At 47.7% G+C, this 64604-nt stretch overlaps 3 protein-coding genes across 3 annotated transcripts in view; 1 reads left to right on the top strand and 2 right to left on the bottom strand.

Annotated features, from left to right (window-relative positions):
• The window catches only part of GLB1 (galactosidase beta 1), a 66732-nt gene extending 51497 nt beyond the window's left edge, over nucleotides 1-15235 (top strand). The window contains exons 15-16 of the mRNA XM_036432383.2: nucleotides 1646-1894; nucleotides 14719-15235. Coding sequence (XP_036288276.1) covers nucleotides 1646-1894; nucleotides 14719-14970 — 501 coding nt within the window. The 3' untranslated portion in view covers nucleotides 14971-15235. The remainder of the gene's footprint in view (nucleotides 1-1645; nucleotides 1895-14718) is intronic.
• Nucleotides 15236-31364: 16129 nt separating this feature from the next.
• Nucleotides 31365-32474, bottom strand: CCR4 (C-C motif chemokine receptor 4). The gene has a single exon (XM_036431710.2). The coding sequence runs from the start codon at nucleotides 32472-32474 to the stop codon at nucleotides 31398-31400; it is 1077 nt and encodes a 358-aa protein (XP_036287603.1). The 3' UTR covers nucleotides 31365-31397.
• Nucleotides 32475-48581: 16107 nt separating this feature from the next.
• Nucleotides 48582-62128, bottom strand: TRIM71 (tripartite motif containing 71). The gene is made up of 3 exons (XM_036430521.2): nucleotides 61965-62128; nucleotides 53079-53213; nucleotides 48582-50142 (listed from the first exon to the last, which is right to left on the bottom strand). The coding sequence occupies exons 1-3, from the start codon at nucleotides 62076-62078 to the stop codon at nucleotides 48691-48693; spliced, it is 1701 nt and encodes a 566-aa protein (XP_036286414.2). The 5' UTR covers nucleotides 62079-62128; the 3' UTR covers nucleotides 48582-48690.
• Nucleotides 62129-64604: the final 2476 nt, after the last annotated feature.

Raw genomic sequence — 64604 nt, 5'->3', positions numbered from 1 at the left:
CTCCATCCTTCCTGGAATGATCCCTTTGTCCAGCGTCTCCACACTGTACACCGATCGCTCACCAGTCCCGTAGCAGCTAAGTTATCAGATCAACTGTTGTAGTATCACAGAGCTTGTGTTCAAGCAACCCTCATTTTACTTACTAATGGACCCGAAGCACAAAAATACTTATGCTGGCAATTCTGATATGCCAGAGAGAAGCCCCAAAATGCGTTCTTTAAGTGAAAAGATATGTATTGCGGTGGGCATTTTCTCTGTTTTCCGAGTCCCGCACAGAAAACGACAGGTTCTTGAGTGGAGGAGCTGGGATGAAGAAATTAGAGAAAGAAAGAGACAAGAGGCAGAAATAGATTCATAAAGCTGGGAGCTAGGTGGGCTCAATCTCTCTGATGGAGAGACAGTCACATTCACCACAGACAACACAGCATATTTATTGGTTTCCAAAGGGGAGTTTAAGGTCAAAAGGAGATTCGGGGCGTGCCCAGATCCTATTCATCAAGATCTGGGTAAGCTCATTTTTTTGGTACAAGATTTAGCATATCAAGATCTGGGTAAGTGAGCATCCTATTTGTTCTTCATTCCAAGCACATGGATAAAGATAAGAAATCAGTACTGATAACAGGATTCTGCCAGTGTCCTCTGGCTCAGCTGATAAGAATTAAAAGAATGTCCATGTGCCTTCCCAGACAGTCACACTCACCACAGACAACACAGCATATTTTTTTAAAATATATTTTATTGATTTTGTACAGAGAGGAAGGGAGAGAGATAGAGAGTTAGAAACATCGATGAGAGAGAGTCATCGATCAGCTGCCTCTTGCACACCCCCTACAGGGGATATGCCCGCAACCAAGGTACATGCCCTTGACCGGAATCGAACCCGGGACCCTTCAGTCCCCAAGCCGACGCTCTATCCATTGGCAACACAGCATATTTATTGGCTTCCAAAGAGGAGTTTAAGGTCAAAAGGAGTTTCGGGTGTGCCCAGATCCGGCTCTCTACAATGTATGTATGTATGTATGTTTCTATGTATCTATATATGTATGTGTAGGGGAAAACATACTACCCACGGTTTCAGGCATCTGCTGAGGGTCTTGGAACAAAGTGTGCTCATGTGTAGTATCTCATTTACTAGTCCTTACACCAGGTGAGTGGACTCAGATGTGATCATCCTTGTAGGTGCTGCTGAGGAGCCCAAGGTCAAGACTTGCTAACTCCGGGTTACATGTCAGGGGCAGGGTCTGTCCACTCCATCCACAGTGGGCTGCATGTGCTTTTGCATTCCTCAGATCCCATCTTCTCTTCCCTTCTAGCAATGGCTCTGCTGAGTCAAACTCTGAAGATTGGGGGCTTGGGGTTGAAAGCTCTAGTAGCTCAACCCCCTTTCTGGGCCTTTTGAGGGGACACCTGGCCTGCAAAGGAGAGAGAAAGCTGTGGTTTGGGAAGCAAACGTCTTTCCAAGGAGATGTGCTTCTCCCCTAGCCAGGTCCTGTGCCACGAGGATGTACGCACCGTTTGAGTCTCGTTTACTATGGCTGATGTTTCCTGTCCCAGTTTGCTTTCCCCAGGAACTCAGGGCTGGAACACAGACACTTCATGCCTTTTCCTCCCGACCCCAGCTCATTGCTCTGTTTCTCCTTTGCAGGGTCTGATTTCTAACTTGACCCTCAACTCCAGTAACCTCACAGACTGGGTGATCTTCCCGCTGGACATTGAGAACGCTGTGTGCCACATGGGCGGCTGGCACGGCAGCGACGGAAGCCATCACAGTGAAGCCCCTGCCCGCTCATCTAACTACACCCTCCCGGCCTTTTATGTGGGAAACTTCTCCATTCCCAGTGGAATCCCAGACTTGCCCCAGGACACCTTTATTCAGTTTCCTGGGTGGACCAAGGTACGTGTCTTCATAGGAAGTGTTTGAATTCAAGCCTCAGGTATCTGGTTTTTAGTGCTTAATAAAGAGTCAAGCCCTAACCGGTTTTGCTCAGTGGATAGAGTTGGTCTGTGGACTGAAAGGTCTCAGGTTTGATTCCAGGCAAGGGCATGTACCTTGGTTGCGGGCACATCCCCGGTAGGAGGTGTGCAGGGGGCAGCTGATATATGTTTCTAGCTCTCTATCCCTCTTCCTTCCTCTCTGTAAAAAATCAATTTTAAATATATATATATATATATATATATATATATATATATATATATATATATAAATTATTATTATTATTTTTAAGGCAAATTGATAGAGACAAAAAGTAGATTAATATTTGCCAGGGGCTGATAGTGTGAATGGAGAGTTGACTGCATGGTTATGGGGTTTCTTTCTGGGGTGATGGAAATGTTCCAGAATTCAATTGTGGTGATGGTTCCATAATCTTTTTAAATGTATTGATACTTGTCTTATGATCCAGCATATGGTATGTCTTGGTGTGTGTAACTCTGGAGTTTTAAGCTCTAATATCCTCTCTCTGGCCACGTGTTTCTATTCCCCAAACTCTCTTGCCTCCGAAGCCTGCTCTTGGATTTTACTGCTGACCTGAAACTTTCCACCATTAGGGTTGCGATTGCTTTCTATCCAGTCCAGACATCACCACTATCCGTTTCTAAGAGCCATCCATCAATTCCTTGTCTCTTTGTTCATCCTTCATCTTGACTGGGTCCACCATTGGCCTTTACTGGCTCACAGTAACTGGAGGACTCCCAGGGACCTCTCCAGTGCAGTCATCAGGGCCACGGTCCTCTCACTCTGTCCTGCCTCTGGAGGCCCCGGTCAGCCTCTTCCCCCTCCTCAGCTGGCCTTGCTAACCTTCCCCACCCTCCTTAGGCCAACTCCCCCACAGAGGACACACCCTCTGGTCTGCTGTCAGGTGTGACTCCTTTGTTCCCTCCACTTCCTGTCATTCTTATCTCTCTGCCTCCACCTCACTTCCTGCCAAGTGGCCTCTAGGAGGAAGTCTAAGCTCTGAATCCCCTCCCCACATTCCTCCAGGCTGAGATCCCTTCTCATACTCCCCCCTGCATTTGTCAGCCTTTCCCTCTCCCTCTGCCAAGTCCTGTGCTGCAGCCGAGAAGTGATATTTGGGGTCTCCAGGACCTAAAAACGAAGTAGAGCCCTTCTTGGATGTACCAACCCTAGCTAACAGGCTTGTTCTTGTTCCCTTGCTCCCTTCCTTTTCCCTTCCTCCCTCTTGGGGTTCTGCTGTATCTTGTATTCCCCTTGTTCATGCTTTTTGCATTCCCTCACTCTGCCCACCTAGCCATCACATGTCCACCTGTCAAGACGGACATGAACTCCTCTAGGAAACCTTCCTAGACCCTTAGTCCAGAAAGGACTGGTCCCGTCTTCCTTTGAGGCCCTCTGTGCCCCACCTGGACTCCATCATGATGCTTTATCACATGTAGGTCAGGACCTCGATTTCACTCACTGAGTCATAAGTTTCAGGAGGGGGATTTTTTTTAAGTGCCGTGCTTATTCACCACCCTGCCCTCCTCCTCCTCCTGCACCTGAACACTGTAATTGCTTTATTTATTTGTTTGTTTGTTTGTTTGTTTGTTTGTTTATTACAGCCCTGACCAGTTTGGCTCAGTGGCTAGAGCGTCGGCCTGTGGACTGAAGGGTCCCAGGTTCGATTCCAGTCAAGGGCATGTACCTTGGTTGCGGGCACATTCGGTGGGGAGTGTGCAGGAGGCAGTTGATCGATGATTCTCTCTCATCGATGTTTCTAACTCTCTATCCCTCTCCCTTCCTCTCTGTAAAAATCAATGAAGTTTTTTTTTTTTAATTGCCATGTTTGCAATCATGAACAAGAGCTACATTTTTTTTCTAAAAATTGATTTCAAAGAGGAAGCGTGAGGGAGAGAGAGAAAAAATGTCGGTGATGAGAGAGACTCATTGATCGACTGCCTCCTGCACACCCCCTTACTGGGGATTGAGCCCACAACCTGGACATGTGTTCTTAGCTGGAATCAAACCCGGGACCCTTCAATGCTCTGTCCACGGAGCCAAACCAGCTACGGCTGTAATTACTTTTAGATTAAAAAGGGGCACAGATGCCTGTGTTGCTGAACCCTGGGAAGGAAGCAAATGGGAGTGAGGAGGGACTTCGCTGGGTGCTATGGATACAGGGCTAAAGCAAATGAGAAGACCCAAACACAAATCATTGCTCACCAAGTGGCATCAATTTAGTGCCTTAAGAGAAAGAATTTTGCAGAGATGCAAATCAGAAAAAGGACATGTCTGTGGCAGGGATTATCAGAAGCGCTGGGTGGCTCCGATGGAGCTTGAAACGGACCTGAAGGACAGAAGACCCTTCTCAGAATTTGTCAGGGAAGGGGTTTTCAGATGGAAGAGTAATAGAAGCTTAGGTGCAGAAATGGAAAAGCAGGGGGCGTTTTGGAGGTCAGAGGGGGTTCACCTTGGCCAGGTCATAAAGGAGTCACACTCAAGGGTGACAGACCCAGGCATTCTGCTCAGAACTTTAGAGGCGCTATCTCCATAAACATCAAGAGTGGCACATGCGGTAGGATGTCTGTCATTATCTCGTTTGCAGATGAGCAGATAGAGGCTCAGAGAGGTGTGAGGTACGGAAGTAGGTGGTGGAACAGCTGCCTGAGCCCCGAGTCTGTCTGACTTGGAGGCCCACGTGAAAAGGCAGGCAGCATTGAGCAAGGCCTCAAAGACCAATGAAGAGTCTGTGCTAATCCTCTAGGCCGGTGTTTCCCAAACTTTTGACATATGTGTACCCCTTCTATAATTTTCGTCACGCTGAGTACCCCTCGTACTCATGAGAACGTAGAATTAGGCGCCACTAAGCACGGTGCAGTGCATATCCCCACCAAACTCCGGTGCAACACATACCCCCACCAAACTCTTCCCGTACCCCTGGGGGTACGCGTACCACACTTTGGGAAACACTGCTAGGGTCTTGACTGGTTTCATCAGTCTGACGAATGGTCTGCATCTTCATGTTTCAAAAGTACCTATATACACAATATTATTGAATGTGTCAGTGGGTTCAGAGCCCCAAAGTCCATCTAGTCCATATATTCACTCTAAAACTCATATACAAATGTTCACACTAGCTTTATCCCAAATTGCCAAAAGATGGAAAAACCAAATGTCCATCAACTGATGACTGACTAGACATAATGGACTATCATTCAGCAATAAAAAGAAATGAAGTACTAATACATGGTACAGCCTGGGCTGGGCTGGCTCAGTGGATAGGGTCCCAGGTTTGATTCTGTTCAAGGGCACATGCCTGGGTTTAGGGCTCCATCCCCAGTAAGGGGCATGCAGGAGGCAGCCGGTCAATATAATAATACATGGCACAACATGGATGAACTTTGAAAATATGTTAAATAAAAGAAGCTAGTCACAAACCATACTTTTGGTATGATTCCACTTATATGAAAAGTCCAGAATTGGCAAATCTATTGACACAGGAAGATTCCTGGTTGCCTAGAGCAGAGAAAGGGGAGAAGGGGAGGGTTGGGGTGGGGGGTGGGGACTCACTGCTAAAGGGTGCAGGGTATTTTTTTGGAGTGATGAAAATATTCTAGAATTGATTGTGGTGACAGTTGCATAGCTCTGTAGTATGCTAAAAACCACTGCACTATACAGTTTAAATGAGTGAAATTGTATGGCTGTGAATTATATCAAAATAAGGCTTTCTACACACACACACACACACACACACTTTCTCTTTCTCTCTCTCTCACACACACACACACACACACACACACACACACACACATGCACACGTGCATGCCCATCCACAGGATTCGTGGACCGGGTTGTGCAGGTCTGAGATGAGAGGACATACATACAACAGACGTAAAATGGAGCATCTGTGTTTTTCTGACTAGCAGTGTCCTTGGTGCTGAGGACTGCCCCTGACCAGCTCCTGATCAGCACGCACAGAGCAGACAGAGCCCACTCCCCCGGGGCACTGAGTGCTGACTGTGGGGGGTGGGGAGTGAGGATGGACCCAGTGACCATTTCTAAGACTCTGTCTCTGGCACACCCGCCCTCCTCCATCAGGGCGGCCCTGACAAGGCTCCTGCTTCCCGCCTCTCGGCCTGTGCTGTTCACTTGCTGTAAAGAAATGACCTTGGCTGAAGCTGGTTTGGCTCGGTGGATAGAGCGTCGGCCTGGGGACTGAAGGGTCCCGGGTTCGATTCTGGTCAAGGACATGTACCTTGGTTGCGGGCACATCCCCGGTGGGGGGGGTGCAGGAGGCAGCTGGTTGATGAATCTCTCTCATTGATGTTTCTGGCTCTCTATCCCTCTCTCTTCCTCTCTAGGGAATCAATAAAATATATTAAAAAAAACAATGACCTTGATTGAGTGAATGAAGTCACTGGTAAGAGTGATTCATGAGATAAAAAATCTCTTCTGATGACTCTGGCTCTGCTCGTGTCGGATGTGGCTTTCTGGTTAAATGCCTGAACGTCAGCTGGGATTTTGGTGGGAAGCAGTCAGGCATGGTTTGCTGTAGCCAAGAGACACAGACCAGAGCTCTCGTCTGACCACAAACTCCCAAGATGGGCCAGATTGGACTGTGTTCTGCCAGTGCAGTGGCGTCTGTGCTGCTTCTCTCTCCCTCACACGGTGTGGATACACCGCATGTGAATGTCCTCTGCCGCCTTCCTGCGTTTTTTTAGCCACTTGTAGGCTCGGGTGTATCAGAGCATGGCCCACGTGTCCTCAACCAGAATTATGCTTTGAAAAGCTAAGAATCAAAATATACTAAAACCAATTTTATTTTTTTAAAGGCAAACAACACCTTTTTCGAAATGTAAAAAAAAAAAAAAAATTTAAATCATGAAGTAAAAGAGTTTTTAGCCAAAACCGGTTTGGCTCAGTGGATAGAGTGTCGGCCTGCCTACTGAAAGGTCCCAGGTTCGATTCTGGTCAAGGGCATGTACCTAGGTTGCGGGCACATCCCCAGTAGGAGGTGTGTAGGAGGCAGCTGATCGATGTTTCTCTCTCATTTATGTTTCTAACTCTCTATCCCTCTCTCTTTCTCTCTGTAAAAAGGGGGGGAAAAATCAATAAAATGTATTTAAAAAGAAAAAAAGAATTTTTAACAAAGAGATGACAAATCTCTTTTGTCACCAGTCCTATCCTTCCCCTATTACATACCGGGAAGACTATGTAATTGGAGGGTTGGAACTTTCAGCCCCATCCATTCCCCTCCCCTCTGCCCCGCAACCTCTGGGGAAGGGTTGGGGGGTGGGGGGGGCTGGAGAGGGAGGTCTAGCATAGAAGATCTGGAGAGCCTCTGGGTCGGTGGGTGAGCATATCCAGGTGCTGGGCGGTGCACCTGAAGAGGGTTGGGAGGCTTTTGTCCTGTGCATCTCTTCCACCTGGCCACCCCTGAGTTGTATCCTTCATAATACACCTGTGAATGGAAGTAACATATTCCCCTGAGCCCCGCTATGTTCATAGCAGCACAATCTACAATAGCTAGGATTTGGAAACAGCCTAGGTGCCCGTCAGCAGATGATTGGATCAAAACACTATAGTACATCTACACGATGGAATACTATGCTGCCATAAAAAAAGAAGGAATTCTCATCATTCGCAGCAACCTGGATGGAATTGGAGAACATCATGCTGAGTGAAATAAGCCAGTCAATGAAATGACCTCACTCATTTATGGATAATAAAGAACATTATAAACTGATGAACCAAAAGATAGATATAGAGACAGTAAAGCAACAAGCAGACTGTCAAATTACAGCGGGGAGGGTAGGGAGATCTGGGGGAGATAAGAGATCAACCGAAGGACTTGTATACATGCATATAAGTACAACCAATGGACACAAAACTCTGGGGAGGGAAGGTATGTATGGGGGGGGGGCAATGGTAAGATATGTACACAGATAACAATTTAATAATAAATAAAGAAATATTCCCCTGAGTCCTGTGAGCCATTCTAGGCTTGTTCTCCTGTTGACTGGCAGGATTCAAAGAAAGAATGCAAATGTGTGCGTCTGCTTAAGGCTCGGGTTAGGATTCCTAGGCCACTTCTTCCACGTTCTTTGGCCAGGACCAGTCATCAGACCGCCCTGGCCCAAGGGATGGGGAAGCAGATTCTGACTCCTGCTAGGAGGAGCTGCAGAGAATGGTGGCCATTTTTGCTGTCTGCCACAGGTCTCAGTACTCTTTGATGACCCTACTTTCATTCTGAATTTGATGTGCTTTTCAAACTTTCCTGGCCTGGTTTACAGTTATTCTTACCCCCTACACCATTTCCATCTAAGTTGTTGTTTCTTATCACAAGTCCTGTGAACGTGAAAACTAGATAATCAGGTTGCTTTCTATAAATATATATTAATAGAGTAACTAAAACTTGTGAAAATAGTGTGTCAGCGGGAGTAAGTAAGCTCTGAGGGAAGGAATGTCTCCCACAGTTGAAGGGCATGGACTTGGTAACATATTACATGGCTGCCTGCAGGCAGTCTCCCCTCAACAGTCCTTAGCACTGGTCCAGATGTGTGAGGGGGTACAATGACTGTTAGGTAGGGTAACTCCATAGGAGCGGTCAAGAAATAGGACTTTTGGGAGTCTCAAAGGAAAGGAATTTATACTTGGGGTTCTGGGAGAGGAGGAAGTGATGCATCGTTTATGCTAATGGTATAGGTTTCCATGGCTTCAGCTCTGTTTGGGTCTAAAATACCGAGAAACCATAAAGCTATTTAACTTTATTACTGTAAGATCAAGAAGGAAGCAAAGAGGTGTGGTTTGCATCAGCTTCAGACGGCTTTGGGTCGGAGGGAAGAAGATTTTTTCATTTTTCCCCCCCTGTGTATTGCAGTGACATTTAACATCTCATCTAAGCAAGCCCTTCACTATTTTCCCTTTAAAAATTTTTTTTTCTTTCTCCCAAGTTAGCATGATAGTTACTCATGAATGATGTGTGGTGAGAGCCCTTTAGCCTGGAAAGATGGACCTCTGTCTCTCCCGTTCTAAGTTCTCCGGGTGTCTAAGTGCCTTCTCTCAGAGTGTGACAGAATCAACATTGGATCCGAGTTTGTTCATTTTTTTAAATGAACTCTTAGCCAAATTAGGAAAGTTTTTAAACTGTGACCTGAAACAGCATTGGAACACTTGGTTTAAATTCGTAGGAGAGGATTGATTTATCTAAAGAATTTAAAACAGATACCTATCTGCCTGATTGATGAAGTAGGTCAGCCATTTCCTGGAACCTAACATTTATTCTATGATCACCTTAGTAATAATAGCCAAGAGGGGAAGTCTGCCGAGGGTCAGGCTGTGGGCAGAGAAAGTCAGACAATATCATGCAGACATTGGCCGGGGCAGCCCCAGAAGCCACTGAGGTTCACTGTGTTCATTTCTGAGGGTGTCTACTTTTATTTTTATTTTTAAATGTATTTATATATATATTATATATATATTATATATATAATTGATTTCAGAGAGGAGGGAGAGGGAGAGAGAGAGAAACATCAATGATGAGAGGACATCAATGATTGGCTACCTCTTGCATGAACCCTCCTGGGGATTGAGCCCACAACCCAGGCATGTGCGCTTGACTGGAATCAAACCCGGGACCCTTCAGTCCGCAGACCAATGTTCCATCTACTGAGCCAAACCATCTAGGGCAGTGGTCGGCAAACCGCGGTTCATGAACCACATGCGGCTCTTTGGCCCCTTGAATGTTCTAACGCCACTTCTTCAAAATAGGCTCGCCCAGGCCGAAAACCAACTTCTGCGCATGGGCCACAAAGTTTCAATCGCTCTGAACCTGCGCGACCGCACGTGGTATTTTGTGGAAGAGCCACACTCCAGGGGCCGAAGAGCCGCCTGTGGCTCACGAGCCGAGGTTTGCCGACCACCGATCTAGGGCATGAGTGTGTCTACTTTTAAATGGCATTTACCAATATATGCAAACCCCCCCCCTCCACCTGTAACTTCAGCAAAATTTCTTAAGAAGAAGCAAAAGCCGGAATATGTATATATATTTTTTAAAAACACAGAGCTAGTCAAGGAGTGCAGATATGTCATGTTCCTTCCAGTAAACACTGTTCTCTAAAACTCTTAAGCCAGGAGCAGAGGAACGTGAAGCATTCTTTGAGGAGAGCTTCGTGTCTCCTTACAGGAGAGTCTTTTCCCAGGCAGAAGGATCAGCCTGAGTAGTATTTACTGAGTGCTGCTAGGTGTAGACAGAAATAACTGGGCTGAGAATCTCACTTGGACAAAAATCTCACCTTGGACAAAGTCTTTCCCTTCATGGTGCCCGTGCTGGAAATAGCTGGTACCCCACTACTCAAACAAAGGATGCACATACCCAGCAGTGACAATGACTGGAGAAAAAGCAGCAGAGAGTAAAGGGGTGGTGAGTGACTAGGAATGGGAGGCCCGGGACTAAGGACGGTGTCCATGACCCTTCTCTCTGAGGAGGCGGTGATGGATGGAGACTGAGCCATCAGAAGGCTTCGGGTCTGGGGGGACAGCGATGGAGAGCACCTGGTGTGTGAAAGGGGAGAGAACACGTTCAGGGGAGCTGTGTGAGCAAGCGGCAGGTGGCAGAGATAGGGCGGGGAGGAAGAAGGCATGGGCCTGAGGGCCATGGTAAGGAGGGAAGAAGCAGGCTATCTCCTGATTCTCACGTGGCTGCTAAGGGGAGCCTGGGTTCTAGAGTTAACAGAGGAAGCCAGTCGGGAGGCCTGTGAGCAGATGAAGACGGCATTGGTTATGACTCGCTCTAAAAGGCTGGCCGTGGGGGTGGAGAGAAGCGGAGAGATTGTGATCTGATCATGAAGTTGCCTACATTTCACCCCACCTCAGCCGTATGGTAGCCACCAGCTACTTGTGGCTATTAACCTCTACATTTAAATCAGTTGAAAGGGAAAATTCTCTTCCTTCTTCCCACAAGCCACATTTCAGGCACTCAGTAGCCACTCTCAAGTGCACACAGCTGCTCTGTGGGGCGGCACAGGACACGCCATCGCTGCCGGAAGTTCTGTTGCGTGGTGACGACTCCCTGCTATGGGCCTATGATCTGTTCGTTCTTAATGCCTCATCCCCCTCTCTTGGAAGGGCAACCGAACTGCCATAAACGCCATTTACTGTACATCCTGTTAAGAGCGGAGAGTGGCCCTGACCAGTTTGGCTCAGTGGATAGAGCGCCAGCCTGCGGACTGAAGGGTCCCAGGTTCGATTCCGGTCAAGGGCATGTACCTTGGTTGTGGGCACATCCCTGGTAGGAGATGTGCAAGAGGCAGCTGATCAGTGTTTCTCTCTCATTGATGTTCCTCTCTATCCCTCTCTCTTCCTCTCTGTAAAAAAATCAATAAAAATTTTTTAAAAGTTGAACTATCTTAAAAAGAGGGAGAGAGAGAGAGAGAGAGAGAGAGAGCGAGTTGAGATTGGAGGGAAATGTTGTCCTGAAGAAGTTCATAGCTTCATAAGTTCATAACCAAGGCCTGAGAAGATGTAACCCTGAGTTTGGGGCAAGTTAGAGGGAAGGTGAGAGACATGCCCACTGGAGAGCCGTTTGGCTGAGTCAGGAGGCAGAGTCCACATGGCAGCCAAAGCCTCAAAATGGGCCACAGGTGATGGTTTTGGGGAAGAAAAGAATAACCAGAACAGATCCTGTAGTGTCCAGAATTAAGGAAGTAATTAGGAGAAAGATAATATCAACTTTGATCAATAACTAGGAGCCCCAGTTTGCCGTTATACCTGTCAGTCACAGTGCAGTCCGGGAGGCGGGGCCACTAGGAATGTTCACTAGAAGAAGGCCTTACAGGTATAGGAGGAGCTGGGAAGTGGTGGGACTAAGACTGGAACCCAGCAAGGAAGTTCCGAGGGAGCTGGAATAAAGGTGCTGGAAAAAATACTCAAAGCTGAGCAACTGAGTCGCTCTAAGGTGAGTGACCGCAGCTGTGACATGGAGCATGCTGGGGATCGTGGCTTCTCAGGTGACAGCCATGGCCGAGCCCATCCAGGATCTCTCCCCCAATACACAGGTGTTCCTCGTTTACAGTAAGCCCATCGTAAGTGGAAAGTGCATTCAATACACCTCACCTACCGAGCATCACAGCTTAGCCTAGCCCAGTGGTCAGTAAACTGCGGCTCGAGAGCCACATGCGGCTCTTTGGCCCCTTGAGTGTGGCTCTTCCACAAAATACCATGTGTGGGCGCTCAGGTACGGTGCGATGGAAACTTCTTGGCCCACGTGCAGAAGTCGGTTTTCGGCCTGGGCGCCTCCAAAAAGTGGTTCTAACGCCGAGCCACACCCAAGGGGCCAAAGAGCCGCATGTGGCTCTCGAGCCGTGGTTTGCCGACCACTGGCCTAGCCTACTGTTGGGCAAAATCATCTAACACAAAGCCTATTTTATCATAATATCTTGGGTAACTTATGATACGGATCGCTTTTGCACAGTTCGAAAAGTCGTATTTCGGGATCATCTGTATTTGGGTCACGGTGGGGAATGATTTATTTCCTTCCTTCCTTCCTTCTTTCCTTCCTTCCTTCCTTCCTTCCTTCCTTCCTCCCTCCCTCCCTCCCTCCCTCCCTCCTTCCTTCCTTCCTTCCTTCCTTCCTTCCTTCCTTCCTTCCTTCCTTCCTTCCATCCTTCCTTCCATCCTCCCTCCCTCCCTTCCTTCCTCCTCCCACATATCCTGTCTCTCCTGTATGTGATCTCCCCTCCTCTGCCCTTCCTTCATGGCAGAAGGTTCCATCTGTCCAGCCACCTGGGAAGGCCTGGCACCTGCGGGGATGCTGCGGCCACCCCCAAACGCCAGCCCTCCTGGGAGAGGTTCTCTTCTCCCAGATTTGAAGCGGAAGCGGCCTCTCCTACTCCCAGAACCTGTCTCTGCAGCTCGTAGGGCCCCCTCTGCTCCTTGAAGCACACATGCCCCTCTCACTTGACGCTGGTGTGAAAACCATCCAAACCCTGCAGTCAGCACCCTACTGGGCGGGCCTGTCTCTCCCTCCATGAGCCCCTCATCCTTCGGGGGGGGATGGGGGGCAGTTTTGTTTTTTATTGTGTGTTATATATATATATATATTTTTTCTTTTTAATTATTTCAGAGAGGAAGGGAGATAGAGAGAGAGGTAGAAACATCAATGATGAGAGAGAATCGTTGATCTGCTGCCTCCTGTATACCCCTTACTGGGAATCAAGCCCACACCCCAGGTATTGTTGTGGAGCGAAGGCAAGTGAATGACCACTGGAGCCCAGGCCAAATTTATAAATATATAATTATATATTATTGATTTCAGAGAGGAGAGGGACTCTGCCATTCTCCACGCTGTTGGCAGTAAGGGAGTCCGGAGAGCAGCAGCGACCCTTTGAGCAAGACCACTTTTAAGCACGTTAACCACATCCTGTTTTTGCAGAACAAGCAACGCAAGACAAAACAGTTTTTCCCAAGCAACGTCAGAGTCACGCCATTGACCATTGACCATGTTGTTCACAGGGTCAGCCTGTTCTTCAGAAAGCTGGCAGTGTTCTGTGAAAGAACGCCCACGTGCTGGGAAGGGGCCGTGAGACCGTATCTCACGGCCTGGCCTGGTGTCAGCTCTGACAACTCTATCTGGAAGCATGCTCAAAAATTGCCACTCTCACCAAAACCGGTTTGGCTCAGTGGATAGAGCACATGTGTCAAACACAAGGCCCGTGGGCCAAATCCGTCCCGCCAGGCCTTGCAATGTGGCCCGCACCGCGCTGTCATCACTGCACTCCGCTGCGTTTCCATCACAATGACAGTTTATGACTGTTCAGTAAACCATTCGGCCCGCGATTTAGGCTGGATTTTAGATTTTGGCCCCTTCTCTGATTGAGTTCGACACCCCTAGGATAGAGCATCAGCCTGCAGACTGAGGGGTCCTGCGTTCGATTCCGGTCAAGGGCATGTACCTTGGTTGTGGGCACGTCCCCAGTGGGGGGCATGCAGGAGGCAGCTGATGGATGTTTCTAACTCTCTATCCCTCTCTCTTCCTCCCTGTAAAAAAATCAATAAAATATATATTTTTAAAAATAACTTAAAAAAAAAAAATACCACTCTCCCAACAGTATGTGCTCTGACCAGGAATCACACTCTGACCTGCAGGTTCATAGGGCAACGCTCAACCACTGAGCCACGCCGGCCAGGCTGGGGGGCGGGGAAGGGGTGTTTGGGGACAGCTCCTAGGACCTGTGTGTTCCCAGGCCGCAGGCCTGTGGTCAACACCCGCCTCTAGGAGCAGAGGACATGGGAGGGAAGCTCACCTGCCCAGGGGCCGCTCGGCGTTCTCTGTGTGCAGATGAGAGGAGTCGGGAGAGGCTGGTGTGGAGAGACAGGCGGGCAGGCAGGCCTCCAGGGCCCAGGACGAAATGCAGAAACTTGGCGAAATGCCCCCGTGTGGTCCAGCACTGAGGAGTGGCTGCTGACGCCAGCCAGCGGGGCCGAACGTGCATTTTCCTGGAGCAGGAGTGGCTCTTTGGGGCAACTTGTCATCTCGCCCATGCAGCCCCTGCCCCACGTGGCCGGTCACCCCAGCGGAGTGTGGGGACCCAGGCTGGCCTGGCCTGGGGGTCAGGCTTGGGCTGTGAGGTCTGGGCTGTGGAGGGCGAGCCCTGCGGCCTGCCGACTGGCCCACGTGCGGGCCCACCTGCCTGCCCACGTGCCGGCCCACGTGCATGGAGGCGCTCCTGTTTCCAGGATCCCGGCAGCTGGGGTTAATGGTTTCTCTTTGTCTCTCTCTCCAGGGCCAGGTGTGGATTAATGGCTTTAACCTCGGTCGCTACTGGCCGGCACGGGGCCCCCAGATGACCTTGTTTGTGCCACAGCACATCCTGGTGACCTCGGCCCCAAACACCATCGTGGTGCTGGAACTGGAGCGGGCGCCCTGCGGGGACACGCCCCTTGAACCATGCACCGTGGAGTTCGTGGACACGCCGGTGATCAGTGCCCCTGTGGCCCGCAGCCGTCACCGGCACGATCCGGACTCCAGGGTCTGATGACCCAGGCCTGGGGCCGGGCCTTCCACATACGTCACATGAGCCATGGCGACGCTCGCCCCAGAGCCTGATTGGGAAACAGATCCTGCTTGTGCGTTTCCACCCGAGGTTTCCCTGCAGCCTTGCAGGGACCGCCCCCCTCCCTCCCTTGCCAAGGGCCTCCATGTACCTGCAGAGTTGGAAAATGGAGGCTTTCGAGTGTTTCTGATTTTTTACTTTGGAAGAATCATGCCTTTTGGTTAAATAAAATTTGCATTCCTGATGTGACTGTTCTTGACGCTGGGCAGGCGGGTTCTGATCTGAATCGTAACTAGACTTGAGTGGGCTGGAGAAGCCACTTCACTCACTGGCTGTTCAAAGGCGTGGAAAATCGCCTTGGTTTGATCTAGTGGACTGCTGCTTCTCGGGTCCTCACTCAAAGGTTGATCTCGTTTTGTGTGTTTAGATGTAGCGGTTGCACCTTATCCACACACTAACATGGGCCTGTAGACGTCTGTAGACATGCATACACATGAGTGCATGGGATATGTACACACACAGATGTGCAGGGACAAGATGTTGTGTAATCTGTGTGTCCTGCCCAGCTTGGTAGGTCTCTATTGCTGAGCACTGTACTATTCCATGCCCAGTTCTGGGCATAGAGAGAGAGCGCTAATATGCGGAGTGTCCCCATGGGAGTTCGACCATGAGAACGGGTATTCAATCACTTGCTAGCTATGATGTGCGCTGACCAGCATGGGGCGGTGCGAAATGAAGGAATGCCCTGGCCAGCAGCTAGAAGGCCCCAATCAACTCTGATCGCCTGCCAGGCCGAGGGATCCTACTTGTGCATGAATTTCATGCACTGGGTCTCTAGCATTATATATTTAATTCACTCGTCCCTCACAAAAACTCTGAGGAATGTACTGTCATCTTCCCAGATTTGTCAGGACACACAGCCGTAAGTGGTAGAGAAAAGGTTTGAACCCAGATTGTTTGATTCCAGTGTCCAGACAATGCATTGCATACATGATATATCCATACAGGCTTATGTTCCCATAGGAAAGGATTGGAACAACATAAAAATGTTAATACAGTCCTAGCTGGGTGCTGTTTGAGAGGTTGCTCGCCGTTTCTTTTTCGCTTACCTTTATTTTAAATCCTTTACAGAGAAGATGCACTTTTATATATATATATATATATATATATATATATATATATATATATATATATATATATAATTATTGATTTTTTACAGAGAGGAAGAGAGAGGGACAGAGAGCTAGAAACATCGATGAGAGAGAATCATCGATCAGCTGCCTCCTGCACACCCCCCACTGGGGATGTGCCTGCAACCAAGGTACATGCCCTTGACCGGAATCAAACCGGGGACCTCTCAGTCCGCAGACCGACGCTCTATCCACTGAGCCAAACCGGTTTTGGCAAGATGCACTTTTTTTAAGGGAGGGAGAGAGGAATGGTTCTGAGGCTAATCAACAACTTTCATGACGGCACGGGTGTCCCTGCTTCGTGGCCGTCAGTAACAAAGACCTGGGGGTCAACGGGGAGTCTGGGAACTGGGGGCGCCAGCTCAGCAGCTGAGACACACTGAGACTGCCACTTGATGAAGGGCTGTTTTCCCCAGCATCTGGGTGAAGGAGGCGCCACCCGGACCCAGCCCTCGTTTTGTTACTCTTCCTTCCTTCCACCGCTAAGCTACCAGACATGTGTCAGGTGATGATGCTTAAGAACTGCGTGCAGTAATAGCTTTGGAAAGAAAGAGATGGTTCCTTTTAAAGCATTAAGTATGGCCCTAGCCGGTTTGGCTCAGTGGATAGAGCATCGGCCTGTGGACTGAAGGGTCCCAGGTTCAATCCCGGTCAAAGGCATGTACCTTGGTTGAGGGCACATCCCCAGTAGGGAATGTGCAGGAGACATCTGATCGATATTTCTCTCTCACCGATGTTTCTACCTCTCTATCCCTCTCCCTTCCTCTCTGTAAAAAAATCAATAAGATATATATTTTTAAATGTTTTTATTGATTTTTAGAGAGAGAGGAAGGGAGAAGGAGAGAGGGAAACATCAATGTGAGAGAGAAACATCGATGGGCTGCCTCCTGCACAATTGCACCCTGAAGGGATTGAGCCTGAAACCTAGGTATGTGTCCTGACCAGGAATTGAACCAGGAACCTTTCGGTGCACAGAAGGATGCTCAACCACTGTGCCACACCGGCCGGACTGTACGTTTAACTTTGGAAGAAACTGCTGAACAATTTCAGAACATCTTTTCTGAGGAAAGAAAGAGCGGCAGAGTGGCTGCCAGCAGAGTCCGCTCCATTCCTCTCTCTTCCCTGCCCTGCCTCAGGCTGTTCATGGCCTCTCTCTCTTTTTGTCTCTGTGTGTTGATTTTTGTTTCTCAGCAAGTCCAGCTTATTCAGAATGAAATTGTTTACCACTAATCAGAGTTTGGGTGTGTGTGTGTGTGTGTTTTTCATTGTTTCCCCCAACAAGCAATGTTTGTCAGATGACATCACTAGGAAACGATCTTGTATGTCCTTTGTTTTCTTGCCTTAGGAGAGAGAAGAGAAAAAAAAGTCATTTTCTGAAATCACTCTTTTAGTCAGTGTGAGGGGTTCTGTCTGGTCTGTGGCAGAGCAGCCAGCTAGCGGAGACCAATAGCACGTGGGCTGAGCGGGAATTCCGGTCAGTGTCCAGGTCATGGCCATGGGTGGTTCTGGGTATAAACCACGCCCTTGCTCTCTGTCTGACTGAGCATTTCTCCCCGGGCTGTCCCTTGCCTTCCAGCCATCTGGCCCCGAGGTGTGTTAACTGGACACGGGCAGCCGTCTGGTCGTCTGTGAGCGCCCAGTGAAGATCCTCCGCTGATTACCCACTAGACGGCTGCTCTACTTACCCTCCAAGGGGATTTCCCACGGGTGAGGAAGCCTCCCACGGCCTCAGTCCTCTCGACTCCCCAGCCCGCAGCCTCGGGTCCCCAGGTGAAATGAAACAGGACACACTTGGGGACAGAAGCAGGCTCTTGCTCCTGCTCCATCATCTATCATTGGTATCATCTCGAGCAACTGGCTCACGTATAAGCCTCCATTTCCTCATTTCCTAAGTGTGGGTTTTTTGTGTGTTTGTTTGTTGTTATTTTTAAAAATATATTTTATTGATTTTTTTACAGAGAGGAAAGGAGAGAGATAGAAACATCGATGAGAGAGAAACATCGACCAGCTGCCTCTTGCACACCCCCTACCGGGGATGTGCCCACAACCAACGTACATGCCCTTGACCAGAATCGAACCCGGAACCTTTCAGTCCGCAGACCGACGCTCTACCACTGAGCCAAACCAGTTTTGGCTGTTTGTTTGTTTTTTTGTTTTTTTTACAGAAAGGAAGGGTGAGGGATAGAGAGTTAGAAACATTGATGAGACAGAAACATCAATCAGTTGCCTCCTGCTTACCCCCTACTGGGGATGTGCTTGCAACCAAGGTACATGCCCTTGACCGGAATCGAACCTGGGACCCTTCAGTCCACAGGTGATGCTCTATCCACTGAGCCAAACCAGTTTCAGCCCTAAGTGTGGGTTTTAAAAAAAATCAAATACAGGAATCATGAAAGCATCTCCCTTAGCCTTGCAGTAGGTGCTTTCTGGATGCTAGTGTGATTCTTCCCTGTCACAGTCCTCCACAGAAGCAGGTGAGGGGTCACGGGGGAACCTGAGGGATGAAGGGAGAAGGAATACTCTCAGGCACACCGTCGTTTTCCCGCATCCCTTTCTGTGCAGTTCAACAACGTGGGCCTTCTGCTGGCCAGCCACTGTGCAGGGCTGAGGATGCAATGTGAAGGAGACAGTCTGCTGTGAAACGTGGACACAGACTGGGAGATGGAAGAGGAGGTTCCTTCGAAAAGCGGGAGGCTGCGATCAGAAAAAAGGGAGTGCCAGCTGGCGTGGCTCAGTGGTTGACCATCAACCTATAAACCACGAGGTCACGGTTTGATTCCCTATCAGGGCATATGCCCTGGTTGTGGGCTCAATCCGCAATGTGGGGAGTGCAGGAGGCAACCCATCAATAATTCTCTCTCATTGATGCTTCTATCCCTCCCTGAAATAAATAAAAAAATACACACATGTATATATATATATATATACTTTTTTTTTTAAGAACCAGCTCTAGCCAGTTTGGCTCAGCGGATAGAGCATCAGCCTGGGGAGTGGCAATAGACAGAAAGAGGAATTCTCAAAAGTAAAAATAAAAGGCCAAAGATTATAGAATAATTTCTTCAATGTACTGAATTCTGACAATCTAGAATTCTATACCCAATAAAGTAATCTCTCAACAATGTTGGCAAAATTAAGACATTTTCTGAAAAGTATAAATAGAGACTATTGCTAAAAAATAGTCCACTGGCATGGCTCAGTGGTTGAGTGTCAACCTATGAACCAGGAGGTCATGGTTTGATTCCCATGTTGTGGGCTCAATCCCCAGTGTCTCTCTTATCATTGATGTTTCTATCTCGTTCTCCCTCTCACTTCCTCTGTGAAATATATATATATATATATATATATATATATATATATGCATTATGTAAGCATATACCTGAGGGAGAAGAAGGCGAGTCTTGAACATAAAAAAAGAGCAAAGAGCAAAAAAGAGTGCTAAGTCCATTCATAAATGTACACAAATATTAAACTCACAAATGTCAACAATGACTGGTGGATCTCACAATATTGAATTACAATACACACAAACAACTATAAGACAGGAACAACATAAATAAAACCTTCTAATTTTGTGGTTGGTCTGGGGGCTTTTTTTGGATAATATCTGTAATAAGTTCAAAGGTAAATGATTTCTTTTAAACATTCAAATGTTAAATATACTCCCCAAAAAAAGGCAAAAAGTGAGGGGGAAAGAAACCTGTAATAGGTAATTTTTATAAGTAGAATCTATGAAATAAGATTTATACACAAATATATCTGTAATCACACTATAAACTGGCTAAATACAACAATTAAAAGAGCAAAATCACCAGAACGAGTCTTTATAGCCTAACTGCCTGTTGTCTGCAAGAAAGCAAATGAAAACATAAGGATACCAAAAGGTTGAAAGTTAAAAGATGGAAAATGCAAATCAAGACAAGGCAGTGATCTCACCCAAAGGTTTTTGAGATAATGGGCAGTTTCCTGTTGTTGTGATACCAGTTCTTATTGTTTTACCCTTACGCTCTCACTAACTCCATCATCGTAAAGTGGTGGTGGTGGAGCATTTGCCATGTAGTCCTGGCTCACAAAGCAGTAGTTAATGATAAGAACAACTATTTTTTAAAAATATATTTTATTGATTTTTTTTTTTACAGAGAGGAAGAGAGAGGGATAGATAGTTAGAAATATCGATGAGAGGAAACATCGATCAGCTGCCTCCTGCACACTCCCACTGGGAATGTGCCCGCCACCAAGGCACATGCCCTTGACCGGAACTGAACCTGGGACCTTTCAGTCTGCAAGCTCTATCCACTGAGCCAAACCAGTTTTGGGAACAATAATTTTTTAAAAGGAGAAACTTACATTTTGTAATTAGGCAAAGGATATTGTGTTAGAAATTGAGACTTGTGGATTAGGACCAATATTGACAAAACATCCTGAGAGTCTCAATGGCAGAAGAAGTGGATGGGACAGAGAGCAGACTCTCCTATGGCCTCCTAGAGCTACGTTCTGATGTTTATTCATGCTGGGGCTGTTAATTTCTTTCTCAGGTGACATCTCCCTCTATTGCATCCAGCTCATAATATTGTTGTTTTTTGTTTACCACTTACTCAGAGAGAATTCATGACAAGTCTTATTTGATTTTAATTCTCGTTTTCTTAAATTACTACATCTAGCCAACAGTAGGTCCTCAGTCAATGCTTCCTGCATGAAAGCATGTTTCTGTGATGACATTCACAGACTGAGTGAGAGTAGGTCCATGTGTTTCCCGCGTTTTTTTTTTTAGACATATCTAACACAGATTTCAGCTGAGGTGTCCTTCTCTTTAAAAAATCTAGATAAGATCTGTCGTTAAGACCTTCCCAAGATTTCTGTGAACCCTTAAGGGGCTACTTTCTCAGTTTCCTCTGGCTAGACATTCTGCCTCTGCTTCCACTGAATTGTTCAGGTCATGAATGATCTCACCATCCCACACATTTCTTCTGCAGTAGCTTGACTGAAATGTGGAACTGAGTCCCTTGAGTTTCACAAAACCTTCACCCACAAAGGGCCTTTTATCTCTAGAACTTTACAGAAGCTTTGAAGAGATTGGGGTGAGGGGCGGTCTGCAAGGCAACAGCATAAGCTCGATAGTATTAAATATCAGATGTCCTAACTTTTACAAGACATTCTACCATCATCCACATGGCTTGGCCATTCCCTTTTCTTCACTTCTCTCCTCTTCACTGTCCATTCCCTCCTCTGAATGTCTAATCACTTTTAAATTAACCATATCTTACCTGTATTTCTGAAATGACACATGCTGGTCTTTCTCCACCGGGTCCAACTTCTTAGGAAGGGGCCCCAAGAGACATGAGGCTAACAGAGAAGAGTCAGAGAGGAGTCAGAGTGAGCATCCTCAAGACAAGTCCCATGGCCTCGCCCTCCGGATTGGGAAACACAGCAGAATGCCCACTAAGGTTCTGAGATCTAAGCAAATTGGGCTTTTGAGCCATTATTCCCAAGGGCAAGCTTGAGGAGGAAGCAAGATCCCTGAGTTCCCCAATAGGATGCAAGTGTAGAGACAGCACGCACGGATGTTTGCACATGGACCGAGGGTTCCCATGAGGCAGACATGGAGTGGAGAGCAATAGATGGTCTCTCATACCAGCTAGAGCTGTGGTCGGCAAACTACGGCTCACAAGCCACATGTGGCTCTTTGGTCCCTTGAGTGTGGCTCTTCCACAAAAGACCACGGCCTGGGCAAGTCTATGTTGAAGAAGTGGCGTTAGAAGAAGTTGGAGTTTAAAAAATGTGGCTCTCAAAAGACATTTCAATCGTTGGACTGTTGATATTTGGCTCTGTGGACTAATGAGTTTGCCGACCACTGAGCTAGAGCATCATGAAGCAGCAAAGGCTTTAGACAACCCCACTAAGCCCTTGGAGACCACCAAGGAGAGCAGGAGACCATACTCAGTGTCCTGGGTCCTGAGGAGTGTCATAGGAGCAGAGAAGCAGCCTTGTGGAAGTCCCGTATATGAGCGTGGATTGACTCAGCAGGCCATTTCATGGACTGAGACCCAGATAGGGGGCTTGAAACCAGACGGGGTGAGGTGCCTGTCAGCAGCTGCTGGCATCCATGATGTCAAAGACCAGAGTCCTCTCCCAAAATCGTAACACCAAATTTACTGAGGGAAGGGGGAGTGGGTAAAACAGAGAATTGACTGAGATTCAGTTTCTTATTCCTAGAATAGGGGTGTCGAACTCAATCAGAGAAGGGGCCAAAATCTAAAATCCAGCCTAAATCTCGGGCCGAATGGTTTACTGAACAGTCATAAACTGTCATTGTGATGGAAACGCAGCGGAGTGCAGTGATGACAGCACAGTGCGGGCCACATTGCAAGGCCTGGCGGGACGGATTTGGCCCGCAGGCCTTGTGTTTGACACATGTGAGAAGAACCAGGGTCTCAAACTAAAAAAAAAATTTAAGTTCAGTTCTAGGAAAAAAATTTAGATTGTTGACACCCACATAATATCACTCCTAACACCTTTGGGTAGGATCAGCCCTTCCTGGTGTCAGTAAATATTTTGTTTTTTGTTAGTGGGTGTTATTACTTCCTCAAAATAGATCAGAAGAAGGAGATGGGGAGTAACTACTAATGGGTGTGGCCCTGGCATGTTTGGCTCACTGGATAGAGCGTTGGCCTGCGGACTGAAGGGTCCCTGGTTCGATTCTGGTCAAGGGCATGTACCTTGGTTGAGGGTACATCCCCAGTAGGGGGTGTGCAGGAGGCAACTGATCAATGCTTCTCTCTCATTGATGTTTCTGGTTCTCTATCCTTCTCCCTTCCTTTCTTAAAAAATCAATAAAATATATATATTTTTAAAATGTACAATTCAATTGTTTTTAGTATATTCACAGAGTTGTGCAAGCCTTACCACAATCTAAGTTTAGAACCTTTTTATCACCCCAAAAAGAAACCCCATGCCCATTAGTAGTTACTCCCCATCTCCTTCTTCTGCCAGCCCTAGGCAACCACTAGTCTACTTTTTGTCTCTATAAATCTGCCTAACCCAAGCTCATGAGATTTATAGCTATGTATTGATCATAGAATTTTACAGTTTTAGCTCTTTCATTTAGTTCTGTGGTCCATTTTAATTTTTTGTGTTGGAATGAGGTAGTAGTCCAACTTCATGCTTTGTATGTGGATACCCAGTTGTTCCAACACCAATTGCTAAAAAAAAAAAAAAAAAAAAAAAAAAGTCTTTCCCCCATTGAATTCTCTTGGCACCCTTGTCAAAAATCTATTGGCCATAAACATGAGGGTTTATTTCTGGATTCTCAATTCTATCCCCTTGATCTATGTGTCTATCCTCATGCCATTTTACCTTGTCTTGATTACAGTAGCTTTACAGTAAGATTTGAATTTGGGAGGTGTGATTTCTCCAACTTTGTTCTTCTCTTTCAAGATCATTTGAGCTCTTCTGTGTGCCTTTTGCTTCCATACAAAATCAGCTTGTCAATTTCTGCAAAAAAAAAAAAATTTTAAGCCAATTGGAATTGTGACAAGGATTTTATTGAATCTAGAGATGAATTTAAAGAGTATTGCCATCTTTAAAATATCAAATCTCCCAACCAGTGAGCACAAATCTTCCACATATTTAGGTCTCTTTTAATTTATTTCTGTGATGTTCTCTAGCTTTCAGTGTACACATCTTGCACTTCTTTTGTTAAATTTGTTTCCAAGTATTTTATTTTTGATATTATTATAAATAGAATTATCTTTAAAATATATTTTTGTTGATTTCAGAGAGGAAGGGAGAGGGAGAGAGAGATGGAAACATCAATGATAAGAGAGAATCACTGACTGGCTGCCTCTTGCACACACCCACTGGGGATGGAGCCTGCAACTCAGGCATGTACCCTTGACAGGAATTGAACCTGAAACCCTCCAGTCCACAGGCTAACACTCTATCCACTGAGCCAAACCATCTAAGGCTGGAATTATTTTCTTAACTTCATGTTTGGATTATTCATTGCCACTCTAGAGAAATGTAATTGATTTTTATATATTGATCTTGTATCCTGAAATCTGCTAAATTCATTTATTAGCTTTAATAGTTTTTTTTTATTATTAATTCCTTAGAACTTTCTACATAAAAGGTCATGTTGTTGGCAAATAGACATATGGTTTTACTTCCTTTCCAATCTGGATGTGTGTTTTTTCTTGTCTCCCCGACACCAAGATCCTTTAGTACAATACAAATAGAAGTGGCAAAAACAGACATCCTTGTCTTGTTCCTGATCTTCAGGGGAAAGCATTCAGTCCTTCGCCATTAAGTCTGATGTTATGAACTTTCTTAAACAAGTCATTTTCATGGAGAGAAATATTGGTTTGTTATTCCACTTATCTATGCATTCATTGGAATGGAATTTGTGGGGTTTTTAAATTTATCCTTCTTGCTATTATTTTATTGCTGTTATTTTTACAGTTTTCCAGAGAAGGTGAAAATGCAGATTTCTGCAGCTATGTTCATAAAAAGTCTTAATGAAGTAATTTTTGACCCAAAGACCGCCCACTAATTTCTGGAATGAGGGGGCAATTCAGTCTTTGAACTCTGTCACATCAAGTTTTATTAGAAACATTATGGGGATTTTGGAGCGAGGATTGGTGAACTTTGCATGCTGAAATAGAAACCTGATTGCCGGTGTAGAGAACTTGATTAAGAGATAAGGAAATCCACTCATTCAGTAAAAAGAACTACTGAAAAACTGCTTTGTGTTAGGTGTTTTGCTAGGCAGTTAGGAATTATTCTAATTTATAATTAAGATATTGTTCCCCTGCCCTGGTAGGTTTTGATCAGTGGTTAGAGCATCAGCCCGCAGACCAAAGGGTCAGGGGTTTGATTCTGGTCGAGGGCACATACATCAGTTGCGGGTTTACTCCCTGCCCCCGGTAGGGGTGCATGTGGGAGACAACCAGTCGATGTGCCTCTCTCACATAGATGTTTCTCTATCTCCCCTCTTTCTCCCTTCCTTTCACTCTCTTTGGAAATCAATGGGGGGGAAAACCCTCCAGTGAGGATTAAATACATATATTGTTTTCCCTGGACCTCAGTTTCTTGGGGGTATTGAAACCAAATTAGTCTACTTTAAGAAGAGGCTGAAATGAGTTTCAACATATGAATGCACTTAGTGAATCTTACTTTTTGGAAGGGTAATTTGGAGCCGTTGCAAACGTTTATGGATTACGGAGTACTGTGACCCCCAAAAATGGTTGGCGCTGTGTCTGGTTCATTTAAGCTGAGGAAGTCACTGATCGGTGAAGGATGTAGGATGTCAGGTGACCGAGGCATGACCAACGGTAGACATGACAGAGAGAGAGTATGTGTAGGTGCCTTGGGCTGAGGCAGACAACTGACTAATGGAAGCATGGGGACCAATAGTCAAACTGGGGTTGATGGTCAGAGGGCAATGAGTGAAGGACATTCTTAATGCAAAGACTATGCCTCTTCATTTTCCCACACTTGAGGTCAATTTCCATTTCTATGAGGCACCCACTCGTCTGCCCTGTGTGATCCAAAAGTCCCATTTTAGGTTGGGGTTCCTGGAAACAGACTCTTGAGATGCAAAGCTTAGCGTCCAGGAGACCTGAAGGGGAGCGGTCACCAACCTTTCAGACCTCACGGACCACCCGCGGCCCACGGGACATCCAGTTGGCGACCACTGCCCTGGGAACAGCACTTGCAGAGCAGGAAGGAAGCAGGGCTAGACAGCAGGCAAAGCTGAACGGCAAGGTCCTTACAGCAGAGGGCTCGGCTGATCTTATGGGGAGCTCTGGAGTAGAAATGGCTCTTCCGAGTTGTCCCAAATGAAGGCAAGAAGGTAAATGGTTTGTTCCTGTCACTATCTGGTCACTGGATGTGAGCTGCACCGGGGGAGGACAGTCCTAAAAGGAGAGGAGCAGAGTGTCCTTCGTCAGGGCTCCAGATGCTGGAGAACGCATGCTCTCAAGCCCATGAACGTCTTCTCAAGCCTAATATGGGCTGGCAGCTAAGACTCCGGAGCTCAGAACTGTAGCCTCTGTGGTCTCTCTCATCTTTCCCTACCTTGTTCCTCTTCCCCGCCCTGCCATCATCACTTCAGCTGCAAAAACCTCCTCACCACTCCCTGAACACACAGTACGCTCTCACTTACCCTGCCTTTTCATATGCTATTTCATCAGTCTAGAAATGTCCCTCCTTTCTTCCATTCATCAAAATCAAGCTCCTCTCCGGCCTGAGGACTCAAGGGTCCCAGGTTCGAGTCCATCCTGGGTTCAATTAGGTTAAGGGCATGTACCTCGGTTTCAGGCTTGGTGCCTGGCACATGCGGGAAATAACCAATCAATGTCTCTTTCTCACATAGATGTTTCTTTCTGTCTCTCCCCCTCCCTCCCACTCTCTCTCTCTCTCTCTCAAAAAAAAAAAAAAAAAGAAAGAAAGAAAGAAAGAAAGAAAGAAAAAGAAAAGAAAAGAAAAGAAAAGAAAAGAAAGAAAGAAAGAAAGAAAGAGAAAGAAAGAAAGAAAGAAAGAAAGAAAGAAAGAAAGAAAGAAAGAAAGAAAGAAAGAAAGAAAGAAAAAAGGAAAAAGCCCTGGCTGGTTTGGCTCACTGGATAGAGCATCGGCCTATGGACTGAGGGGTCCCCGATTCGATTCCAGTCAAGGGTACATGCCTGGATTGTGGGCTTGATCCCCAGTGGGGGATGTGCAGGAGGCAGCCGACCAATGATTCTCTCTAATCATTGGTGTTTCTCACTCCCTCTCCAAAATCAATAAAAATGTATTTTTAAAAAATTTAAGATTAGCCGAGACCGGTTTGGCTCAGTGGATAGAGCGTCTGCCTGTGGACTGAAGGGTTCCAGGTTCGATTCCAGTCAAAAGGCATGTACCTTGGTTGCGGGCACATCCCCAGTAGGGGGTGTGCAAGAGGCAGGTGATGTTTCTAACTCTATCCCTCTCTCACCGATGTTTCTCTCTATCCCTCTCTCTTCCTCTCTGTAAAAAATCAATAAAATATATATCTTTTTTTTAAAAAAAATTAAGATTAGAAATAAAAAGCTCAGCAGGTGTGACTCAGTGCTTGAACATCAATCTATAAACCAGGACGTCATGGTTCAATTCCCAGTTGATTCCCGGTTGGGGAACATGCTCGGGTTGCAGGCTCATTCCCCAATGTGGGGCATGCAGGAGGCAGCCAATGCATGATTCTGTCATTAAGTTTCTCTCCCTCTCTCTTCCTCTCTAAAATCAATTTAAAATTAAAAAAAAAAAAAAAATCAAGCTCCTCTAACAAGGCCTACTTCAGAAGATAATTGGATTATAAAAGTTGAGCCAAAACTGGTTTGGCTCAATGGATAGAGCGTCGGCCTGCGGACTGAAGGGTTCTGGGTTCGATTCCGGTCAAGGGCATGTACCTTGGTTGCAGGCATATCCCCAGTAGGGGGTGTGCAAGAGGCAGCTGACCCATGACTCTCTCATCGGAGTTTCTAACTCTCTATCTCTCTCCCTTCCTCTCTGTACAAAATCAATAAAAATATATTAAAAAAAAAAAAAAGTTGAAACTGAATCAATTTCTCCTTCCTCTGGGTTCCCACAGCATGTTCCCAATTCTTATATCCCATCTGCCCTGCTTGCTTAAGAGCGGACCTTGTGTTTGTGCTTTCCCTTATCAGGCTGTAAAGTCAGTGAGTGGAGGGCTTCCTCCCTCCTTTATCCCATTCTTCTCTCCATAGCCTTGCTCTGCTCGGCACAAAACAGGTACTCAACACATCTGAAATACTTACACCAAATGTCCCGAATTGCCATGGGAGTTTCTTAGGGAAAATCTCCCTAACGGTCTGAAGACCCTTTGGCATCACCCTATATTTCTCCTGCTCATGGGAAACAGATTTTTTCTTTTTCTTTTCGGGATTATTCTATTGTATACATTTTTTTGGGAAAACAGATGATATTTATTTACTCAAAATCATTTGAGTGCTTACTATGAGACAATACTGCTAGGGCAATCGCTTATTATTCTTATTGTTGTGAGTGGTGGCATTAAGGTAAAATTCACGTAGTATAAAACTAACCATTTGAAAACGTGCAAGCCCTGGCTGGTGTGGCTCAGTTGGTTGGAATGGCATCCTATGCACCAAAAAGTTGCTGCTTCGATTCCCCAGTCACTTGGATTGCAGGCGCGGTCCCCAATCAATGTTTCTCTTCCTCTCTCTCTCTCTCAGATCAATAAGAACATATTTAAAAATAAATAAGTACAATTCCGTGGCATATAGCACATTCACCTCAACGTTGTGCAGCTGTCACCTCTATCTGGTACCCAAACCTTTCCATCACCCCCACAGCAAATCTGCTCTTACTGTTCTTCCAGAAATTATGCCTCGTCTTCCCGAAGCGAGGCCTGTAGCAACAAGAAAGACATGGATCTAAGGTCTAAAGGATTACTGGCGTAACCCGCCTGTGTGTAGACATCATGCCGGCTTACTTTTCCATGTTTCTGCTACTGAATGGGAAGGAACTTCCTTGGCCGTGTTCCGAGAGGGTCGTGTTTGGGTGGCATTACAGGTGCTGCGGCCCCACCCCGAGGAAATACCCCCCAGCTTTGGAACGGGGAAGCCCTGAGAGACTGGAGATGATGGATGAGCCCACCCCACGATTGGAAGCAGTGAGGTCTGCCTCCGGCCCTTGCCTAGCACAGCATGTGATGGGGATGAAGGGACGGTAAAACCCCTCTGGCCAGTCTTTGTCTTTGGGTGTCCCAAAATTTCCGTCTCGCTGAGATTAAGTGAATGACGGATGTCACCAGCTCTACCAGGAAAGGGGAGGCAGCCACTGGGAGGGCTAACCCAAGACCAGCTTTTTCTACAACTCGGTAACATGGGCGCTTAGCATCAACCATATTCCTCCCTTCCTTCCTTTCCTTTCCTTCCTTCCTTCCTTCCTTCCTTCCTTCCTTCCTTCCTTCTTTCCTTTCTTCCTTCCTCCTTCCCTCCTTTCCTTCCTTCCTCCTTCCCTCCCTCCCTTCCTTCTTTACTTTCCTCCTTCTCTCCCTCCCTCCCTTTCTGGCATTCTGAAATGGGCGCTTTGCATCAACCATCTTCTTTCCTCCCTCCCTTCTTCCCTTCTTCCCTTCTTCCCTCCCTCCCTCCCTTCCTCCTCCTTCTTCCTCTCTCTCTCTCTCTCTCTCTCTCTCTCTCTCTCTCTCTCTCTCTCTCTCTCTCTCTCTCTCTCTCTCTCTCTCTCTCTTTCTGGCATTCTGAAACAATATCCGGCTTCAGAGCTGAGGAAACTGAGGCTGAGAGGAAAGTCCTGTGCACAGGCTCACAAAGGAATGCGAAGCTGGGATGTGGCAGATCCCCGCATGCCATGGGGAGGTTTTCTAAGGAAGCGCTACCGAGGAACCTGGCCCACCCCCTTCTTACCCACCCTGACCTCCAAGTGCAGTGGGAGAGGAGAGCAACTCCACGCCCCACCCCCAGGGGAGAGCTGAACACAAACCCTCTGACTCCTCCCCCGGGACACACCCACATCATTTTGGGCACGTGGCCGAGTGGGGAAGACAACGGACCTCACCAGCTAGGATCCTCATCCACACAGACCAAACCCTCGCGTGACCAGGAAAAGAGGCTCCTCGGGGCTATGCACACATTTACTTTATTTCCTTTTCTTCCACGAAGGCAACATCCATGTCCCCTTTTCAAGTCCCGTCCGTGAAAGTAAACTTTCTAGAAATGCATTCTTTCTAGATGCAGAGCATGCGAAAACGGGTCAACTGGCAGAAGCGGTTTGGACTGTGTAGTCCAGGGAATGGTTTGCAAGATAAGGCTTTTGTTTCTGGAAGGGTATCCCTGTGTTACCGCTATGCCCAGACTCCGTTATAGTCCTAGACTCGTAATTGTGGTTAATTAAGGCTGTAAGAACAGAGATTTCTCCTCATGGTGCGAAATGACTAATGACAGGGTTAAGGTGACATAAGAAATGCTTAACCTTTGAGTCATGCAAAATGTTAAGAAACCAGGGCCAATAGTTTAAAAGAGAGGATGACACTTTTCCAAATTTCGTTTTTTGACAGTCATTTCTTTGTGTCACATCAACAATAAATTTTAGTTGGCTATTCATCCTTTCCTCCGGCAGCCACTTCAAAAGGACAAAGGAAGCACCATCCTACTTCAGTGGTCCTTGTTGTGTTGAGTTTTCAAGGCACTGTTTGTAAACAAGTACAAGATCGCAAATAAAAATATCAGGGACTGTTTTGTGTGTGTGTGGTTTTTTTTTTTAAGTGAATGTTCACCTGTTACAATGAAACCAAAACATTTGAATTTCCACAAGTATGTATGGATTTTTTTTACTGCCTTGGATTTCATGTTTGGAAGTCAGACCATGCTAATCCCTTCCTCTACGTCTCGTCTCCCTGGAATCAGCGTACAAAGTTTGGCTTTCATTACAAACAATCCTTTTACATTCAAACAACCAAGATCTCCGTTCATTACGTCGCCATTCATTTCCACATATAACCTGGCTTCAAATATGTTGTTAGGGAAAAACAAACAAAACAAAACAAAAAAAACCACACTGGCACAGCCTGTCAAAATTTTCTGTATTTTTCTGCAAAAGCTAGAAATTCATGCAAGAGCCCCGTTTTCCTCAGCAGGAAGCTAGTGATTTCCTCCACCAGTCAATTCCCTTCTCTCCCCTCAGGAGAACCCCCATCTGCCCAGATGAGAAGGGAATGAATGGCTCCCCATAGTGCTTCTCTTTGAAACGCTGCCCAGAATTCTCCCTGGGCTCGCCGATTGCCTGGGGCAGGCCAAGTGAACTCTGGCCGCATTGAACTTGCACGAGGCAGGACAGCGGGCCGCAGGGCGGGAAGCCCCACGCTCTGCAGTGGATGTGCATCTTCTTCCCTCACCCTCGCGTGGGGAAGTCTTCCTAGGATACAATGGTAGGTAAACTTTTAACTTGGGGCGGAAGACTAACTCTATTCTTTTTTTTAAAAATATATTTTATTGATTTTCCACAGAGAGGAAGGGAGAGGGATAGAGAGCTAGAAACATCGATGAGAGAGAAACATCGACCAGCTGCCTCCTGCACAACCCCTACTGGGGATGTGCCTGCACCCAAGGTGGTACATGACCTTGACCGGAATCGACGCTCTCTCCAGTGAACCAAACCAGTTTCGGCTAACTCTGTTCTTTGTTGTTGTTGTTGCATTTCCGTGGTCTACAGCGCCGCGTCGCGCAGCTCGTGGTCCAGGGTGGACTGCGTGAAGGAGGAGCTGGGGGCCTCGGGGAAGTAGCCCTGGAGGAGCCCGCAGTGCTTGCAGAGCGTGGCGGCGCCGCGGCAGGCTTTGAAGAGCTGGGCGATGTACTTGCGGAACTTCTCGCCCAGGAAGAAGTAGACGACCGGGTTCAGGCAGCAGTGCACGAAGGCCAGCGCCTCGGTGGCCTGGAGGGCGTAGGCCAGGCGCCTCTCCATGGCGCAGCCCTGCAGCACCTGCAGATCCACCAGCGTGTCCAGGAAGACCATGACGTTGTAGGGCGTCCAGAAGCCCAGGAAGAGGACCACCACGGCGAAGATCATCTTCACCGCCTTGCTCTTCTTCTCGTTCTTGCAGTGCTGCAGGGTCCGGATGATGCGGGAGTAGCAGAACAGCATGATCGCCGAGGGGACCACCAGGCCCAGCATGTTGACCTCCAGGGCGCTCAGGATCTTCCACCGCTTGGCGCTGAACGTGTACTTGCAGTAGACGTGGCCGCCCTCCGTGTAGCACGTGCTGAAGAGGAGGCCCGGCAGGGAGACGGAGATGGCCACCGACCACGTGGCCAAGCTGATGATGACCCCGTAGGTCACGGTCCTGGCTCTCAGGGAGAACACCACGTGCACGATCGCCAGGTACCTGTCGATGCTCATGAGCATGATGAAGAAGATGCCGCTGTAAAAGCCCACCAGGTAGACCCAGGAGACGACCTTGCAGAGACCCAGTCCGAACACCCACTGGTCTGCCGCGTAGTAGGCCCAGAACGGGAGGGAGAGCACGAAGAGCAGGTCGGAGATGGCGAGGTTGAGCAGGTACACGTCCGTCATGGACCGCAGGCGCTTGTACTTGAACAGGACCAGGACCACCAAGGCGTTTCCAAGCAGCCCAAACAGGAAGACCAAGAGGTAGAGGGGGGGCAGGAAGAGGCCCCCAAATTTCTTGACGCTCTGTTTCTTGCAAGGCTCAGGGAAAGAGTCAGCGAGATAGTAATTGTTGTAGTAATCCGTGAGGGTGGGTTCTGTGGTGTCCGTGGTGTTCATTTTCGGATCGACGGCAGGTCTGAGGCCAACCAGAGGAAGCTAGCGAGGAGAAGAGCACACAAGAGCCTGGTAAGAGCAAAAACAAATCACAGCAGGGCTGAAGGCAGGGAACCCCAGCGTGATGTTTGACTCCGACCGTTCTACATCCTTTCCCACCTTCCCCAGGTGAAGGGCTCAGTCCCTCGGAGGGCAGCGCAGCCAAATGAAATAATCCTGCCCCTGGGAGTCAGACAGGTCCCAGATTCCAGCTCTGCCACTAGCCAGGGCTGCATAAAAACTCCAATTCCTTCCGTATACTTTGCACTCTATAGATTTCAAACCATGTTCATAGGTATTGTCCCAGACCAACGCTCCTGTCCCTAGCACCCCACCATCCCAGCAACAATCCGGCACTCTGAGCCAGCCAAGCATGCTGAGCCCCATGGTGTAGATCACTCATGATAGGTTCAGAGAGGTTAAGTGACTTCTGAAGGCCACACAGCTCTGTTCAGAACTTACTCTTCTGGCTCCAAGTCCCAGCGATACTCTGGTAAAGGAAGTCTGGGGGGTTTGGCGCTGGGAGGACTCCGATGTATAGATTTTTCTGGTTTCCATGCATGATGCAAGTACTCCCACCATGGCCAAGGTCAAGCTACGACTGCCTCACAAAATCCCTGTTTAACAATCAGCTCGTGAGAGTTGGTGCCAGTGGGCTCCAGTGCACCACTGCCCAGTTTCATGGTCGCTCTAGAGCACATGTGTCAAACACAAGGCCCGCGGGCCAAATCCGTCCCGCCAGGCCTTGCAATGTGGCCCGCACCGCGCTGTCATCACTGCACTCCGCTGCGTTTCCATCACAATGACAGTTTATGACTGTTCAGTAAACCATTCAGCCCGCGATTTAGGCTGGATTTTAGATTTTGGCCCCTTCTCTGATTGAGTTCGACAACCCTACCTAGAGCAGCGGTCAGCAAACTCGTTAGTCCACAAAGCCAAACATCAACAGGACAACGGTTGACATCTCTTTGGGGAGCCACATTTTTTAAACTTAAACTTCTTCTAAAGCCACTTCTTCAAAATAGACTCCCCCAGGCCGTGGTATTTTTGTGGCAGAGCCACACTCAAGGGGCCAAAGAGCCGCATGTGGCTCTCGAGCCGCAGTTTGCTGACCACGGCTCTAGAGCATCCTCTCAAGTGGGAACATGCCTGGCCTCCCCCAGCCAGTTTGACACTAACACAGCACACACACATCTGTCCTCACGGCCCCTCGGAAGGTTACAGAACTCAGCTGGGTAAACTGGGGGGAATTTTTGGTCTTTCCATGAAAACCAGATATGAAAATCAGTCCTATCAGAACGGGAATCGGTACGGCAGATCTGGCAAAGGCACATCAAAGCCAGACATAAAATCTCGACCTCCCCAACTACCTTGTTTCCTATCTAAACTGGCAGATGAAGATGTCAAAACCTTCTGAAAGTTACACACATGTTCATGTGTAAATCAGAGCAATTCAGGGATGAGGGCTTTCTGACTCAAGACCAATTCCCCTGGCTTCCTTCTTCTTCTTCTTCTTTTTCAATTATAGTTCACATTCAGTATTATTGTGTATTAGTTTCATGATCATATATTATACTTTAGAGTGGTTCCCAATGTTTCAAGTCCTTGCCTGGCCTCATGCATAGTTATTACAATGTTATAGACTATATTCCGCTTTCTTTAAAAAAAAAAAAAAAAAAATCACCTATGGAGCCCTGACCGGTTTGGCTCAATGGATAGAGCGTCGGCCTGCAGACTGAAGGGTCCCAGGTTCTATTCTGGTCAAGGGCATGTACTTTGGTTGTGGGCACATCCCTGGTGGGAGGTGTGCAGGAGGCAGCTGATCAGTATTTCTCTCTCATCAATGTTTCTAACTCTCTATCCCTCTCCCTTCCTCTCTGTAAAAAAAAAAATCAATAAAAAAAATATTTTTAAAAATATCAAAACAAATCACCTGAGGGTATGTTTCTATTGATTTGAGAGAGAGATCAATGTGAGAGAAACATTGATTGGTTGGCTCTTCTATGCACCCCAAATGGGGAATCAAACCCGTAACCTAGGCATGTGCCCAGCCCGGGAACCAAATCCGCAATCTCTTGGTGTACCGGAGACTCTCCAAACAACAGAGCCGCCTGGCCAGCGCCTCTTGCTTCCTTCTTATCGGCACCCTATTGAAACCCTTTACCCATTGTTCAGTAATGCACAGCTACGTCCTGCCTCCCACCCTCACCGCCACACACCCGAACACCCAAACTCTGTTTCTCAAGAGAGAGAGAGAGACCTTGATTTGCTCCAGCAAACGAAGGCTGAAGACCTGGTGCCTCTCAGGGTCTCCAGAAAAAAAAAAAGAGAAAAATAATGTAATCCATGAATAGCAACTCCATTTAAACAATTCTGGCCTTTCCGCACCATTTCACCAGTGGAAAATTCAAGAACTACAGTGAAAGAGGCCGAGGAAGTAGGAAATGATCACCAGGAGAACACACGAAAGTAAACACCGTTGGTCCATGTTTGAAAGTCTTCTGTAGTCCCGATTTGTGTGGTCTTTCTCGGCCTGGGAGGAAAGACCACAGAAAAGCAAGCAGCAGGGAAGTTTACATGTCCAGGGGACATGGTGTATGTATCCTGAGCGTGTGGAGGCAGGTCAGGTGTGTGCAAAAACGAGTATTCGTTGGGCAAGGGCTCGGAGGGTGTGGGGCCAGGTAGATCGCCTGTGACCCCCCAGGTAGGAGCCGCCTGAGGGCGCCAGACGGACCGCGATGCCAGAGTGATGGGTGGCAGTGAGCGGCTGGCAGCTCCCGGTGCTTCCAGAGTCCTCCCACCTGTCAGGAACCAGCCCCCGGCCCGGAGCCCTGCGCACGGCCCCCTCCACCCCGCTTACCTTGCTCTCTGCACGTGGCTCTGAAGGAGGTCTGCGAGGCTCTGCCAGGCTTGCCCCAGAAGCAGCGCTAGGACCCACAGTCGCCTTTGAAGGGCATGCGTCTTCCTGTGAGTGCTCTCTCTTACTCCGGGCTGGCTTCACAGGGGCTTTTTTTTTTTTTTTTTTTTTTTTTTTCATAACAGAAGAATCAGAAAATGACTCTTAGTCACTCATTTCCCCAAACCGAAAGCTGAGAAAGGCTTACTTACTCTCTGGTCGATTAAGGAGAAAAAGGAAGTGTCTTTATTTTTATTTTATTTTTTTAATTATTTACTTACAGAGAGGAAGGGAGAGAGATAGAGAGTTAGGAACATCGATGAGAGAGAAACATGGATCAGCTGCCTCCTGCACAAACCCCACTGGGGATGTGCCCGCAACCAAGGTACATGCCCTTGACCAGAATCGAACCCGGGCTGATGCTCCATCCACTGAGCAAAAACAGGTTAGGGCTGAAGTACCTTTTTTAAAAAGACACACATAAAAATTTTTTTCTACATCCCTAACGTTCCTTTTAGCTGGCTGTCCGCAGTAGAAGTGATCTTTATATTCTGGACCCGGGCAACGGGTACTTTTTCCCCCATCACATTTCCCTTAGCCTGAACGAGGAATCCAGGAAACACATGGACTGCGACTCAGCGGGCCACAGTCGAGCCCTGAGTCAAGATTCAGGTTGAAAGCAGGTTTCAGGTTTTCAAGCTTGCAGAGGTCAGTGTTCAGGTTTGCAAAGGAATAACGAGACTGTCCTGGAAAAACACTAAATAGGCTTTCCCTCCCTTAAGGACTTCAAAACTAAATAATAACACACATACACCACCCCCAAAGGATCAGGTTTTTAGCAATGCCTACTTCATAAGAACCGAGAGGAGAGCTGGTGTGCTCAAGGCAAACAGCCAGACACACACACAGTCAGGACCAACACCTGCAGTCCTGACACTGTCACAGACAACAGCTTCCACTGGCCTGAGTTTCCAAAACCTGATTAAACAAACAGGAGCAAAATACTCCAGGGCAACCCTCCCCCAAACCAAGGTGGTACACAGCCGGGTACAGGCATGCAGGGGGAAAGCAGTAACATGACACTACAGCGCCCCCTGGTGTTACCAAGCTTTATTTTAAACACCAAAGACATCAAAACACATGCATTCCCCAGGCCACACTACCCACCACCAGTCCACAGGGACCAGCATACCTGACGTTGGAAGCCATACATCCCAAGGCCTGCAGGAGGAGCTCAGGGACGCAGCTCTAGAGCGGTGGTGGAAAAGCATCAAAGCCAGATGTCAGACCTGTCACAGGTTAAAATGAGAGAAGGCTGCTAGGCAGGATCACAGTGGATTGTATCCAGGACTAGGGCAGCACTGGGTTACAGCAAGCTGGCACTCCAGGGGTCAAGTAGGATGGGGTTAATTATTTTCCTGGGTTCTCTGCTGATTGGCTAATTTGAATAATTTTGTATGCATAGTGGGCCCCCAGATAATGAGAAGCTATTAAGGGAAGTGATTGTGGTATGGACCTCGCTGCTCAAAAAGGAGAGGAGCTGACCCCTGCACAGTGTTGCTCAGTAGTTAGAGCATTGGTCCCAGCACCGAAGGGTCATGGGTTCGATTCCCAGGCCAGGGCAACATACCTGGATTGCAGGATCGATCCCCAGCTGTGGTCTGGATTTGTGGGAGAGGCCACAAACCGATGTGTTTCTCTCATATCGATGTTTCTCTCTCCCTTCCTCTAAGCATGTAAAAAAATAACAACTACAACAACAATACTCCTAGACTCATTTTAAGAAGTTAACATGCCTTTGATAACAACCAGATGAAAAAACAAAATTACTCAATTTCACTTACGAATATATTGATGCAAATATCCTATACAAAATATTAACACACCAAATTAACTAACGTTGAAAAAAAAAATACATACTAGCCAAGTTAGCTCATTTCAAAAATGCGAAGCTGGTTTACTGTTAAGAGAACCTATCAATGCAAATCATGACGTCAGCAGAATAAAAGAGAAAAAGCCATCTGAAAGCATTAAATCAGAAAAGCAATAATGTTGTAATAAGACGGTTACTAAGTTACCGGGGTAATCACGTCCTAATGTACATAAATGTCTAATCACTAGGATGTACATCTGAAACTAAGAAAAAATTGTGTGCCAACTATAATTAAAAATAAATTTAAAAACAAAACAAACCTTAGGACATTAAAAACATAAAGAGGAGGCGAGCAGAGGGACGGGCTGGAGGGAGTCAATGGGGGGAAAAGGGGGACATATATAATATTTTAACAATAAAGATTAAAAAAGAAAAAGAACATAAAGGAATGCCCTCGCTGGATAGTTAGTTCCGTTGGTTAGAGCATCGTCCCCACACAGCATGGTTTCAGGTTCGATCCCTGGTCAGGGCACATACAAGGAGCAATCAATGAATGCATAAATAAGTGGAAGCACAAATCGATCCCCTGGACAGGGTCACAGGGACCTTTTCTCTCTCACCCCCAGGGGTCCAAGGATCACACTTTGAGAATCACCGTTTCCAGGAAATGAAACCTGCCAGCAGATGGCAGCAGGTACGGCAGCATTTTTTTTCAAATCTGTATTGGCCATGATTTAGGAAATACTAGTGACTTTGTGATAAATTTATCTCCAAGATAACATTTCTTTAAGATATGTAGGAGAATTTCAGCCCACAGCTCAAGCAGCTATACAAGAACTTTTTCTTTAAAAATATACTTTTATTGATTTTAGAGAGCCAGAGGGAGAGAAACGTCATTTGTTGTTCCACTTATTTATGCATTCATTGGTTGCTTCTTTTTTTTTGTGCTCAGACTGGGTATCCACCCACACCACTCTAACCAACTGAGCTAACCCAGCAGGGCCAAGAACTTTTTCTTAACCTAACCATCATATTTCCATATGCAGGAGTGCTCTGGGCCTACTCTCCTTTTGTCACCCAGAATATTAAGAACAGCAAAAAGCATTGAGAGCCTGTCATTTTATTAAACCGACAAATTTTACATGTTATGCACACTGGAATTACTACAAAACTGAAACACTTACCTAAAGAATTGTGACCAGAATTTAATAAAGCTCACATTTTTAAAAAGGTTAAAGATCAATCTTTTCCCTTTTTCATTATTAAATCTGTGCGAGCACAAAGGAATAGCTCAACAAAGAAAACTCCTATCCATTGGAACTCAGCATCTAAATATTGCCTTCAAGCTTCTCAGTGAGTGCATTATTTTCTTCACAGAGAAAAAGTTCTCGATTTCATTAAATAAAACATCCAGTTTTCATGACTATCATGAAAGCTTCTGAAAGGCGTGAGATTCAACAACGGAGCAAAATATTAGCAAAAATGTGTTCCTGAACTAAAACCAACCAAATGAAACAAGAATAGACTGTGTAACTTGGAAAAGCAGTTAAGTATGTAGTAGAACTGAAATATCGTTCAATGATAAAATATAAAACGGAAGCATGATCAGAATGGAAGTGTTCCAATTTAAAAGTAGTTGTCAGTTACCTAGAAGACCTTAGAAGATCAGTTCCATGCGAGCAGGGATTTTTGTTTCTTTGTTAGCTACTACATCTCAGCATCTAGTGCCTCCTGCCATAGAACCAGTCCCTCAACTCTCAGCCCATCCCTGCTCCCTATCATCCCACCCACTGAAGTCAAACCCCCGAGCTGAGCTCTAAGTCCCCTCTCCCTCCCTCAGAACCCATCTGTCTTGCAGGAATTTGGCTCAAAAGAAACAGAGTTCCTCTCCACCTATACCACACACACAAACACACACAACCGAACTGAGCTCATCAGCTAGGCCAGTGTGGCTCAGTGAGTGAGTGTCAACCTAAGACCCAGGAGGTCACAGTTCAATTCCCAGGCAGGGCATGTGCTGGGGTTGCAGGCTTGATCCCCAAGTGTGGGGTGTGCAGGAGGCAGCCAATCAATGATTCTCTCTCATCATTGATGTTTCTATATATCTCTCTCCATCTCCTCTCTAAAATCAATACAATTTTTTTTTTTTTTAAAGAAATGAGCTCACCCTAACCAGTTTGGCTCAGTGGATAGAGCGTTGCCCTGCGGGGACTGAAGAGCCCCAGGTTCGATTCCAGTCAAGGGCATGTACCTTGGTTGTGGGCACATCCCCAGTGAGGGGCATGCAGGAGGCAGTCATCAATGTTTTTCTCTGTCCCTCTCCCTTTCTCTCTGTGAAAAATCAATTTAAAAAATGATATATAAAAAATAATTAGCTCATCGTATACTCATTCTTTCCATAAACTGCCCACCCTTTCCAGAAACTCTCCCAGTCCAGAGCCCTATTTCTGCAACCATAGCCTTGGGTTTTGAGAATCTCTGTCCTGGGCTTGGATTCTCTCTACCTTCGGCGGGCTGTGGCAACCTATCTTGAAAGGTGGATGTGAAAAGAAAATTAAGATTATGTGAACGGCATGTTTTAAAAGGTATAATACAATTTAAGGTGTCATATTAACATTCACTCTTACGTAACATTCACTTCTTCTAGAAACTCACAGCAAACATCCCCTGCTCAAAAGCTGACTCGCAGATAACCCCGCCTCTCTCCTGCCCTCTGGCCAGCTCGGAGGCACTTGTTTGGTTTGGCGACATGGAAACCTCAGAATGTTTGGCGTCAGCGAGAGGCTAAGGTAGAGGATCCTTGGCTCTGTCACTGATTAACTCTGTGTCCATAAGCAGGTTCCTTTACTACTCTGCTTCCTCGCCTGTAAAATGAGCACGTAATTGCTTTATTTGGTTGTTTGGGTACTTAAACAAGAAAATGTTTGCAAGGTCCTCAGATCTCAGGGACTTCCCTGGTGGTGGAGACAAGCCATTGGTCACAAAGCATAGGGAACCAGAGTGCCTGGGGGTCGTGACCTCCTTAACCAGTGATGGACTGGCACCGGGCATCACTACCCGGGGTCCTCTTTCCTCGTTAGGACAAACCTGAGTGTGCCCTACACTCTTCAGTGCTCCCCTTTGTGGGAGGAAGCCAGTTGTCCCCTGTGGCACTTTCCCTGATACTGCACCCTTGCTTGGCCTCTTTCCCTTCTTATGTCTCTAATCCCCTACCAGTGTTTCTTGGGAACAATTCCTCACGAAACGCTTTCATGGAATTCCTCATTCGTGGTCTGCTTCGGGGGAACCCAGCCAAACCCTAAGGCTGGCATGGCACCGTGGTCGAGTGTTGACCTATGAACTAGGAGGTCATGGTTCGATTCCCATTCGGGGCACATGCCCTAGTTGCAGGCTCAATCCCCAAGTGTGGGGCGTGCAGGAGACAGCCCATCAATGATTCTCTCATCATTGGTATGTTTCTCTCTCCTCCCTCTCCCTTCCTTTCTGAAATCAATAAAAATATATTTAAAAAAAGAAATACTCCAGCTAGGAAGTGGCACCAAATCACTGCTGCTCAAAACCCACCACGCAGAACTAGTCACAAGGTACTCACAACACAGAGGCGAAAATAAGGCCATCAGACTTTTCATTGAAGTTTTTTATGCAGTCACATGTACTGATTTTACCTGTTGCCTGAGGCTCCTTCATAGAGATAAATCATATATCATAAAATATACCATTTAGTTGTAAAACCGTCACCACTACCTGATTCTACAACATTTTCACCTCTCAACTTTAATTGCTCCTGAAGAAAAGGGAGTTTGGGGGGTAGAACTGTACATGTGAAACCTATATAATTTTTTAAAAGTATATTTTATTGATTTTTTTTTTTTTTTTTTTTTTTTTTTTTTTTTACAGAGAGGGAGAGGGATAAAGTTAGAAACATGGATCAGCTGCCTCCTGCATACCCCCCATTGGGGATGTGTCCCTTGACCGGAATAGAAGAACCTAGGACCTTTCAGTCCCAAGGCTGTTGCTCTATCCACTGAGCAAAACTTGTTTTGGCCAAGCAGTGATTTATGTCATTGATGTTTCTCTTTCTCCTTTTTTCTTCCTCTCTGAAAGCAATATATATATATATATTTTTTAAAGGTCAAACTTAGCCCTAGCTGGCTTGGCTCAGTGTATAGAGAACATGCCCCGGTTGCAAGCTGTTTCCAGTAGGGGGCATGCAGGAGGCAGCCAATCAATGATTCCTTCTCATTCTCATCATTGATGTTTCTATTTTTTTCTTCCTCTCTGAAATCAATACACACACACACACACACACACACACACACATATACACACACATACACACACACACGTGTATATATATTTTAAAGGTCAAACTCAGGCTGTGTGAATACACACAGAAGACAGGTGAGCAAAGTAGGGGACAAGTTAGTTCCAATGAAAAATGAAGTCTCAAAGTGAGATAGATGCGAACACAGGGAGCACCAAAGAAGTCTTTTTTGATCTACCTGGCACCTCTGGTTTGCTGCCAGTCATTTGGGCAAGTTGCTTACTACCCACAGCAACCAGAGCATAGACCCAAAGTTGGTTCCCCAACCGATGCAGAAGGGCTACACACACACACACACACACACACACACACACACACTCTCACGCAGGCCAGTGTCCACTAGGAAGGTGGCATTGGAGGGGAAGAGGACCATGGTAACCCAGACATCCCATTCTTGCCCCTCTAAAGGAACAGCTGCTCGGGGAAAAGGTAGGCCTGGGGCTGCCAGATCTGAAATTTCCCCAAATTCCATGAAGTCCTGGTTTTTTAAAACGCTCTATGCACCTGTTTTGATAACACTACATGGACCTAATCTGGCCCAGAAGCCAGAGTGCAGCCTCTGCGCCCATCTCCTCTCCCAGACTCCCTCTCCCACGACAGGCGGCACGCACGCCCTTACTGATTCTCGACCGAAAGGATCACACAGACACGTTATTTCCATGGAGAAAAAAAAACACCCTCGTTTATTTGATTAAACAAAAAAAATAGAATAAGCTGCATAGGAACAATTTTTAAAGTCCAAAGAGACACCAACTTTGTTTTAAGGCTGCGGTAGCTGACACAGCATCTCCTTGCTACCTTCTCCAGCCTTCTCCGTGGACCACAGCGATACATTCAGAAGCCCGTTAGCCAACACAGGAGTTTTTGAACACGCATCCATTGGTTCTTCGCCTGCTCATTGCCTGTCATGCCTGCGGCCTGCAGTACAACATTTAAGATTTAAAGTAAAAAAAAATCCACAGGAGGGGAAGGGAGGGGGGGGAACAGAACAAAACAACAACACCCACCCCAAGCAAACACCTGCTTTGAAGGCCGGAGGGAAAACCTCCGTTCCCCCTTCTCCACTTAATCGGTGGGGCCTGCACCACGGCGGTGCTGCCCACGAACAAGTGTCCAGAGGCAGATGGCACCCTAAGATGGGCTCGGGGATAGTGGCCCAGACAGTTATGCTGGGGGGGGAGGGGGGTGTATTCCTTACCTAACCCATGTCTGCCTTGGGGGAGGGGGGAAAAAAGTACACTTAGTCTAATATCAGGCAACATGCCCGTGTTAATTTCTCCAATTCTGCATTTACCTTTCTCACAAAAGAAAAAGAAAAAAAATCAAACTCAACTGAGTCATGTGTTCTACACTTAAAAGCATTTTTGCTGACCGGGCATGACAGCTAATGGGCAGTATTAAACAAGATTCATTATAAAAAAACAAACAAAAAACAACTAACAACCCTCCCTCCCACCTGAGTATACCTAACATGCTAGTTAAAAACAATAGCCCTTAACCCCACCCACCCTTTCACCTGCATTGATTTTAGGGAAGAAAAAAATTAAAAAAAAAAAAAAATTTTAAAAAAAGAAAAGAAACCTTACCGCCCTAAAAACAAGAAAACCCCAGAAACGTGAGAAACCTACAGACTCCTACAAACATAAAGAATTATTACAGAGCTGGTTATTTAAAAGAAAGTAAACACTTTGCTACACACATTAACATTCAGTCAGTGTGCTCTGAGATAGAGCCTTAAGAAAAATACTACCTGAGCTTGTAAGTTAATACAATCATTAAAAGGAGGTCTAAGACCATGTGGATAAACACCAAAACTTTTAGAACCATTTACTGGTTAAATGATGATGGAAAAAAACATCCCACCAGGCTGGCTTGTTAACCCGTAAGATCAATTTTAAAAATAGACATCATTTGAGGTTATTTCTTCACCATGACATTTAAAACCCAATTCACAATCATTACAGTGGTCTTAGGACCCTCTCCTCCAACCAAAACAAAACTCAACCGAAGAGAACAAGAGGTGGAAGACGTGGAGAGAGGCAGTACAGTATATCGTGATAATGTGCTTCTCAATTTTATCAAGTATTTAATAAACAAGCAGAGGAAAAAAGAACAACCCGTCAACATGTTACCTTTGGTAGGAAAAAATATATATATATATAAAACAAAACAAAACACAAAACAAAAAGAGCAACACACACTTTACCAGTCACTGCTCAGTAAGACGGCGATTGTTGCCATGTCGCAGAGATGAACATCCAGTGAGGGGTCTAGGAGAGCAACAAATACAATCAAGAAGTCTAAAGATCCTCATTCCCTTTCCAACAGTTGATGTTTCCAACAAGACCCTTAGAGAATTGCTCCTAAAAGGGTATACCTGCCAGCATTCAAAAATAGATAAAATATTTTTTTTTCCTCTTGAAGAGAAAAAAAAAAGAGAGAGAGACCTAAAGGTCTTTATTTGTAGTTCAGTCCTCAAATAGGTCAGATGAACCAGTAGTTCCATAATACTGAACAACATGGTAACTAACAGTGTGCTTAACTCCTAGTTGGGGATGGGTGGGGAGTGGGGAGAGGTTTGGGGAAGTCACATTGGTAAGGAACACTTGGATTTCTGATTAGGTTTGCCTGAGTTAGAAGGAAATATTTGGTTTCAAGATTTTCTTGGTCAAGGTCAACCAAACTTTCTCCCGGGAGAGATTAGTTCTGGATTCTTGAAAACATTTTCTTCCAGAGGTAGCTCCACGCCCACCCACTCCCCAGTGGTTTAATACTCTTCTGAGACCCGTCAGATGCTAACATGAGGTAGATGACTTTTTGCCAAAAGTTGAGGTAGAAAACCAAACAACAAAACCTTCGGTGTGGAGCGGAGTGAGTGGTGTGCGTGCCCTGTGCTCCTGGCCTGCAGGAAGCCAGAGAGAGAGAGAGAGAGAGAGAGAGAAAAGAGTCGAGACCCTCTGTGGTCTCATCACACAAGCAGAAGAGTTTGACTTTGCTACAGCCCCAGACTGTTGGAACCGCAACAGGGATGTTTTCAATAAATACCTTATTTTTTTTTTTTTTGGCACCGTTGACTTTTTTTCTTTTCTTCCCCAAACAGAAAAAAACAAGCCTATTAACTTTGGCATTTTCTTCCACTATCTACCAGTACACAGCAATCCTTGAATCTCCCCGAGAGGAAGAGGACACACAGACAAACAGTATGCTGCTGCTTCAAGCCTAAAAGACACCCCTCCCTCAAATCATTAAGCTTTGGCTTAACTAGAAGTACACAGACCGAGCCCATCTCAAGCTCCTCTCCGTCAGCTCCAACTCAAAGTGCCTTAAGTCTGGCGAATTTTTTTTTTTTTTTTTTGGCCCAATACATAATTTAAGATTCTAGATTCTGTGTATGGGACCCTTGTGTTTCCCTAAATAAATTAGGCTGAAAAGGGCATCCATCAAAGAGTTTGTGCACCTGGGGCAATGCCCAGGGCACTGGGCTCCAGCCACCTGCCAGCTGCCATACAGCACAGGCTGAGAGAGCAATGCCTCTTGAAGGAATGTTTGTTTGTTTTTTAAAAGCAAATGATAAACACTTTTGAGGTGTGAAGTCAGTGACAACCAAAAGTGGTGGTTGTTGTTTTTTAAATCTGTGCGTTATTTAGATTTCCTTTAGCCATTTCAATACCCAAACCTATATATTCAAATCCAATTGGCTTCTCCAAACACAAGCTGACCTTACATCCCACCCTGACCAGACAGATTAGACACACACGGGGATTATTGTCTAAGCATCACCTGTACTCCATAGAAACATTCTACTCTCCAACCTCCCGGCTCCTAGGACCTCTCATCACCATGTGCAAACCTTCCCTTTTTGACATAATTCCTACCCATCCCTAACATCCCCTCACAGGGGGAAGGAGGCATGCACTTCCAGAACAGCCTCACTCACACGGGAGAGTTCCAATCATTGGCTTTTCTCCTTTCTTTGATCTGGAGCATTCCACATTGTCCAATAATCACATTTCCAAAGTGCTTCGCACCAATCCCTGTGGATCAGGAGCCAGCTGTGGGCGGCCGCAGAGGCCAATGTTTTAAAAACGTCTTTTCCCCCAGTGGGACCGTGTTTTTTGCAAATGGCAGTGATGCACAATTTTGGGGAAGAAGAGATATACCCGCACTGAAAGTAAAAAGAGGCAGCACCACCCACCTCCCAGCTCCTCCCCCTCCCCATTCCAAGGAGAATCTCCTAGACATTGGTCAGTCTATTGATTAAAAGAAGACCTGGTCATTTCAGCCATGGGCGGAAAGCTCTGGCTTTACAATCAAATCCATAGGAAAGTGATAAATAAGCAATTTCAGTTACTGCCCTTCACCAAGAAAACGACCCCCTCAGATCCCAGGATGTCCCCACATGGGGGAGGACTGGGAAGAAAAGATGGGAGCGAAGATGATGATGATGACACTGAACACGGGATAATCAAAGGGAGTCACCACACATGGTAGGCCATCCCAGCCGTTATCATGACTTAAGATTGTTTTCTGGAAACATTAAAGAAGGTTCAAGATCCATTTCTTCAACAATTAATAATAATAACAATAATAAATGTTTTAAGCATCTAAAACAAGTTGTCTTTGGTGTGTAAAGGGTGATTTGTTGGGTAAGGTGGAGTGGAGCTGGGGCCTGAGGAAAAGACAGCACCAAGTTATTCCAAAATAAAAAAAGTCTCCCTATATGAGCTCTTTACCCAAGAGCTTAGACATTGGGGACAAAATAAAAGGCAACTGAATAGGAATGGAGGCAGGATTCACTGTCCAATTCTTCAATAAACGAAAAGGCATTTTTTGTGTTTTGGTTTTTTGTTTTGTTTTTTTTTACAAAATGAGACTTCCTGTCACCTCCCCACCCTGTCACACAGCAAGCTGAGGCAGCAGGTTCAAGTTTCTTTTTAATTTCTGGTTACTTTACTGAAGCTCTTCAAGAAATGAGGTTTTTTTCCTCCTCTCCTCCCCCCTACCCCCATTTTGGTCATTCAGAAACCCTAGAACCCAAGCATTGGGAACCGGGAACTGATCGATTCAATGTCCAGAAAAGCAATTTTGATTGATTGGTTAACACTGTCCCCAACATCTTTTCTTTGGGGGGCAGATGGCAAATGGCTTTGTCTGTCCGCTTATTCTGTTCACTTAAGAACGACATCCCTATTACAAAAGGGGGATTTCTTTGAAATTCAGGAACAGAAAGGGACCCGAGCTCTTCCTGGAAGCCCCTGGCTTCCGAGAGCCTGTGTGTGTGTGTGTGTGTGTGTGTGTGTTTTTTTTTTCTCCTGAGCTGTGCAAGTCTCAAATCTGGTTCTTATGTCCGTGTTGGCGGGAAGTGCAGGGACCCGTGTGGGTTCTGCCAGGCAGGGTAGCGGCAGCCCTACTGGCTTCCCACCAAAAAGACAGAGGTTTTGTACCCCACGTCCAGGTTACCGCGAACCAACCCTGTAAAGTGACCGGCGCCGCCCCACGGTTCTGCTGTGGAGGCCGGCTTCCATGCTCATTCTTTGGTACCGAGGAGGACAGTATGTCCTACATTTCGAAATGGGGCAATTTTAAGTTTACAGATCATTTACATTCAAAGGCCTTTGGGGGGTTGGGGGCAGGGGTTCTAAACAAGGTCTTACGGTAGACCGCTTTGTCAAAGACCGGAGCAGAGGGTGGAGGAGGAGGATGGGCTGTTCCTATGAATCTGACTTCCAGAACGTTCCATTTCCCTGCACTTCCCAAGCATTGGGAAAAAAACATTGTGCTTTTTTTAAACATAAAAGTTCGTTCCCTTGCCTATGACTCTTCTTCGCAAAAGGCATGCTTCCATGAACAGAGAGAACCACATTCAACCGAAACCCCAACCCTCCTGGCAGCGTCCGGAAGAGTTTGGGGGGGGTGGGGGGGGGTGGCTTGCTTCCGTCTCATGCTCCCCCAAAAGACCACCTCGGGACACGCACGTGGCACTCACCACGTCGTGTCCAAAACCCCCTTTTCTGAGAACGAGGTCCACGTTCTTCTTCCGATTGCTTCACTCTTTAAAACCAACAGCAAACTAAGAATACTTAAGACTATTTATAATTATTCTCTCAAACTAAGAATACTTTTGAGAGAATACTTTTCACAAAAAATCCTGAACTACGTTTATTACTTTTTTAGAAACTAAAGTAGGAAGAGAAAGGTTCTTTGGGAGGCTGTGCATCACCTTCAGCGTCCGTTAACCTGAGGGAAGGCGGCCTCACACACACGCCCCTGCCTCGAGAGAGAGACAGAGGGGCCGTGGCCTACACCGGGAACAGGAGTCCGCTTTGCTCGGCTAGCGAGCCACAGCCCCATCTTCTAGGAACAAGGAAAGATGCTGAACAGGATAACAGACACACAAGAGATACAAAAGGAGAACGCAAGGAAGTTCTCCATTGCAGCATTTTAAAAAAGAAAAAAAAAGCACCCCCTACCCCCCCCAAAAAAGATCAAGATCACACAACACAATCTAACCCCATAAACACAGTATCCTCAAGAACACAGATACTCTATAATTAAGCATTTCACATCCTACTTCCCCCATGGTTTATACTGTTTTTTGTGTGTGTGGGTTTTTGTTGTTGTTGTTTTTAACTTAGTAGTTTCTTCCGTGTTTCCTTGGCTCAATCTACAGAGTATATATATATATACCATCAGCCCACCACACCCATCCAGTGAGTGCCCTCCCAGCCAGAGAGACAACAGGCTTGTGCACGTCACGCCCCACACGAAGGGGGGAGAGGGGCACGTGACCTTCACGGAGAAGGAAATGTAAAAAGAGTTATGAGGTAGATAGGAAAAGCATCACTTCACAGGCTCAACTCCCTGCAGAGAAGACGCGTACATTCATCTGTAAAAAAATAACGGTGAGGTAGGACTTAGGCGACGTTGTACTTTCCCTTGTTCTCTTTAAACAAAAGAAAAAAAAAGAAATTTCCCTGAGACTGTTTTCTTCTTTGAAATTCAAAAGGAGAGAGAGAGAGAGAGAGAGAGAGAGACAGAGAGAGAAACACGCACACCCCCCAAACACAAAAGCCTAGAGAAACGGCGATTAAAAGATGAGGATCCGATTGTTGCCGAAGTCGACCACGACCACCATGCCGTCCGGGGTGACGGCGATGCCGGAGGGGCGGTCCATCTGCCCGAAGCCGCTGCCCTGAGCCCCGAACTTGCACAGGAAGCTGCCGTTGGACTCGAACATCTGCACCCGGTGGTTCCTGGAGTCGGCCACGATGATGCGCCCCTCCTGGTCCACGGCCACGCCCTGCGGCCGCAGGAACTGCCCGTGGCCCGTGCCCTCCGAGCCCAGGAAGCGCGCCGACTGGCAGTCGGGGTGGATGACCAGGAGCCGGTGGTTGTTGAAGTCGGTGACCACCAGGTGGCCCTCGTGGTTGAAGGCCACGCCCCGCGGCGAGTCGAAGTGCTTCCAGAGGGCACCCTCGAAGCCGTACTTGTTCAGGAAGGCGCCGTCCGGCCCAAACAGCTGGACCCGGTGGTTCCGCGTGTCCGACACCAGGATCTTGCCCTCGGCGTTCACCGCCACGTCCCAGGGGTAGTTGAACTGCCCGTTCTTGGTCCCCTTCTCGCCAAACTTGAGGAGGAACTGGCCCTCGAAGGTGAACACCTGGACCCGGTGGTTGTCCTTGTCGGCCACCACGATGCGGCGAGAGGCGTCGCAGGCCACGCCGGCCGGCCGGTCGAACTGGCCCGGCCGGGAGCCCAGCGTGCCGAACTTGTGGTGGAAGGCGCCGCAGGGTTTGAACACCTGGATGCGGTTGTTGCTGCGGTCGGCGACCACAATGTAGCCCTCCTTGTCCACGCTCACGCCCCAGGGCCGGCACAGCTTGCCGTCGCCGTCGCCCTCGCTGCCGAAGCTCAGGGCCGGGATGCCGATGCCCACGTAGCTGCGGCCGGACTTGACCACGACCTTGAAGGGGCTGTTCTCGATGTGCTGGTTGCACAGGGTGACCGACACCAGGTGCTCCCCCTCCAGCTGGGGGCGGTAGCTCACCAGGTAGGTGCCGTTCTGCTGGTCGCTCACCTCGGCCCCGAACAGGTTGCCGTCGGGGCCCAGCACCACGGCCGACATGAGGTCGCCCCCCGAGAGGCGGGGCTCCCCGTCGTGGTCGTAGCCCATGACGGTGAAGGTGGCCACCTTGCCCTGCAGGGCCCGCTTGAGGCCGTCGCCCGTGGCCTTGGTGAGCGGCGCGAAGGCCCCGCTGCTGACGAAGCCGAAGGACTTGATGGCCAGGTACAGGGCCTGGTCGGGGGGCGTGAACATGACCCGGTCGTCCTCCTGCGGCTGCAGGAGGCCGCGCACCGTCTTCAGCTCCTGCACCTGGGCCAGCATGCGGTCTCGGGCCAGCAGCACGTCCAGCGCCCGGCCCTCCTCCAGCACCTGCTGCACGGCGCTGATGGTGCTCTCCAGCTTGGTGAGGTTCTGCCGCAGCTTCTCCACCTGCAGGTACAGAGACTTGACCTTCACCTGGCGGATCTTCTCCACCTGGAGGGAAAGGCGAGGGCAAGGGGGAGAGAGGACACAAGAGGCTTAGAGCCACGCACACAGGAAACGCATCGCCCGACGACACCAGTCGGGAGGAGCCCTCGGGCAAGCCCGGGCCGAGGAGACAGTCCACAGAGACAACGGGCCTGTGCGCTCCTGCAAAACCCAACGGCACAAAAAGGGCGGACGAGCCGAAGCCTGTTTGGCTCAGTGGTAGAGCATCGGTCTGCGGACTGGAAGGTCCCAGGTTCGATTCCGGTCAAGGGCATGTACGTTGGTTGCGGGCACATCCCTGGTAAGGGGTGTGCAAGAGGCAGCTGGTCGATGTTTCTCTCTCATCGACGTTTCTAGCTCTCTATTTCTCACCCTTCTTCTCTGTAAAAAATCAATAAAATATATTATAAAAAAAAAAAGGGGGGGGGGGCGGACGAACGGTTGTTCCAGGTGTAAGGGATGACTACCCAGACATAACTCAATGCCATGAGTGATCCTGGATTGGTGGGGGTGAGGGGTGTGAGTGGAGGGGTGAGAGCGGAGTTGTGCTACTATAAAAATACTAATTCTTGCCCTAACCGGTGTGGCTCAGTGGATAGAGCATCAGCCCGCAGACTCAAGGGGTCCCAAGTTCGATTCCTGGTCAAGGGCATGTACCTTGGTTGCGGGCACACAAAAAAAGATAAAGGAGTGTGTGCAGAACAAGGAAGCCAATTGGGGAGAAATCTGAGAATGAATTCTTGGGCAAGGAGAAATAACGTGGGGTTTGTTTGTTTGTTTGTTTTTTAAATATATTTTATTGATTTTTTACAGAGAAGAAGGGAGAGAGATAGAGAGCTAGAAACGTCGATGAGAGAGAGAAACATCGACCAGCTGCCTCTTGCACACCCCCAACTGGGGATGTGCCTGCAACCAATGTACATGCCCTTGACTGGAATCGAACCTGGGACCTTCCAGTCCGCAGACCGACGCTCTACCACTGAGCCAAACCGGCTTTGGCAGAAATAACGTTTATTACACAAAGAAATGGACTCTTTTCTTTTTTCCTCTCCCCAAAATTTGCTTCTCTTAAAGCTCAGGAGCCCAGGTATATGGGTTAATTAGGTTCAGGGCCTCAGGTCTGGTAGGGTTAAGAGTCAAAACTGGCTTTCCATTCCTCCTGAAAGAAAACTGCCTTTGGGAGAGGCGGCGAGCCAGCCTCCCGGGAGGGAGGGAGGATGAGAACGTAGGTGAGACCCGCGGAAGCACACAAAGGCCTTTTCATCGGCAGATCCAGAAGAGTGGGTTTGTGGCAGAGTTCACCACGGCGCTGCTCTCAGGTTGCAGCGAGTGGGCCCCTTTCCGTTAGAATGAACAGTCGTGGGTGGCATGGGGCCGACAGACCACGGGGGCATCGGAGTGTCTGATAACCGTGTCCGGGCGACAGAGGTGCCTCCGTAAAATAGGTGCTGCATTAAAACCTCGGGACTTTTTCCCTCCCAGGGAGCCTTTCTCTTCTTGTTCAAAAAAAAAACAAACAAAAAAAAACAACCAAACAAACAAACAAAAAAACACAACTTGAGCCTTATAGTCCTTGAGAGGCTGGACGAAGCAGAAAGCAGCGAATTAGGAGCCAACGAAATGGGAGCATGCAAAGATCCAAGGGGTAGCCTCCCAGAGAACACTTTAGGGCCACTTCCGGAAACCGAGGTACCACCTCGCTTCCATCCTGCAGCTTGATGATCAAGACAAGCACGCACACACACCTACGCTCACCCTTCGTAGGTGGCCCCACTTGCGTGCTCAGAGAATGTAATTATAGTGGAACTGGCGTGGGGCACGGGCCCCTTCCCAAGCATAGTCCCCTCTTCCCTTCTGAGGGAGAGGGAAGATCGGACAGGAAAACGCTGGGATGGTGACGTGGGTAAGGGAGAGCCAGCTTTCCAGCTGATTTTTAAAAATATATATATATTTTTATTGATTTTTACAGAGAGGAAGGGAGAGTGAGAGAGAATTAGAAACATCGATGAGAGAGAAACATCGATCAGCTGCCTCCTGCACACCTCCCACTGGGGAGGTGCCCGCAACCAAGGTACATGCCCTTGACTGGAATCGAACCTGGGACCTTTCAGTCCACAGGCCATCGCTCTATCCACCAGTTTCGACCCAGCTGATTTTTAAAACATGTATATTTTTATTGATTTCTGAGAGGAACGAAAAGGGAGAGATAGAAAAATCAATGATGAGAGTCATTGATCGGCTGCCTCCTGCATGCCCCCTATTGCAACGGGACACACACACACACACACACACACACACACACACGTCCTTGACTGGAATCGAATTTGGGACCTTCAGGCCGCAGGTCGATGCTCTAACCATTGAGCAACACCAGCGAGGGCTCCAGCTGTTTTTTTGTTTGTTTGTTTTGTTTTGTTTTTTAATCTAAATAGCACACAGTGTGCTCAGCATGCTTTCCCGCTCCCACAGGAAGCAAGGGCACACGCTCACTGCCCTCGCCAAGTGGAAAACGGGCCTTCCCCACGGGTCCAGGAAGTGCAACCGGCCAGGACACCAAACGTAAGGATGTCGCCCACCAGGCCTGCCTTCCTAACAACGGGTTCGACCGTCCGTCCTCCCAGCCTCCTTCGGAGCATTTGTGCCACAGAACACACGCGAGACTCCTCCCAGCCTTGGTACCCGACCTCTTTTCTGAAAGGGCTCCTCGTTATTTTTCTGCCTGGAGAGCACCCACAAGGTTCCAGGGACCCCGGTGACCTTTCCGCCAATGGAACGAACCATGGAAAACTACCAAGCCATCTACATTTGGAGCCGGGGTCCAGGATCTGACGCGGGAAGGGGACGGGTGGTCGTGGAAGAAATGCTGGCCAGCCGAGGAGGCCCAGGCCCGGACTGGGGGTGGGTGGGGGAGACGTGGTCTTCCCCTCTTCCCCCCCCATTACCTTCCACAGCAGCTCGCACTCCCGCTCCTCCAGCGCCTTCTTGTGCCTCGCCGTCACGGCTTTGACCTCCGACTGCACCACCTTGGCCTTCATCTCCACCTGCTCCGCCACGGTCTGGGCCTGCTCGATGCTCAGCTGGAAGAAAACCAGAAACCACATGGCATGGCATCAGGACGCCTCCTGCACACAAAACGTTCAGGTCATGCATCTCCACCACCCCCACCCCCACCCCCACCACCCCCTCAGGGCCCCCCCAGACCGCGCGCGCTCCACTTCCTTGGGAAGAAAGCAGGCACTTAAGGGGAGAGAATGGCATCTGTCCGACATGTAACCGAAGGAGCTGCTGGCAAGCGCCGGGCGTCTCTGTGTGGGGAAATGGCACCTACCCCGGTGAAATGTCAGGACTATTAAGAGCTGCTCCGACAACAGTGGAACCAGTGTAGCTGGGCGGCCGCCGAAGACCGGGACTACGGATCGGATGTGCAACGTGCCTACCCCGGGCACACGGACAACTTCCCTTCCCACAGATGGTCTGGCCTTTACTGCCCACCTGGGGGAACCCTGAGGGCTGGGCCCATCCCATACGGGAGGGGGTACCCACAGCAGAAAAAGCCAGCCAGCAGTGATCCATCACCTTCCTGTCGTGGCATTTCCGGCCAGAACCAACCCCACGTGCATCCTGGGAATACTGGTCACCTCAGAAACCGTGCCCCGTGGATAGAGACCATCCTCCAACCGCCCCCAACCCTGTACCACCAGCTCTAGTAAATCAGCCAGTTTAATCAGACGTATTATTGTTCATAAAAAATTAATCCAGACAGAAGGCCTCGTGTTTTCATTAATATTACATGACACGTCTTCAAAAGGATTTCTTCTGAGACACTGAGGTATTATAAATCAGGGGTTCTAAACCGGCTGCTGCTGGTGCAATAGGGTTAGAGCCGGCACCCCAAACCAGGAGGGGCCTGGGGGAAGAAGCATCAAGGGTTTGGGGCCTGCCGAAACCGGTTTGGCTGCTCAGTGGATAGAGCGTCAGCCTGCAGAATGAAGGGTGCCAGGTTCGATTCTAGGGCATGTACTTTGGTTGCGGGCATATCCCCAGTGGGGGTGTGCAAGAGGCAGCTGATCGATGTTTCTCTCTCATCGATGTTTCTAGCTCACTATCCCTCTCCCTTCCTCTCTGTAAAAAAATCAATAAAAAATATATTAAAAAAAAAAAAAAGTTTGGGGCCTGACCTGAGCTCAGGAATTGGTGACGGGTGACCGGCCATCCCCGTGTACCCTGGGGACGGAGGAGTATCCAGAATATGGAACATATCAAAAACTGGAGCAAACCAGGCTAATGATCCACACAGGCGTCGGGTGACCAGGTCCGAATCCTGGCTCCACCGTCCGCTAGTTGAAAGGCCCTGGGACATGTTCCTGGCCTCCAACCTTGAGAGAGGACTGGGAGGAAAATGCAATAGAATACGTGGAAAGAGCGGACCACAGCACCTGGCCAGCAAGGGTTCTTCCCTAGAACTTCCAGTAAGAGCAGAGCGCAGTCTTGCTGACACCCTCCTTTTGGACTTGTAGCCTTGAGAACGGCGAGATAGCACATTCCTATTGTTTTAAGTCACCCAGGGGGTGATAAGTTGTTGAAGTAGCTCTAAGACAGTGGTGGGCAAACTGCGGCTTGCAAGCCATGGTTTGCTGCTCTGTTGACTAATGAGTTTGCAGACCACTCTCATAGACTACCCTTTACCTCTTTGCACACAATACGCCACAACTGCCTAATCCTCACAGCTTCCAACTACACGGTAATAACATTTAGTCTAGTCCAGTGGTCGGCAAACTCATTAGTCAACAGAGCCACTGTTTGCCGACCACTGGACTAGGGAACTAACCAGTGGCCAACAAACAAAAGCAGATGGATTTGTCCGAGTTATCCCCTACGCTCAAAAACCAGAATGGCCAAGAAAAGCAAATGTGCATGCAAGGAGACAGAATGGGGTTGGTAGATTTCAAACGTCTCGTCTCAGGCTGTCAAGATTCGTTCAGAAAAAGGAGAAACCTCACTAGACATGGAGACACTTTAATGTGAAGACTCTGGCTAACAAGGCATTGGAGCAGGGCTAGGACAAGGGGCAGGCTGAGGATTAGAGATAGACAGTAGTAACTGGGGGGGACGTAGCCACCGACCCAAGAATTTGGGGAAGAAGAAATTGGGGTTTTCCCAGTTCATTCTGGGAGTGACAAAAGCAAGACATGGGAAGCAACTTCTGCAGCCAGGATGGAAAAAAACGCCCCTGGTAACAGTAGGAAGTTAAGAGGAAGAAGCAGGTCCCTCCTTCCCACTTCCAGGGAGTGGCTGGAAGAAGTGCTGCAGCCCCAGCATCACAGGGTGCAGGCGAGAAAGGGCGGGAGGAGAGGAGAACTTAGTGGCGGCGGGCACACCCTGTCTTCAGGTGTGTTGGTTATTCATTAGCACCGAGGTATCATTATCTGACACAACCAAGCCTGTGTCTATAATATCTTTTTTATTTTTAAAATATATTTTATTGATTTTTTTTTACAGAGAGGAAGAGAGAAGGACAGAGTTAGAAACATCGACGAGAAGAGAAACACCGATCAGCTGCCTCCTGCACACCCCCCCACTGGGGTTGTGCCCGCAACCAAGGCACATATGGCCCCCGACTGGAATTGAACCTGGGACCCTTCAGTCCGCAGGCCGACGCTCCATCCACTGAGCCAAACCGGCCTTGGCTATAATATCTTTTTTTTTTAATGTTTTATTGGTTTCGGAGAGAGGAAGGAAGAGGTAGAGATAAAAACATCAATGATGCCGAAACCGGTTTGGCTCAATGGCTTGGGGACTGAAAGGTCCCGGGTTCGATTCCGGTCAAGGGCATGTATTGTACCTTGGTTGCAGGCATATCCCCAGTAGGGGGTGTGCAAGAGGCAGCTGATCGATGATTCTCTCTCATCGATGTTTCTAATTCTCTATCTCTCTCCCTTCCTCTCTGTACAAAATCAATAAAATATATTTAAAAAAAAAAAAAACATCAATGATGAGAGAGAATTATTGATCGGTTGCCTCCTGTATATCCCCCACTGGGGATCGAGCCTGACAACTGGGGATATACCTTGAAATAACCACTGAGCTATGCTACTTGGACCATAATATTTCTCTTTTATTGATTTCAGAGAGGAAGGGAGTGGGAGAGAATCATCAGCGATGAAAAGAAAGCATCAATGATGAGAATCACTGATCGGGCTGCTCCTGCACGACCCCTACTGGGGACCCAGACCAAATCCCCGGCAACCGGGGCATGTGTCCTGACCCGGAATCGAACCATAATCCCCTGGGTCATAGGTCGACGCTCAACCACCGGCCCACACCAGCTAAAGGTTTCTTCCTGTTTCCTCAACGGTCGGCAGAGGTGGCAAACTGCTTTCTATTTTCACCAATGTCATTCATCGTATACCAAACAGATTTCTATAGAAATCACAACATTTGAAAATAGCAAGGCCAACAATACTCGGCAAACTGCGGCTCTCACATGTGGCTCTTCCATAAAATACCACGTGCGGGCACACACATACAGTGCGATTTAAACTTCGTGGCCCATGCGTGGAAGTCGGTTTTCAGCTCTCAAAAGAAATTTCAACTATTGTATCGTTGATATTTGCTCTGTTGACTAATGAGTTTGCCGACCGCAGGGCAAGAACTGGCTGGGAAGGCTATGACCACCCCCTTTGCTTGTGGGTGGGGTGGGGTGTGATCTCTTCCCCTACTGTCCCCTAGGCAAGGCTTACTCCCTCTCAGGCCCTGCCAGATCCTATAAGCCAAGCCCTTGGGTTTAGAACTCCCATTCTCTACCAAGAAACGCTTCTTCCATTTTTCAAGCAGGTGGAAGGGGTGAAAAGCTCTCACTTCACTCTCAGTCACCCCCACCCACCCCCAAGCATGCAAGAATAACATCAATCCTAGGGCTGAGAGTTGTAAAAGTCAAGATGCAGACAAAATGGGCCTTTGCTTTCTAAATTGTGCACAAACCGGTCAAGCCCTGCACTCCAAGATGCACAGCCAGGACCTGCTGAACTCGTCCCTGATACTGAATGAAGGCAGGGCCTTTGACAGAGACAAGAAACAGGTGGGTTGGGGAAGATGACAGTGGGGGAGGGGCTGCGTCAACTTTGAACACAGAAACACAATTTGCCGTTAAAATGAGAATAAACAAACAACCACCAACAAGCATGGGGGGCTTGAATGTTAACCCAGATGCAATCAAACATCTGAAATCGAGGGGCTCAATCTGGGCAAGCGAAATCGGTCGGTGCGTGCCAGCTGACCACTTAGCAGCTGACCACTTAGCACTGAGGCGTCCGAGGCCATACAAGGTTTCCTGGGGCGGAGTGCAGAGAGTGATTAGTGATGTCTGCCATGGAGAACCGGGGTGGCCTAGTGGCTGGTGATGAAAGTGCACCAATAACCAGAAGATAATAAAAGCGCATAAACTCGCAGGCCACCATAGCAGATAATGAAAAATACTCTCGGTACTCATATCATTGTAATCACACTTTTAAGAGCTTGGAAACTGCCGAGGCCGGTTTGGCTCAGTGGATAGAGCGCGACCTGCGGACTGAGGGGTCCCGGGTTCGATTCCGGTCAAGGGCATGTACATTGGTTGTGAGCACATCCCCGGTGGGGAGTGTGCAGGAGGCAGCTGGTCGATGGCTCTCTCTCATCGATGTTTCTGGCTCTCTATCCCTCTCCCTTTCTCTCTGTAAAAAAAAAAAAAATTAATAAAATATATATATAAAAAAAAGAGCTTGGAAACTACAATTCATCTTATAATTGTCAGTACATGGCTCAGTGGTTGGAGCAGACCAAAGGGTCCAGGGTTCAATTCCTGGTCAAGGACATATGCTTGGGTTGCAGGTTTGTTCTTCTACCCTGTTTGGGGTGCAGACAGTGCAGGCAGGAACCAACTGATGTGTCTCTCTCACAATGATGTTTCTTCTCTCTCTTCTTGCTCCCTCCTGCATTGAGCATCTGTCCCTGGTGGCCAGTGTGCATCATAGTGACCTGTCCTTCCACCGTTTAGTCATATTTGCATATTACTCTTTTATTATAAAAGGATCCTTTTATTTTAAAGGAAGGATAGAAGAGCAGCCGATATACATCTTCAAGCCTTCTGGCCCCAACACAAACACAAAATTTGTGCACTGGAGGGACGGGGAGGAGGGGGGGAAGTCCCCCTCAGCTTAGCCTGCACCCTCTCGCAATCTAGAACCCCTTGGGCGATGTCCGACCGCTGGTTTAGGCCCAATCCCACAGGGATCCCTGTGGATAGGGCCTAAAATGGCATTTAAGACATCTCTCACAATCCAGCACCACTGGCTCCTAATAGCTCGCCTGCCTGCCTGCCTGCCTGATTGCCTAACCAATCGCCCCTAACCCCTCGCTAGGGGATGGAGCTGGCCGGGGCGAGGGGCCATGGTCGTTCTGGTCTCTGATTGTTCCATCGTTTCAATCACTGGGCTTTTATTATATAGGATGTTCCAGCCTCCACCCTACCCCCACCCCAAAAGGGAAGGGGGGTAGGGGGGAGGATACCCACTCTTTCCCTGAGGTGCAGGCCTGAAGCCATCGCCACTTATGCCCACCTTTCTCTCGGCACTACGTGGATACGCCCAGGCCCAGTAGCAAGAACGCGGTAACCATGGAGAGAGGGACAGGGCAACATGATTGACAGCGCTGGCACCAAGGTCTGCGTCCCTGGATACCTGAAGCCTGATCCATCCATATTCTCCTACCTGGTCACCTGAGACTATTCATTCCCTTTCAGTCCACTGCAACCAAGAGTCCTAATTAAGACAGCATGGGAAATTTTTAAATTAGGTCATGGTGTAGTGGAGTTCTCCAACCATGATTTTTCTCTGTATCTGGGGGTTGCCATGGGGAGGGGGGCTTGCACATGCCTAAGAGAGGGTTGGGGAGCTAGAGAGAGGACAGCTTCCCAAATGAGAAGCAGTTGTCTATTAGTTTTGGATTTAAACCGCAATTCTATTCACCCTTCGTGTGCCTCTGGCAGGTTACCTGAGGTTCATTTCTTTGGAGCCAAGCCGTTCTCTTGGCAAAATGGGAAGACTGATACCCACACCAGAAAAGCACCACTATGTATGCAGAAAGCACCTATTTCAGAGCTGGGAACAAAGCAGGAAGCTCAGCAAACAGGTCTTGTTGAGTCTCCTCACTGAAGAAACGGGAAGGCCTCTGGTTAAGGAGGTCTGGTTGGCTTGGGCAAAGCGACTAATTTTGTTCTTCCATTTCCATATTTGTAATAGAAAGAACAGGGTTCCCTTGATCTACTTTTGGGGATAAATTAGTTCACAGGAGAGAGTAGGCATTCTTAGCATAGCTGTGGCAACTTCCCATCATGACAAGTAGGAGTGTCCGCAGGGGACCCTTAGTCTGTTAGGATGATCAAAGAAATGATACAAGACAAACAGGAGATGAGGGATAAAATTAATCCAGAAGACTTGATTGACATTTCACCTGTACAACCTAAAACAATGATGCTTTGGCATTAAGCTCAGTTCTCATTTTTGTGCAGAATGGTGTAACAGCTATTACTCTTGCTTTAACATGAAGACTGACCATGTTTATTAATTTTTTAATGTATATATACATTTTTTTTTAAAAAACATGTTTGCCGGGACCGGTTTGGCTCAGTGGATAGAGCATCGGCTTGCGGACTGAAAGGTCCCGGGTTCGATTCCGGGCAAGGGCATGTACCTTGGTTGCGGGCACATCCCCGGTGGGGGATGTGCAGGAGGCAGCTGGTCGATGTTTCTCTCTCATCGACGTTTCTAACTCTCTGTCCCTCTCAATTCCTCTCTGTGTAAAATCAATAAAATATATTTAAAAAAAATGTTTATTATTTCAGAGAAGAGAGAGGGAGAGAAAAAAAAATGATGAGAGAATCATCCATTGGCTGCCTCCTGCATGCCCCCCACTGAGGATCAAGCCTGCAACCCAGGCCAAGTGCCCTTGACCAGAATCAAACCTGGGACCTCTCAGTCCGCAGGCTGACGCTCTATCCACTGAGACAAATTGGCTAGGGACACACACACACAACATATATATATATACACATATATATGTGTGTGTGTGTGTGTATATATATATATATATATATATATATATACACATATATATATATATTATTTTATTTTTATTTTTTTATTTTTTTATTTTTTACTTATTTTTGTTTAGGGAGAGAGATAGAAACATCAACGATGAGAGAGCCTCTTCAATCGGCTGTCTCCTGCACACCCTCTTACTGGGGATTAAGCCCACAATGCAGGAATGTGCCCTGAAGGGGAATCAAACTGGCAACCTTGTGGAGCACAAAGGCAAGGCACCCAAAGGAGCCATACGGGCAAGGGTGACATGTGGTTCTTTAAACTCCCCAGGTGACGGGGTCTTAGAAAGAAGCCTGCGGGACAAGCAGTTGACAAAGTCCTAACTGTAGTGGCATAAAAATGGAAACCACACACCCCTTTATTCAGGACACAGTCATTAGGATAGAACAGAAATAAATCCTAGCATGTACCAGTGAGAATGCGGACACATGCGATGTAACAGCAACCGCAAGACAGAGGCGCTCCGGAGGCCTAATAAGAGCACGACAGAGTAAATCATTCCGGAAATAAGACTCTCAAACCTTCACTTTTAGGACTTGGATACCAGACAATTTGACCCATTAGAAAGATTAACTTCAGCATATTAAAATCTAAACTATCCTTAAACCATCTTCCCTAGAGCACACCATCGGTTCTTCAACCACTTTCTTATAAGATACTTTTAAAAAATATATATTTTATTAATTTTTTTACACAGAGCAAGCGAGAGGGATAGAGAATTAGAAACATCGATGAGAGAGAAGCATCCATCAGCTGCCTCCTGCACACCCCCAACTGGGGATGTGCCCGCAACCAAGGTACATGCCCTTGACCGGAATCGAACGTGGGACCCTTCAGTCCATAAGCTGACGGCTCTATCCACTGAGTCAAACACAGTAGGGCTAAAAGATGCTTTTTTAAACAATTCACTTATTCAAATACTCTAGCATGTAACTAACAATAGTTTCCTATTCAATTTCTGCTCAAGGGTTAGCAGTGTTCCCTGATTTTCCAGCTCAGCCTACAAAACAAAAGGCTAATATCGCATGGTGTTTCTCTGTTCCTAAAGTCTGCATCAGGCACGGAGATTCACAATCAGTTCAGGCACACAGTATGACCTGACTGTGGGAGAGCATAGCTGCGATGCCCCCAAGTTACATGTGTCCCTACCTCCCAAAGAGATAGAAACTAAACAGAAACAAGAGTCTAAATGACCAGGATGATGGGTCCTGATCACACAGGAAAGAGTTTTGACACTCTGAGCCTTATGGGAAATTGCCCATGCTTGCTTCTTTCTCACCACTAAACAAACAAACAAATAAATCTGAATAGCAAAGGTCTCTGTCTGAAAAGTATCAAGCTCCCAGTCCTTCTGGAATCCACCTGGAACTGGGGAGGGGCTGGATGGGAAACAAGACAAGATGCTATGATAGGGGCCCAGGCTAAGTGAATGGGAGCAAGCCTAGACCAGCCATTAACTTCGGGCCACCTCCTCGTCATCTGCACGAGACCAAGGTGGTCCCACCCCTCCCTGCCCCAGCCCCAGGGATTATTGCTGCATGGATATCACATGAGCTCACTTGGGTCATTGTTCCACCATGGCCCCCACACACTGGCGTCTGCCCAGTAATCTGCGCACGCCATCTGAAAGGCAGTGGGGAAAGGCTTTGTGCACAAGGAAGTAGGTGAAGGGTGGGGTGGGGAAGGACTGACCTGGATCGCCTGGCGGCCCTGCTGGGCGTCCGCCAGCAGCTGGATGGTGAGAGCCCGGGAGTCCTGCAGTGCCTCCTGGAGGTAGATGAAGCTGTGGCCTCCGTGCCGGCCCATTGTACACTCGCGACAGATGGGCACCGAGCAAGTGTCACAGTACAGGTGCAGCACCTGGGGACCAGAGAGGGGACAGGCGTTAGTGAGAGCTGCAAGCAGGCTTGGAGTCAGAGATGAAGGACAGCAACAGGGGCTCTGGATCCCAGGCTCCCAACCTCTCCCCCTCTCCTTGCCCCTCCCAATACCTAGCACACATCCGACAAGGGCAGGGAGCAGTACAGTCAACTGTGAGCCCAACTTTTTGCTCTTCTTCCCATCCCGCCTGGTCCAAAGAAAGGCAACCATCATCCCACTCCAGTTTCCTTCAGAAACAAAACTGAGACACTTCAAAGGCAATAATACGCCAAGCGGCCAGGTTATGATGATCTCTAAACGCATAATAATCTGGCCACTCAGGGTATATCCTATACAATAAAAGGCTAATATGCAAATTGTCCCCCTGACCAGGAGTTCGACCAGCAGGCAGGCCGGCCAACTGCCCATGTCCCCTCCCCTCCTGGCCAGGCTGGCTGGACCCCACCCATGCACGAATTCATGCATCGAGCGCTCTAATGTGTGTGTGTGTGTGTGTGTGTGTGTGTGTGTGTATATATATATATATATATATATATACACACACACACATACATACATACATACACTGAGTGGCCAGATTATTATGCGTTCAGAGATCATAATAATCTGGCCACTCAGTGTATTTCCCTGTATCTCAGATTAATTACCCAGAAATATCCGAAGGTGGTGTTTTCCTGACCTGAGATGGGTAGCCCAAATGAAAGAACACACCGGAAATTTCCTCTCACCGCCCCTGCCTCTGGGGCGGCGTGAAGCGAGGCTAGAGGCCAATATCAATCAGCCTCACGCCACAGGTTGCTGCAACCACCACCACCACCACCACCACCCCCAGTCAAGGAGGTTAGCACAACATGCAGAGCACGGTTCTCCAGGCACTCGAGCAGGCTAAGGGCATAAGCTGCTGGAACGACGGCACACACACACACAAAAAAAAAATGGCTAGTGGGGTAAGGTCAGCCAGCTTCTTGTCTTTCTTCTTCCTGCCAAGTTGTCCCAAGGAAGGAGTGGGCCCTGGGAGGCAGCCTGTGCGGAGAGAGCCAAAGTTCTGCATTTCCCTGGGGCCCGGCAAGCTGGGAGGGAGGGAGGGAGGGAGGGAGGGAGGGAGAGCTGGCACCACCTCCACCTGCTGATAAATGAGGAGCTCTCAAGAGCGGCAGCTCCTTGGCACAGAAACTGGGCCAGTCTCGTATCCCTCCACAGAGAGGGGCACTTAGCGCCGCTCTCTATAAATGTTTGCTGGATTGCTTTCAAGAGCAGAGCTTACATCTGCCTCTGGTACACCTGGGTGTGAGGCAAAGCCAGCCAACACGCAACAGGAGGCAGGGGAGTGGTGTCCAAGGGAGTTCACACACACACACACACACACACACACACACAATGCCCCATGCACTCCATCCCCAGATAAAGACAAGAGGTTCTGAGGTGCTTAAGCCTTCATGGCTAGCAAAGGCAGAGCAAGGAGGCCAGCCTACGATGTATTCTTTCCTTTTCTTTTTTAAAACTGGATTCATTGCAGTGGCATGGGTTCCCAACATTCTACAGGCTTCAGGTGCACAATCCTACAACCACCTGTACACTGCACTGTGTGTGACCGGAGACTTCTAAAGCGTTGCTTTCCTTTGCCGAAACCAGTTTGGCTCAGTGGATAGAGCGTCAGCCTGGGGACTGAAAGGTCCCAGGTTCGATTCCCGTCAAGGGCACGTACCTTGGTTTGTGGGCACATCCCCGGTAGGGGGTGTGCAAGAGGCAGCGAATCGATGACTCTCATCGATGCTCATCGATGCTTCTAACTCTATCCCTCTCTCTTCCTCTCTGTAAAAAACATCAATAAAATACATATTTTTTAAATAAAGCGTTGCTTTCCAGCCCATGCCTGGTACTGGCCTCCTCATGCAGAGCCCACGGCACCTGGCTAGGTCTCCCCTGGAGATCCAAGGGGTTCCAGAGCTCACCCAGGCTGAGAAGCAGAGACAGGGAGACAGAGATAAGGAGGGAGAAAGGGCTGGTGGGAGCCCTGAGGCCAGAACACAGAAACAGCCCCAAGGCGAACAGGGAGAATGCTGCTTCTCTCCTTTTCCAGATCACTGTATGGACCCAGCCAAGTCTGGGCATGAAGCACACCCACTAGGAAATGACCTCCCAAGCGGCTCAGCCCAGTCCGCAGGCCTGCTCCACGCTGGGTTAGAGGCAAAGATTTAGAATATTCCGTTCCTACGTTTACGAAATGGCTCTGACGTGGTGTGTTTTATGGAGTCTATACTACAGGAGGGAGACCATGGTCAGGTTCCTACTTTTCTACCACTTTTGCCATCCAGCGAGGTGCCGTTTAGGAGCCATGGGAGACAGAAAACCAACTGTAGGCAATTGGCCTTCTTCAAGACCCATCACTCTTTAAAAAAAAAAATAATAATATATATATATATATATTATATATTTACTGATTTTTCACAG

Source organism: Pipistrellus kuhlii, unplaced genomic scaffold (assembly GCF_014108245.1).
Source record: "Pipistrellus kuhlii isolate mPipKuh1 unplaced genomic scaffold, mPipKuh1.p scaffold_m20_p_11, whole genome shotgun sequence".
In the NCBI taxonomy this organism is placed as follows: domain Eukaryota; kingdom Metazoa; phylum Chordata; class Mammalia; order Chiroptera; family Vespertilionidae; genus Pipistrellus; species Pipistrellus kuhlii.
This window is presented reverse-complemented; position numbering and strand designations above follow the sequence as displayed.

Bases quoted from the DNA above. Each gene is read 5' to 3' on its own strand.
- CCR4 (XM_036431710.2), bottom strand. From the start codon at position 32,474: ATGAACACCACGGACACCACAGAACCCACCCTCACGGATTACTACAAC.
- TRIM71 (XM_036430521.2), bottom strand. From the start codon at position 62,078: ATGGGCCGGCACGGAGGCCACAGCTTCATCTACCTCCAGGAGGCACTG. The intron at 53,214-61,964 runs GTCAGTCCTTCC...GTTTTCTTCCAG, and splicing joins AGGGCCGCCAGGCGATCCAG to CTGAGCATCGAGCAGGCCCA. The intron at 50,143-53,078 runs GTAATGGGGGGG...CTTTCCCTCCAG, and splicing joins AGTGCGAGCTGCTGTGGAAG to GTGGAGAAGATCCGCCAGGT.